Source organism: Eretmochelys imbricata, chromosome 12 (assembly GCF_965152235.1).
Source record: "Eretmochelys imbricata isolate rEreImb1 chromosome 12, rEreImb1.hap1, whole genome shotgun sequence".
In the NCBI taxonomy this organism is placed as follows: Eukaryota; Metazoa; Chordata; order Testudines; family Cheloniidae; genus Eretmochelys; species Eretmochelys imbricata.
The window spans coordinates 27,488,663-27,560,751 of NC_135583.1; the positions used below are offsets into that span (position 1 = coordinate 27,488,663).

Consider the following 72,089-nt stretch of genomic DNA (forward strand, 5'->3'; position numbering starts at 1 on the left):
TTACTAAGATTCTGAATAAAGCCTAATCTGCTTTCTTTTCAACTTGGCACCCCCTCTCATTTCTGGCTTCTTAGACTAGTCCAGGCCTACTCCTGCTCTTTTCATTCTTGGCTCAGTGCTACACTCACAAGCAGATTTTATTTTAATGACATTCTTGGATGGGGACAAAACGACCACCACATGTGCTTGGGAAAAGTAAAGAAGAAACATAGAACTACTAATGTGGGGCTCAAATCTAAATTAACTCAGGTTAAGCAGCATCTTACACTGAAAGCAGCCCCATTGTTTTTCTCTAGGTGCTTTTCCATTTCAGAGTTAGGGGAAGTTGGAGATGTAATCATTTCTGAAAAACTTCTTGCATAGTGATTTTAGGAAGTCCACTGTAAGGCATTTGAATTGTCTCTCGGTAAAGGGAGATGTAAAGAGAATGAACACATACAGCTTTTGTTGATTGTCATGTAAACCTGTGTGTCCTGATGGTTCTTAAATTCTCTGTTTCATTTTGGAGGATTTTTTTCTTAAATAATTTTGCTCCTGTTGCGTCTATTCAGAAATGCAGATTTCCTGTTTCAGTATCTAAATCATCAACAGTAACCAAGGTAAAATATGCATGTACAGTTATGATTATTGAAACAAAGCAGCAAACTGGAGCTATAATCAGTGTATTCACATAATACAGACCTGGTCCACACTGTCTGAGGACTGTCTTTCCTCTTCTGCTCTGCAAACCATCTAGGGTGACCACCTTCTAAAAATGCAAAATCGGGACACATGTAGAAGCCTGCCCCCTCCGTAGCCCTGTCCCCTGCTCCTCCTCTTCCCCCTGGGCAGACTAGAAGCTGGAGCCAGGCAGTGGTAAGAGCTGCCCAGGGAGAAGCATACCCCAAACACCATACAAATTTAGCGCCCTCATGGCCAAGATGGAGTCTGCTCTACAGGCAGCTCTGGCCAAGAGAAGGTACTCGCAGGAATGCAGCAGGAAAAATTCTTTCCACCCTAGGGGCACCTGTTCCAATCCTCCCAGAGTGAACCCACACACCCACCTGAAAAGTACAATGGATATAAGAAAGGGAAATATTTATTTACAGAGGGATGGGAGGACAAAACAAGGGGAAATATAGGGGGAGCAGTAAAACAGGGTTGCAGCCAAACCAAGGCCCCACAGGCCCAGTGGTAGCACAGTCTGAAAGGGCAGACACCGAGCAATGTGTCTGCACACAGAGCTCAGGAGTCCTGAGCAAAGTTCCAATCCAGTGCTGAGTCTTGGGTGCTCCTGGTCGTCTTTGGCGCCAGTAAACTTTCCCCAACAAACCCTTCCAGTGCCCTCTTCTGCTGCTCTCTGCAAAGCCACACAGAGCAACCACCTCCGTCCTTAACTAGCTAGCAGCCTCCCTCCTTATTCCCAATGCAGAGTTACAAGCCCCAGTACTCAGAGTCCCATGCAGCTCTGGGCCGCAGTGATACCAACACTGGGTCTAGCTTTGGCCTGTCCTTCTCTGGCTATTCCTCCCTGGCACAGTGCTCCTCCTGGCGCCTGTCCTGGGGTGCCCCAATCGGCCACCCCGTCCTTCCCAAGCTTCAGGCAGGTTCTCTGCTGCTTCATTTTGCGAGGGCCTGCTTGCTGCAGCCCTTCTCTCTCTGGAGCTCCAGAGCCACCCCCCTGGAGTTTCCCTCCTTTCTCTCACTGCTCCCCCACTCCTTAGGAAAAAGATTTAAAGGGGCCATGCTCTCTAAACCCCAAAGGGGTTACACAAAAATGAACTAATTAATCTTCACAACTCCATTGTGAGGTAGGGGGGTCTCATTATGTTTATGCCATCATTTTATATACTATGGAATCCCACTTATCCAATCTAATTGGGACCGGGGACAGATTGGATAATCAAAAATTCAGATAGTCCGGAGAATGGGAAAGTGTGAGATTGCAGCGCTGTCTAGTGGCCACAGGAGAGATCACCTGCTTTTGGACCTATGTACACTGGTTGTTCAGTTAATACGCAGAGTCAGATAATGGAGGGTCGGATAAATGGGATTCTACTATATGTCTATATCTTGTACAAAATTCTCTGATTTCTTAGGGCAGCTTTTTGTCAGTTTTCCATCAGAAAGCTGCCCTAAAGCCATCATACGTGACACTGGAGTATTTTTCCAGTATAGTGGACTCCTCTGCATGTATTGAGAAACTGGAGGTTCTTCTGTGCCACCTTCGTTATAGCTATGCACGTATCTTGTGGTTATGTAGATCTGTGTGTAATTTAGATGCATCTTCCAGAGTCCTGACTAGTTGCCATTGGTGTCGCTAGGGTTTGGTCTATTGGCTATAGATTTTCCCGTTCATTTTTGCATGTCATTAATTGGAATTATGCACTCACATTTCAAGGGGAGAGGGCAGTGGACACACTTGAAATGTTCCTTTCCTTTTGAAGGGAAGATTAAATTAGTTTGAGAATCATTTCCTGAAATTAAAGGCCCTAACGTGTGCTCACTGAATTCACTGGGATTCTTTCATGCCCCAAATGGAGAATATTGGTAAAACCAATAGTATCTCTCAAACTGATAGAAAAAAATTCAGTACCCCCACTATATTTATGAATTCACTGTTATAATATAAAGAGGCAGGTCACATATACATCTTTTAGTACTCATATGTATTGTAAACCATAGACTGTGACAGGAAAAAAACAGAGGGTCCCAAATATATGATATTGGCGGGAAATAGTTTCACATCTTTTTTTTGTAGAAATACCACAGGGAAAAAAGGCCAGATTTCAGATATTTAAAATGTTCTCCTGCTCATAAGTGTTAGCAAATTTGAATGTGGCCTAATATATCCATATATAATGCACTGTGCCTCCCACAATCTGCTTCACATTACACACAAGAACAGCCCATGTTTACACTTCTGTTTTTTAATGTAACAGTCATTTACATAGTTTTCATAAACCTTTGTTTATGAATTCTCATCAGTCAATTAAAACAGCCTTTCCACAGTCACGTTAAGGGAGTCTAATTCAATATTCTGGGCTGCCATGTTTGGATCATTTAAGTAAGAGTCTACAGAACCCTGTAACACAAAGGCAAAGATATATCCGTTAATATGTGTCCAGCACATATTTGGACACACACCTTCCAGATGTAGTCTTCTATATTGAGTATATAAAGAAAAATCTCAATTACATACACAAACACTTGTCATTTAGGCAGAATTAGGTGACTTCAGTTGTATATTAAGGTATGATCCAACAAAACACTGAAGGAGATTAGTAACTTTAGTCATGCAAATAATCCAGTTGACTTCACTGGAACTGCTCTCATGCTTCTTAGCGTATGCAAAACATGCCTCAGGTGGGATGTGATCAGCATTCATCACCAAATTTCATCCGCTGGGCTCAGTACTGACTGCGAGTGCGATATGAATGCTGAATCATGCCCCCACTCCCCCCCCCGTAGTTCAACACATATGTAAAAACCTTGCTGGAGCAAGGCCTATTGGCCAGAGTTTCAAAAGTATAAATTAGTTTATGCCAATTCTGGTGTGTATGCACAGTTTGACAAGTTGGGGTCTAAATGTGCAAACACTGACACCAGGCATTGCTTGGGCTAAGGTAACATCTTTGGAAATACAGCTAAAAGGGATGAGGAACAATTTATTCATCTTGTTCAAAGCATTATGAAAGAAAATATGAGTAGCATATTTTTTCTATGTGTAGCCAAACCACAAAAAACATGGTGAGAAGAAAGTATGTTCACATTACACTGTTTCTCACAATCATGTTAACTCCTATTAGAGCTGGGTGAGATTTTTCTGTGAATGTTATTTCTGTTAAATTGATATTTTCCGTAGTGAAATGTTGATTCTTCCCCCCCCCACCCCCCCCCACACACGTTTTTAGATTTTCTGTTGAAACAATTAAATCAAAATATTTAATTTTCAGGCCAGGTTGACCAGAAACTAAATATTTTGTTTCAAGTAATTTCAAAACTGATCTCTACAGCTGCCTGAGAAGCCACAGTGTCTTCTGTGAGTTATAGTTTTGCATGTGTCATGTTCCCATTCTCTTCTGGGCTGGGATTCCTGACTGGACATCAGCTCCAATTATGCACTGCAAGCATAGGACTACCATGATGCGTTGCAGTGGCTGAGTCAAAGAGGGAACCCACAGTGCGTCACAGAAGATGAAGTCCAGGTAAGGAGCCTGACCCCTCAGGGAGAATGGGGATATGGGGCTGCTAAACTACACTGCCCATCAGGCTGCACAGCAGCATATCCAAGTCAAAATATTTGTTTTTCAGACAAAAAGAAAAATGAAAACTCTTTTGGGGGCATTTGTTTCATTTTTTGACAAAAAAAAAATCAAAATGTGTACGGAAAGCAAACACTTTTTATTTAAAAAAAGAACCAAGACCCCTTGTTTAAACAGAAGTCAAATTTTCTGTCAAAAATGTTTCTATGGAAAATTTTCAATCAAGCCTACTTATTTCATTACATAGCTTACTGGAAAAAGCTAGCTTCAGCCTTAACTATTGGCAAACTAATGTCTCCATAATGGTCCCTTTCAGATTTCCGCAATGGATAGTTTCAAAGAAATAAATGATGTCATTATATAGTGAAACACATGCATGATATACTGATACTCTTAATATTACCCAAGACTAGATAATAAAGAAATACTGCTCCAAGTCATCCATGAACTAGAAAAATATGATCAAAGAAAAATGAAATGAAAGCTATGTATCTTGCACCATGTCCTAAAGGGAGGAAGTCGTGATCTAAGAGACTGCTGGAAGTGATTTCTAAATCATAGAGCAGCCCCTACTTGTCACCAAGATTGCCCTTAGTCCCCAAAAGCTCAGTCCTAGGGACTCTCAGCAGAAATATGTCCCATCCAATCATAACTGTTGTGATAGGGCATAGAGAGGGATGATTTCTCAGAGTCTGCCATGTCCTCAGCAATTTAGGGCTTCATAGATAATAAACTGTACCTTGAATTGCTCCTAGAAACTAATTTGCTGCCTCAAGCATGGAGCTTTGCTGCATATTAGAAAGAACACTAAAGTAGATATGTACTACTGTACAGCATGTACATTTAATTCACTTGAGACATTTACCAAGACCAATTACTGCCTTGTTAGTCATAGTTAAAGAACAACTTCTTTAAAATATATTCAGAAATCTTTCAGAAATACACACTAACGGCCCTTACAAACCTAGTGATTTTTTCAGTTTTACTAATTTGTAAATCACACAGATCAGGGATTGGTAAAATATAATAGAATGCATTTCTGAAATAGGATTTTCCCACTTGATTCTTGACAACCTGCATTTGCAACCATTCAGCTATTTTATTTTGAAATGGCTTTTCAATTATATTCTAGTGCTGTAGGGAAAAGGTTTTTGACAAAGGCATGACATAAACCATTTATACTGCAGCTCCATCATCGTTCCCATAGCTAAACTAGACTGGACAGTTCATTAAAAAGAAAAATTAATAGCACAAGAGTTGCAGGGTAACAATAACAGATGATGACTGGCCTGTGGCAGCCCACTGAATTCGTGTAGTGGGATAAAAATGATTCCCTTAGCTCATAAATGAAGGTTTGTTCCAAGGTTTTAGGCAAAGCCTGTCCGTCTAGTCCTTTGCAAGAAAAAGCTGTATGTCTGAGATACCTGAAAGGTCCATAAAAGTAGTATTTTGGAACTTCTACAAAAGTATGTAGCTTTTATCCTAATAGAAAATACATATTTCATTAAACTTTGAAAACACAAGAATAAACATAATATATGTCAGAAGAGAATATATTAACCAAGAAGAGCTAAACTGTTAATTGGATGACCCTCCCCCCGAACACCCAGAGCAAGTAGGAAGGGAATAGGCACAGTCATGACTCCATCCCCTCACTCATTGACCAGTGCAGTAGAGCTATATATATACCTTTACTATAATTATGATCAATTATGATCTATTAATGGTTCAAGTTGTTTTGGGTTATAGTGAACCAAACATAGATATACTGCCAGCTAATAAAAAAGTTACTCTTCTCTCTGAGTTCTGCCTACTGTAGTTACAGGTGTCACCTAAGATACTAGAACTGAATTAACTTGGGGGGGGGGGACTCTATATTTGTCAGTTTGTTAATGTTGTGCAAATAATCTCATTTGGGGCACACTGTTCTTTTGTTGATTTCCGCAATCAGGGGTTAGATGCTAACTGCTAATCTTGGTACTTTCTTGTTTTATTTAAATTTTCACAGGGACTATTGCTCCCTTCTCCACTACCTAAAAACACAGGAGAGAAAAACACTATTCCAGGAAACTGCCTTTTTTTGGTGAATCACAATGCACAAATTATTCCAAGGATAGCATAACCGAGTCTTTGTTAGGCTCTGTCACTGCACAGCCAATAGCCCAGCAGTTAGTGCTGCTCTGCTGCATTTCTGCAGCATAAACAAAACAATACAGTATTCAAGGGGCCTGCAATGGACTTTACTTTAGCTGCTGAGTCCCTCCCTTATTCAATTATATCCCTATAGCAAGTTATATTTATTTAAAAGATGGGTTCCTGTTTAATAAATGTAGAAGAAATACAAAAATATTTTAATAGAAAAACTTATCTGTAGTGAATAGAACAATTAATAATTTCTTTTAACACTGTATTAAAAAAATGTAGAAAATGCCCACTGCTGTTAGGATATCTTCATATGTGGCTCTTTGGTGGCCCAGTTCTTACTCAGGTTAAACTTTCATTTAAATGTTGAGGGGCTGCAGAACTGGGCCCTAAGAAAGATTCTTTACCGCAGAATTAGCATGTACCATTGTCATGAACCTGCAGTGTGGGTCATTTTACTAACAGTTACTTCATTAAAATATTTCAATGTATTGCTTTGGGGGGAAATAAAGTCACTGAGGAGACAGACTCTGATAAACTTACTCATGAGGAGTAGAATTGTACTCCAGGAGGAGTGCCATTGAAGACAGTGGGTTTCAGAATCTGGGTTAATGAGAAAACATCAAAAGCAATAAATATAAGATATCATACCTGTTCGCTTTATTTGCATTCTTCACATTCACTTATTGCATTCAAATACAGAATCTGCTTTCTCTAAAGTACATGACATTGTGGACAGTCTACAGCAATGTCATTTGTTCTGATGACCGTTCACAGGCACGGCCGCCCGCAGCTCCCATTGGCCGGGAATGGGGAACCATGGCCACTGGAAGCTGCGGGTGGCCGTGCCTGTGGACGGTCAATGTAAAGACTGTCTCGTGGTCCGCCAGTGGATTACCCTGACGGGCTGCAGGTTGCCTACCACAGGCCTACACTATATCCCTTCTGTAGTAATTTGATTCCCAGCAGCACAGTGATTGCACAAAGAAGAGTCTGTAGGGTTGGTAGAAGGAGGTTGTGATCTTAAGCACTTCTGTGTTCGCACCCCGCGTACTACTGCAATGATATTTGTGCAAAATATGCCTTGAAGATATCATTTGAAAACAAATAGTACATTAATCATTAATATCATTATAAAATGCATGTGTTAATCCTTATTTGTAAAGATATAAATTCCCTCCGTATGATGCTCCCAGAACACGTTTAAGAAGACAGCCTATCCAAGGTAAAGGTGATAAACAGGTCTGTCCTAGATAAAGGGATTTGGGTTTACCTCAATTTACATATTAGCCATAAACAACGTTTTCAAACAAACCAGTGGTGGTTGTCTTGAGCCTGAACTCAAGAGACAGAGAAGTAACTTGGCTTCTGCATGCCAGAGAGAGACAGGCGAGTGAATCCCCAGGAGTCCTTCCTAACTTCGAGGATTCCTTGGGAATTCTTTGGGAATATATGGAACAGAGAGAGACTCCTCTTTATCTTTTACGATGATGAAAAGGAAAACATGCTCCTTATACTTCCATGGAAGGTCCTGACTGAGACACAGTCAGCCATATTGGACAAAGAATAATTGGTGAGAGAAGCCATCTTAACCAAAGACTGTACCTTGCCAGATTAAGTTTTAGACTTTTAGATCTGTGTTTTCACTTTTATTTCCTTGTAACCATCTCTACTCTTAGAGTTGGCATCACTTAAGCTGTTGTTAATAAACATGTTTTATGTTTAATCTAAACCAAGCCAGTCCTGTGTTTGAATTGAAGTAATTGTTGACTCCAGTTAATGTGGCAAGCTGTTGGGTGTTGGTGCTTTAAAGGCACAAACGGACCTTATTATTTCTCTGAGTGGTCCAGGAGAGGGCTGGACAATTTAGGGCAAACTGTTTTGAGGAAATTCAGTACTGGAGTGTGTTGGGGTCACGTGGCTAGCCGTAACCGAGGCTGGTGGAGACCAGAATGTGGTTGTGGTGTAATAAGCAGGCTGCTGGAGTCAGAGCATTGAACCATATCTGTTTATCACACAGACACTGAGTGCATGCTTGTATCCTGTCTGGAAGCTACAGCAGCAGAATATTTTCAAGGTACCCAGGGTTATAGGACAAGCATAACACAACCTCTAGCTGGTCTGGTCTCAAACCTGGAATGACATAAAGTGCTGTGATGTACCATTCAGCTGTTAGATTGGTTTTGTGCTTCTTCATCACAAGCATCCTTCTTTTGATGACAGTAGGCTGACATATTCTGGAAGACAATCTACCTACTGTCATTTCAGAACCAAAAGTATTCCACTGATAAGGTAGTCTTATTTGCTTTTACCCAACCCTGGCAGTGTAAAGGGGCTTTGGTGAAATGAGATTCTGGCCCGGGTTGACAACACAATGATACAGGGATGATTCTGCACCATAGGAGATTTATCCTTGAATTCAGTGAGATCGGACCAAAGCTAAAATATTTTGTCCAAAAATATTACCTCCTTAAGGTGTCAAACTTTAGTTGACTTAGAGCTTCAGGAATTACTCTAAATAATGATGGTCTCTTTAAAGAACTAGTAATATTGGATGGACTTTTGTTGCAAATTCTTCAGCATAGTTTCTGATCTTGCCCCTCTGGTGTGAGATGTCACCTTGGTAAACTTTTATACAAGAGGAATTTGAGCTTGAAGATATTTAAATGTTACTCATATAGTCACAGTGAATTTCTAGAATACTTGCATTGTCCTGACCGTAGCCAACCAAAAACCCAAATAGGTCTGGTCTGGACTAGATTTCCATCAGAGAAGAGAGATTTAATCATCTATAATTGTGTCCCCTTTGTGATAGTTGGATGATAGTGTCCCCTTTGTACAGTTGGAAAATACTATATTATATATTAAATAGGATTAGCTCAGACTAGAATCAGTGAAAAAACATACCTAATTATTTTTCCTTTTTTGGAAGTGTGTGATTCATATGAAAAGTATTAATTTTATTTACAGGTTGATGGGCTCAAGTGGTTGGGTGGTCAGTCTGTTTTGTGATATTGACATGTCTATCACCTAACTGAATATTTTGGCAGCACTCCAGGATACAAGAGTGGGACCCACATTTCATTTCTGCCTGCCTATGGTCCAAAGGGCTGGGAACACTGAAAAGGCAGTGGGTTGAGTCCTTCTGGTCAGTGTCAGAGCAGGATAGGCACTTTCTGAAGGGAGCCATATCAGGATTTCTCAGCCAGAGCAAATGTTGCTAAAATGTAGATCTTTAAGGATTGAGGAAGTGAAGAGTGATAGTGGAGACTACATTGAACAAGCCAGGTTAAAAGAACTATATCAGTACACATCGAGATGTTGCCAGAGTGACAGTCTTGAGTCAAAATGGTTTGGTGGAATGTAGCTGTTTTCTATTGAAGTTGCAAGCCATTCTACTTTAACTTGCCATTGGGTACTACAACAATTGGTGGATTCCTTCATCTTGGATATTGTCATTGAGTTAGCACAATATTTGACTGTATGGGTGCTATTCTGCAAGTCCCCAAACTACTCCCATCTACAGCCAGTCTTATCTCTGTGAAAAATTAACTATTGATTCGCACATGTTCAGAAAGTTCTAAGGACAGTCCTTATGTCTTTTAGTACAGAAACTTACACTCCAGTTGACAAATTAAGTAAAAATCAAAATAAACCCTAACTACTTGCATTGACCTCCTGAAAGCTGTCTGGGGAATCTTTCATATGTTTAAGCTTTTACATCATGTCTGCCATGTGATTATGTACTTCTAAATGTATCCAAATCCTCCCTCCCAAAGCTCCTTCTTTTACACAGACTTTTCAGTTTTCCTCTGTATCCCAGTGGGTAGAGTTGACCATCTATATTGTACATTGTATACTCTTTAAGGCCTGAGACACCTTTTTGAACAAACCTAATTTATGGTCTTCACTAACTTATAAGCAGGACCTTATATTTGGCAATTCTGTAGTACTTTTTCTCCTCAGCTGAGGAGAAACAAATTTCACAGGTACCCTTGTGAGGTAAATTAAAACAGTTGTCCAGCTACTAAAAGAAGATAAACTGAGACATAAAGAAACTAAGTGATTTGAAAAAGGCCATCCAGCAAGTCAATGGCAAAGCCACCATTACAACTCAGGAATTCCTAAATCCATGCTTATTCCATTTCATGCACTTCTGAAATGACTCTTCACATACTCCTCTGTTCTGACATTATATTTCTTTAGAACATATTATATAAAATCACTATTCATAATTTGAAATCAAAGTTTGGGTTCCAGTACTCTTTCAGTGAAAGTTGAGAAAAGATGCAGGTCCTTTCATTAGAATTTTAGCTCTCACCTTTGTCCTTCCTGCAAACATCTTTGAGAATCACAAGGACTCCTAATAATTCGCTGAAATCTCAGAAAGTGGCATATTTATTCTGAATAAAGTCACTTTTTTTGGAATAGAGTGTTCACACAGTGGCATTATTCTCCCCAAATTATGCTAGAATGGCTATTCTGGACAATTTCCCCCATGTAGACAAGGCGAAAGGGTAAACAACAGTAAATGCAAGTAAAATACTGAGTTTGTGCTATCTCTTGGTCTTTGATGAGAAGGCATTTGTATTGTATTAGATTCACCACTGAGTTATGCTTCCACCATAGTAACCCAAGAGCCCTGTCAGCAGAAAGATTCCTGGAGGGATTGTGGTGGGGTGGCAAGCTGCCCATGGCTTCTACTCTACCAAGGGTCTTATAGCTGACCCACAGTGGATGGCACTAATTGGGGAATGGCAGGCTATGCACTCATTCAGCACATCCCTAGCTATTCTCTACCTGCTATAGTCTGAATGGACTCCCCACAGTAATGTTAAAATTGCCCTCTAATGGCAGAATCTCTCAGACAGAGTAGTGCTACACACCTGCTGGCTCAGTTTAAATTAGCACTTCATGAACTAGTGAAGGTACCTCAAAACTATTAATTTCATTGAGTTGAAATAAGGAAAGGAGTTTGCCCAAAGCGCATACAGAATCATAGAAATATAGGACTGGAAGGGACCTTGACAGGTCACCCAGTCCAGTGCCCTGCACTGAGGAAGGACTGTCTAGACCATCCAACTGGTGTTTGTGTAACCTGTTTGTAAGCACCTCCAATAGCAGAGCTTCCACAACCTCCCTAGGTAATTTGTTCCAGTGCTAAACTACCCTGACTGTTAGGAAGTTTTTTCTAAGGTCCAACCTAAACCTCCCTTGCTGCAATTTAAGCCCATTACTTCTGTAGAATCATAGAAAACTTCTATAGAATCATATAATGTGTGTGTTTTGATGGGTCTGCATGTAATATTTAGCTTTTGAAGACATTTGGAATTATCCTTCATCTAGCCTTCGATTCTGACTTTCTTCTCAATGTTTTATTTGGCATAAATCAAATTAGCTAGCAAGAAAAATTGAGGGGTAATTTTGCCTTTAGTTGGTATAAGCACTTAGTAAAGAAATACTCAGACTTAAAACATGAGCACAACATATAATTGGAAGTAACTTGACTTTAGTTGTTGGTTATGTTCCCCAGTGGGCATCATCTATTATCACTTACTTATATAATAGCAAACCATACTGAAACTAGAGTGAACCTAGGCTATGGTTATATTGGATTTTGAGCACATAGTAAATGATGAGACTTCCACTTTACTCTGAGATGCACAAGTACACAATTATTATTTAAAATAAACTCTTCCAAGAGTGTAGTCATTATTCCAAATGACTCTATCAATCACTGAGTTCTTTAATAAGACTACCTTTCTTATGCTAGTTGTTTTCCTGCAGAGTTTATGCTTAAAAACAGACAGTCTGTGTCACATTTATCTTAAGCAGATCTCCCTAGGGCAGCAAGTAAATGTAAAACTCTGTTTACAACCATTTTTCATTTCCCAAGCCTTTTAATATCAGTCTCTCAGGCCTATTGCTATGTCATTCACTTTGTAATGTACTAAGTTGTCTTGTCTCTTTCACTGCTTGTATTGGGTACAGTGCTTGGCAATTTCACTCTCCTTGAATGACTACAAATTAAACTAAATTCAGAGGAAAATAATTTCCTTCTGTGCTGATTTCAGAGGTAGATACTGAAAAGAAATATCACATCCTGTTAGTCAGGATGCTTACTTTTTCTCCTCCTTCCTACTGAATGATTTTTATTTCCAAAGAGCCACTGGTATACATTTTAGTCTATGGTTTCCTGATACTGAATCTCAGAACTGCCAAAGGGAAAAATGCCTGCATTTCAAAAGTAATTTTTAGGAAAACCTCAGGATTATTAGGTTTAAACATCTCAGTAATTCAATACAGTGCTGTAAAACATAATTTAAAAACACAGAGCGTGAAGTTTCCTTGCATAAATCTATACAGAATAATATTCTATGAAACTGCAAAGACTTATGTATATTATTATTTATTTGTATTACCATAAGCTCTTAGGATCTCTACTCAAGAAACAGGAACCTATTGAGCTAGGTGTGGTACAAATACAGAACACAGTGAGTAGTCTCACTGAAGACAATGAGACTATTCACAGTGCATAAATCTTTGCAACATTGGACTCCCAATATTGGAATTAAGACAATAATCATTTATGGTCTAATTCCGCAACCATTGAAGTAAATGGGTGTTTTGCCACTGCTTCAGTTGGAGCGGGCTGAAGTCCTCACAGACATTTTTATCTCCCAGTTACTAATAAATATGAAATATTGAGGGTTTTGGACTAAACACTCTTAGGGTATGTCTGCACTATAGGTGAAAGGTATGAATTCCAGCACAAGTAGTGATACCTGTGCTAGCTCTGATTAAGGCAGTGTGTTAAAAATTGACGGGTAGCCACGAGGGGCAGGAAAGGGCAGCTACCCAAATACTGTCCTATCTGAGACCATAGGTACATACTCATGCATTGCATTGTTGTGAGGTTTTCTAAAGTAATAAGGATTCATAAGTGGTCTGACAGTGCAACTGTGTTTTAGAGAAGAGAGAATTCATTTAAATGTGCCATTATGCTATGCTACTTGAATCCGTATATTTTACTTTGCCTAATAAAAATTCTCAGCACAAGATCAGATTTACTGAGAATCATAGAATCATAAAATATCAGAGTTGGGAGGGAGGTCATCTAGTCCAACCCCTGCTCAAAGCAGGACCAATCCCCAAATAAATCATCCCAGCTAGGGCTTTGTCAAGCCTGACCCTGAAAACTTCCAAAGGAAGGAGATTCCACCACCTCCCCAGGTAACACATTCCAGTGCTTCACCACCCTCCTAGTGAAAAAGTTTTTCCTAATATCCAACCTAAACCTCCCCCACTGCAACTTGAGACCATTATTCCTTGTTCTGTCATCTGCTACCACTGAGAACAGTCTAGAGCCATCCTCTTTGGAACCCCCTTTCAGGTAGTTGAAAGCAGCTATCAAATCCCCCCTCATTCTTCTCTTCTGAAGACTAAACAATCCCAGTTCCCTCAGTCTCTCCTGATAAGTCATGTGTTCCAGTCCCCTAATCATTTTCGTTGTCCTCTGATGGACGCTTTCCAATTTTTCCACATCCTTCTTGTTGTGTGGGGACCAAAACTGGACACAGTACTCAAGATGACGCCTCATCAATGTTGAATAGAGGGGAACGATCACATCCCTCAATCTGCTGGCAATGCCCCTACTTATACAGACCAAAATGCTGTTAGCGTTCTTGGCAACAAGGGCATATTGTTGACTCATCCAGCTTCTCGTCCACTGTAACCCCTAGGTCCTTTTCTGCAGAATTGCTGCCTAGCCATTCGGTCCCTAGTCTGTAGCGGTGCATGGGATTCTTCCGTCCTAAGTGCAGGACTCTGCACTTGGCCTTGTTGAACCTCATCAGATTTCTTTTGGCCCAATCCTCTAATTTGTCTAGGGCCCTCTGTATCCTATCCCTACCGTCCAGCGTATCTACCACTCTTCCCAGTTTAGTGTCATCTGCAAACTTGCTGAGGGTGCAGTCCACGCCATCCTCCAGATCATTTATGAAGATATTGAACGAAACCGTCCCCAGGACCGAGCCTTGGAGCATTCTGCTTGATACCGGCTGCCAACTAGACATGGAGCCATTGATCACTACCCGTTGAGCCCGACGATCTAGCCAATTTTCTATCCACCTTATAGTCCATTCATCCAGCCCATACTTCTTTAACTTGTTGGCAAGAATACTGTGGAAGACCGTATCAAAAGCTTTGCTAAAGTCAAGAAATAACATGTCCACTGCTTTCCCCTCATCCACAGAGCCAGTTATCTCATCACAGAAGGCAATTAGATTAGGCAGGCATGACTTGCCCTTGGTGAATCCATGCTGACTGTTCCTGATCACTTTACTCTCCTCTAAGTGCTTCAGAATTGATTCCTTGAGGACCTGCTCCAAGATCTTTCCAGGGACTGAGGTGAGCTGACTGGCCTGTAGTTCTCCGGATCATCCGCCTTCCCTTTTTTAAAGATGGGCACTACATTAGCTTTTTTCCAGTCGTCCAGGACCTCCCCCGATCTCCATGAGTTTTCAAAGATAATAGCTAATGGCTCTGCAATCACATCCGCCAATTCCTTTAGCACTCTCGGATGCAGTGCATCCGGCCCCATGGACTTGTGCTCGTTCAGCTTTTCTAAATAGTCCTGAACCACGTCTTTCTCCACAGAGGGCTGGTCACCTCCTCCCCATGCTGTGCTGCCCAGTGCGGTAGTCCGGGAGCTGACCTTGTTCATGAAGACAGAGGCAAAAAAAGCATTGAGTACATTAGCTTTTTCCACATCTTCTGTCACTAGATTGCCTCCCTCATTCAGTAAGGGGCCCACAGTTTCCTTGACTTTCTTCTTGTTGCTAACATACCTGAAGAAACCCTTCTTGTTACTTTTAACATCTCTTGCTAGCTGCAACTCCAAGTGTGAGTTGGCCTTCCTGATTTCACTCCTGCATGCCTAAGCATAGAATCATAGAATATCAGGGTTGGAAGGGACCTCAGCAGGTCATCTAGTCCAACCCCCTGCTCAAAGCAGGACCAATCCCCAATTAAATCATCCCAGCCAGGGCTTTGTCAAGCCTGACCTTAAAAACTTCTAAAGAAGGAGATTCCACCACCTCCCTAGGTAACGCATTCCAGTGTTTCACCACCCTCCTAGTGAAAAAGTTTTTCCTAATATCCAACCTAAACCTCCCCCACTGCAACTTGAGACCATTACTCCTTGTCCTGTCCTCTTCTACCACTGAGAATAGTCTAGAACCATCCTCTCTGGAACCACCTCTCAAGTAGTTGAAAGCAGCTATCAAATCCCCCCTCATTCTTCTCTTCTGCAGACTAAATAATCCCAGTTCCCTCAGCCTCTCCTCATAAGTCATGTGTACCAGAACCCTAATCATTTTTGTTGTCAAAATGCAATGTTGCAAAAAGCAGTATTTGTATACTCCTTCCTGGTCATTTGTCCAATCTTCCACTTCTTGTAAGCTTCTTTCTTGTGTTTAAGATCAGCAAGGATTTCACTGTTAAGCCAAGCTGATCACCTGCCATATTTAGTATTCTTTCTACACATCGGATGGTTTGTTCCTGTAACCTCAATAAGGATTCTTTAAAATACAGCCAGCTCTCCTGGACTCCTTTCCCCCTCATGTTATTCTCCTAGGGGATCCTGCGCATCAGTTTCCTAAGGGAGTCAAAGTCTGCTTTTCTGAAGTTCAGGGTCTGTATTCTGCTGCTCTCCTTTCTTCCTTGTGTCAGGATCTTGAACTTGATCATCTCATGGTCACTGCCTCCCAGGTTCCCATCCACTGATGTATGTATGTATAAATAAATTACACCCCTCCCCCTGAACATGTCCATATATACCTGGCCATTCTGCATTCCTCAACTCATCTCCCTCAATAAAACATAAAGACTAGTTAAGGTTCATTATGTACCCTAAAGATGAACAAATTTGGTTTCTGTTTGACCTCTTTGGTTTCCAGATCCAAACATGGCATTAACCCCATCCCATTTAAACTGGGAGACTATTAGTTTGAGTGCCTCTGATGAGTGCATCTGTGCTCATATCAATCAAAGACAGAAACTGTCTGTTAGGCATCCAGGCCTCAGAATGTTTCAGGTTAGATCATGGAGTTGCCGTGAGTGCTAACTGAGGGGCAGTGTGGAATTGCACTGCCCCAGGAGCAGATGAGAGTCCAACTTCTCCCTGTACGCCAGCTCAGCTGTGTTGATGGGTGTGTATAGGGAGGTGGAATTAAGGCCCCACCTTTTCCCCAGCTGTGCTCAGACATTCCCTGCCTACCTGAGCAGTCAGGAGTGTAACATAGTCATGGGAGCTCCACCAGCAGTTCTCCTGCTTGTGCTCTGACCCGCAATGCGGGTAGCACATTCATATAAGGGGTAACTCACGTTCTTGTGTGCATGACTCACAGTGTGACTTACAGTTGAACCCTTGAGATTTTATAAATTGAAACCCTTAAACTCCATCAGAAGATAATCTGGAGCAATATAGTGTACTTGTTCAATCATGAAATAAAATATGTATTTGTTCATCTGACAGTACTAAAATTCTGCTATAACAATGCTAATAAAATTGTCAAAGAACTCTCTGGGGATTAAGAAAACATTTCTCTTTTTCGCTAATTCTGACTAAAACTGAGAGCTCATTTAGACTAGGAATTTGTGAAATTTTACTCAATGTTCTTGTAAAATTTCTCAAAATACTATCATCCATCATTTTGTCATTACAGTGTACTCTTGAATATACATTATCAAATGTATCCTGGAGGAACAATTACTAGTTTAGTGTGTCGTGCAGAAGTTCTGGACTAGACAAATCAAAGGAATTGTTTGGGCTATAATACTTTGGCATATGGTCATTTAATAGAGGTACATACAGGAAGTAAGCTTAACTCTATTGGGATTATTTCTGCTACATATAGAAAAAAAAATAAAGTTGGCTAGATACAACTTCTGAGACTCTGGTTTTGTCATTAAAATAATCTCTGGTGACTCCGTAGCCTTGTCTATGATTCATGCGTAAATGATCAGCACAATTTTTGTCCAAGAAAGTTTGAAACTGAAGTTCTGTGGGGAAAGCTGTCTTTTTTGGAGAGAAAAACATTTTAGTGTGGTGGACCGAAATTGTGCTTTGTTACTCTGGGATAACCCATTTTACTGCATTGAAGTTGCTGTGCTATAAAAGAGGGCAAAAATTGGGCACTGTTTGAAGTTTGGTAGTGTTCAAAGTATCTACAATATAGTTAACATTAGTTTAGATTGACTATTCAATTTAAGAATGGTATTGATACGAGCAATATTGGGGTAGCATTTGGACAGACCCTAAACTGGATGATCAGGAGAAAAGAGTAATAGACCCCTTCTCCATTCAGCACCCATTGCAAGAACATATCAGAATTACAATCCTGGGCTCTGGGGAGCACAGGGACTGCTCAATCCATGCATTCTGGGGAGCACATTGCTCCAAAAGGAGAAGGACCATAGCCCTATTCCAACCTTGCAGCAGCCCATTGAGTAAGTCTGTGGTACACAGGGGAGTACATTGCACTGGTAGAATGTGACTCAGGGCTTAAGGAGGATCAGTGCCTAATAAGATCAACAGAGAGCTTTGTTTTAAGATATTTCTAATAAAGTATATTTTTATTTGCATTTTCAAAAGGCTTGAAGCCCAGCCTCCATTTTTATAGGTACACTTTTCATTTGCATTTTTACATCTGCCAAACATATTGCACATGCAAAGCAGAGTATGTGCAACTCGGTCTGATTTTTTTTCTTTTGTGACCTTTTAGCTAGAAGTGCCCTTTAGAGAAGTGCTCCCCTCCATGGCACAGGGAGACCTCACTATGTGTTACATATTTGCAATACAGGATATATATTATTTCAAGTTTTAAGTGAACTTTGTCTTTTATATCTCAAGTAAAAGCAAACCACACCTGTTCATTTGTTGACATAGGGTTATTTTCTGATTTAATAATGTGAGATAGCTGATTAATACTTATTTCTATGTGTTTATGGTGGGACTAGCGTTCAGTCTCTAAAAAATCTCAGAATTTGCTTGTTAGCAGTTAAAATTTACTATCTCCTCCTAGATCCATCTTGTCCCAAACCTTGTTACAGTATCTACTCAAGTATAAAAAAGGTGAATTGGGTTGGATTTCTAGTAATTTCTAAGGGAAATACATGGTTTTGAAATCAGAAACTGTTTACTATGAAATTCCAAACAACAGTGAAAAAATTAGGATATGGTATTTGGGGCAATGTGGATAGATGGCCATCCATATTGTTTGCCATAGTTTCAGAATGGTACAATCTTTGTGTAGAGTTAGTTGAATAATCATAATAATTTTAAAACAGTTATTCCCAACTAATCGTTCATTGAAGAAAGGCAAAATTCACAATGAATTATTCTAACAGTTTTATCTACATGTGAATGTAGCACAGCATCTGAATCAATCTGTTGCAAATTGTGGCTTTCTGGACATTAACCAGAGCCACATTCCAATCATCTGCTGCAAGTTCAGTTCCCAGATCTGCATGCCATGCTTGGGAAGTGATGAGGTATTTTTCCTCTGGTGTTGGCGAAAAGACAATAATTGGTTTATAAATTGTTTAGCTGCTTTTCCATATTGGCCCGTTGAAGAAATAAAACTGTTTATTTTCAACCTGGAAGTTACTTTTAAATGATTTAAATGGCGTGAGTTAATTGTTTTGGAAGCAAGTCTCCTTTCTTTTTAAAGATGCCACTGTAGCTTGATTTTTAGTTATATTTGTTGTTATACCTTAATTTAGCAGCATCTCATACACCTTGGCTGGTAGGAAGCACTTTATAAATAAAGCACCAAATAGCTCATTTAAATCGGAGTAACTTCATGGACTTCACTGCTGCTGTGTCAATTTGCTCTAGCTAAGGGTCTGATATAAAGTTATTAACTTTCCTTATTAAGAGAGGTTTGGATCTTACTTACTAGTGTGCAAAGGCCATACTACTATGATCAGTCCCATTGTGTGTTTACAGAATCGGGCTCTTAGAAAAAGCCCCTTGTAGGTATAATATTTCCCTCTGTATTAGGAATACATAACCCTATTCCTCTTGCAAAGAGGTTTAAAAATAAAGGATTGGAGACAATTAACATTTTAAATCCTAATTAGTAAATTAAGTACGGCTATGTGGTTAATGTTTTGTATCTAGTGCTTCACACTTCAATAACCGATAGTAAACACTTGTATGTATCTGAATGTCTGTTCCATTATTTTAAAGCATCATGTATAAAGCCTTTGCTGATAATTACATAACAGTACTGGTAATAAAGTTATATGATGTTTTGGGTATTATGGAATATTTGGTTGTTTACTTTCTTTAATTGTTGGTGGCATGATTTGAAATTAACGATCTGGAGAACAGGATTCAAATATACAGGGTTTTTTTTTCTTTTTAAACTTGTTTTGAGATTCTATTATTGCAAACTGTTCACTTGCTAAGCCTACTGTAAAATAAGCGGAAACAATGCACCAGCAGCAAAACCGGGTAACTGTCTCCATTCATCTTATTGGAGTGTTGGGGCCTTATTAGAAAAATGTGCCAGTGCTATTAACTGCTGCACTTCAGAATAGCATGCTTCCAGCAAGTGTACGTGACCAGTATGACTGGCTATAACTTGCACATCATGGTGCTCCATTCATTTGAAAGGACACTCCACAGGAAACTGCTCCTGAAACACATCCATATTTTAGGTTAAGTGAATGCAGTTATGCAACAAGCTGAGCCAGCTACAGTATTTAGAGTTTTGGTTGCGCCCAAAACAGATGAATGCAGACAAAAATATCCCATTGTAACACTACAGAGATGACTTTAGAGCCTGCTCATTGTGGGTTAAATTCAGCTTTCAGCTCTGGTGTAAATCCAGATTCATTCCGCTGAGTGGATTGGAGTGACTCTGGATTTACACCTGTGTAACTGGAGAAGAATTTGGCTACATATTTAAGATGACATTTCTAAACTTTGAGCTACGTTTAATGGATATTTACTTAAATGGAAGTGACGCTTAGCCAGTAATCATCAAGTAATGGGTGCTGCAGTTTGTCTTTTCTACACAAAAGTGAGAAATAATCTGTTTCCATTTTCTCTAAGAATGAGTTATTATCAGAGAAAGATCGTTCCATGGTGACTTTTTTTCATGAATAAACCACTAATAATACAGAATAAAAACTAGTTTTCAGTCTCTTATTTCAGGCTCCAGCGCTTCTGGTGTCAAAAATAATTTCACTTATCAGCAAAATGGCAGCAAACATAAGTAAGCTCAGAAAGGACAGCTCTGACTAAATCTGTCGTTCCTTGATACAATGCACAGTTTATACCTAACATAGATTTCTGAAATTTTAAATAATTTTTCTGAGCCAAATTGTGGGGTTTTCCTTTAAAGGATGAATAGTGTTCTTGGCTTTCCTATCTCCCATCCTTTTGTGACTGTTTCATAATATAGCATAGAGAAAATAATATTGAAAAAAATTCAGATGGTTACTTTAAATGGTCTTATTAAATATGCCTGAGAAAAAAAAAGTGAAATTCTTCTGTGCCAGATTGTTCTCAAATATATGCATAATCCTCATTAAATATATTAGGCTGGAGCCATTGCCATGTCATAGTTAAGATTGTTTCTGGTTTACACTAAAAATGGAAGATCAACGTCTTTGTTTTATATGAAAAACACAGTGTGTCTGCCCCCAAATGTTTATCACAAACTTGAATGTATGCTTTTGAACAGAACTGTGCAAAGAGTACAGTGGTAGGGAGGGTCTAAATAGAATTTGGGGAAGGGGATGATAAATGTGTGGCATTTCTACTGGGAGAGAGTTAAGACCGGAGTGCATGCTCTGTGGTGTGGCTGTGCTAATAGTGAGCTGAGTGTCTCTGAGTGAAGGAGTAGAGTGTGGGCAGCATTAACTTTTCAGTTCCTTGTCTTTCTGTGTTACATGTATTATTATAGAGAATCCTTAACTAACACAGAACATTGTGTGTGTGTGAGAGAAAGTGAATTACTGAGAATCCTAAAATAAACATTCCAGGAACAGTAAAAGTTGGTTGCTCGGTACAGGTATAGGTGCTGGAACTAGGGCTGCTGGTGTTCATCATACACAGGGTTTACAGTTTGGTTCAATGGCTCTCAGCACCCCCACTGTACAAATTGTTCCAGCACCACAGAGTACAGATGTTCTTTAAATAAAGGCAGAAAAACATTGTATGGGAAGCCCCAGGGGTATATCCAAGGGGTACTTTAAGATAGGTTGTTAGTACAGGAAGTGTAGTCCTTAGTTCAGGTTTCACTGTATTAGACAATCTTATGATCAAACTTTGACCCTGACCTATTACACATAGAAGTGATCAGATATAAAGAAAGAGGCAATGTCATTTGAACAACTAAAACTTAGGGGTATGTATATATTGCAATAAAATAAAAACCTGTGCACTGCATCTCAGAGCCCGGGTCAATTAACTTCGGATTGTGGGGCTAAGCATGGCATTCTAGCCATTCAGGATTAGGCTAAAGATTGGGCTTTGAGACTTACCACTCTCATGGGGTTCCAGAGCCTGGGTTCCAGCCTGAACCCAAATGTCTACACTGCAATTTTTAGCTGGCAGCCTAAGCCTGAGTCAGTGGACCAGGGCCATTTGCAGCCATGGGTCTTTTATGACATTGTAGACGTACCCTTAGAGACACCTGGAATGGGTGCTACTGCCAAAGATCACATTATCAAAGAGTCTGTAGGTATTTTTACTCATTCATGATGAAGGTTGGTGGAGACAGGAGTGATAAGGGAAGCACTGAAGTTTGGGAATGCTTCTAAGCACTCACTGACAATATTTTATTAGAGTACTGAATGCAATCTGTGATCTATATGTGCATCATTGTCTCCTGAATTAAGAGAAGGGGGAAATTATAACTGACAGACTCTTGAGTAAAAAAGCAAGGAGTTTTACTGGAAAAGCATGAGAAAAGAAAAACCTTATTTAGAATATTCATAGTTGGTGGTAATTATATCAAAGTATTATTTTCCTACTGAATCATTAGTTTTTGATGGCTGTTATATTCTTTCAGTGGACAATGGGTATTACCCCTGTGCTATGTTGGTACTAGTTTCATTTTAGAAATTACAGTTGGCTTATAATTGTCACTTCTCAAAGACAGGGGAAAGACTGACACTTTTCTCCACTCCTCTTTCTTTCAGCAATTAAGCTGAGAACCTGCAGAGCATTAAAGTGATGCACTTAATGAGCAGTGGCATCCTATATGCAGAACATTACATCTGAAAATTTCCATTAGCTCCAAGGTTCCTACTTCAGAGGTGGCCCTGGGTGGAAGGAGGAGATTCTTGAATACTCCTGTGCCTATAAATTAACCAAAAATGAAGGAGGACAGTTGTTTACATGCTGCTCTTATATGCCTGGGCATGCTATATTACAGCCATGCCATGTCTACAGAAAAACTCAACCATTTAAGGCCGTCACTCCATGGTCACCATGAAAAAGGAAAAGAAGGGCAAGTTCTGCATCGTTCAAAAAGAGGCTGGGTGTGGAATCAGTTCTTTGTAATAGAAGAGTACACAGGACCAGATCCTGTACTAGTTGGCAAGGTAAGAAATGTATTCTACATTTTCGTTCGTATTTTAATAGTTACTATTTCCTGCCTCATTGCGGTGTGAGCTGCTTTTTTTTTCCTCCAGTACTTTTCTTTCATACCAGCTGCCTAATCAGCACCCTCTGAAACTTCTGGTATTAATCATTTCATCTGTAGCTCAATAAGAATCTGATCCAAAGTGTATTGAAATCAAGGAGAGACTTTCCATTGACTTCAGTACACTTTGACTTGTGGCCTGAGAGCAGTAGATTGAAACCTTCTCTACTAGGACAAAAAGGATCATTTGCACAACAAGCCTGATCCCCAAACTGGCCACTGTGTTCCAGTAAATCATCATACCATTCTTAATTTTGGTGTCCAGTCATTAGAGCATAGCCTCTCACTGTTGTAAGGATAGCCTAGAAAATACCAACCTGTGTAAAAGTTAAAAACAGATTTGACCTGACACACCAAAGGAAAAAAGAACCTAAGTGTATGTCTACAAGGCAGCTGGGAGATGTCAATCTCAGGGCAGTTAGACGGACTAGCACTAGCTCAGTAAAAATAGCCGTGTGGCACAAGCAGCAGCTTGGGCTGGCAGGCTTGGACTTGGGCGGCTAGCGTGAACCACCATCTGTGCCACATGGCCATGCTGCTATCATTAGAGGAGAGCTAATGCAAGTCTGTCTATCTGCTCTGGGGTTACAGCTCCCAGCTGCAGTGAACACGTACTCTAATTGTACTTCTAGATTTTAAGATATTACTCAGTAAGATTAAATATGTTAGACTGCATTAGATATTCTGGGCCTGACTCTCCCCTCTGTACACTTATTTTACCTCCTCCAAAGTCAGTTAGGTTATTTTAGGTTATTTTGGGTTAAGAACGGTGTAATAGAGTGGAGAGTCAGACTCAGTGAGCCAAATTCTGTCATCAGTTTCTTGAGTTAAATGAAAGTTAGACACATGTAAGCAAAAGAAAATCTGGTCCCTTGTGCACCTATCTTATTAAATTGAAGTTTGCATTAGTTATGAAAGTTAAGAAAGTTGAGTCAGCAGTGGCTAGACAGTAATGCACAGTAATTCAATTATTATTTTAGTGGCTGGAAATACATAGTGTATATTGGTTTGTTACAATATGTATGTTTATCATTTTGTAGCTTCATTCAGATATCGATTCTGGAGATGGAAACATTAAATACATTCTCTCAGGTGAAGGCGCAGGAATCATTTTTGTTATTGATGACAAATCAGGGAACATCCATGCAACAAAGACACTGGACCGAGAAGAGAGAGCTCAGTATATTTTAACGGCACAAGCTGTAGACAGAAACACGAACAGACCTTTGGAACCACCCTCTGAATTCATTGTGAAAGTTCAAGATATAAATGACAACCCACCTGAGTTCCTACATGAAAACTATCATGCAAATGTGCCAGAGAGGTCCAACGTGGGTAGGTACAGATAAATGCATGCCAGTTTACATTGTTTTTGGAGTAAATTACATTGACAGTGAATCTTAGGTAAATCTAATTAACATCTTCCCAATGACTGGAAGGTAAAATGTATTCAGTTCCTCTATTAATCAATGAAATATCCTCTGTCATTTGCTCTAATTAGCTGAAGGATTCAAACTCTGCTACAGCAAATCCAGTATTGCCAACCACAAGAGATCAAAAATCTTGAGTCAGACCGCCTCACAAGGTCAAAATCATGAGACTGGCCTCAGAAATCATGAGATTTAAAAACCACCATCAAACCATGTATTTTAATCTGTCTTTTGATTTTTTAACACTGTCTCTACTCTTCTGGAAATGTGTGTGTGATAATTTCAGATTGAAAAGTCAACCTTTTAATGCACACATATCTTTCTATGGCAGCTCAAATGCAGATGCAGTGTATGCATATTGAAGGAGAATTAGAATAGAGAAGATGCAGAGTGGTATTTTGGTGGGTTTTTGGGGGGTGGGGGCTAGTGCTAAGCAAAGACTCATTTCAATATAATTTCGTGATGCTTCTGTTATTGGTATTTCAAAAGTATCCCTTCAAAAATGGAGGGCTGGGGCCGAGAGAAGGCATCCCTCCTGGTTGGAAAAACAGGGAGTACTTGTATTAAGTGATTATACCCGAGATAACGCTCAGTGAAGAGCTCCATGGTGTGATAAAATTAAAATATGATGGTAAAAACCCTAAATCACACATATTTAGAAGCATACTATAGAAGGCCTATAAAATGGAGCTGAGAAATGAACAGCCTCATCACACACATCACTCCCTCTATGTATCAAGTTTTCCAGTTATTTTTCAGTAAAGATTTATGTGAGCTGCAAACGTGTACATGCAAGAATACCATTACAACATCAACCAGCTTTCAGAGCTTTCTGTCTTTCAGTGCAGTAATTATGTTTAGGCCCAAACTATTTTTTTAAATAATCAATACAATTATATTCAAAATATGTCAAAAATAACTGTAAATCATTGTTCTTTCTTTGTATAATTCAATAACTACGTAAGTAAATACAATATCCCACAATCACAAAACAGTTATTTTTTAAAAAATCTCTTCTAATTAGTAGTTCAAAAAGCTAAAAATAATTCATTTTATTTTAATTATTCTTCCTTCCCACAGCCCCCAGGCTTCTCCCCTTCCCCGAACCTGGCAGCACCCTGTAGCCCCCACACCCCAGTTCAGCACTCCCAGCCTCACCTCTGCTCCTCACAGGGTTCTTCACACATGTCCAGGCCTGGTGGGCAGCAGCAGCGTCCCCTCTTATCTCCCTTTTCCCAGGCTTGGGTGGGGGGGGCACCAGGGGGCTCTTCACACCCCTCTGCCCATTCCTAGGCTGGATTTTGCAGGGGGGAGGAGAAGAAACACCGTCCTGTCTGTGTTTCTCACAGGAGGGGAGAGGGAGAAGAGAGTTGAGCCACACAGAGCTGCTGGGCTCTTTGCTCCCTCTGCCCCCCCACCTCCCCTCTGAGCATGGTGAGCCCAGATGAGAGCCTCTGCTGGCTTCCAGAAGGGCTGAACTTCTGGAATGGGTTGGAGCATCACCAGACAAGCTCCAAACCCCTCTGAAATCACTTGAGATAAAATCATGAGAGTTGGCAATGCTACAAGAATGATGGTTGTAGAGTCTCTGCAAGCCTGTATGCGGGTCGAGGAGTGGGGAGGGTTCCCCCAATTGAGAGGGGTCAAACCAAGGTTTGTGGCGCAAGAGGTGCAGTGATCTACAGGGCGTATAGTACTCTTAATCTTGGCTGAGCTATGTAATGTAGCTGTAAGCTAGAGCATAATGCCACTTTACATTTCCCCCTGGTTGAAATCAGCCAGCCAGAGAAGAGCTCACCCTTGCCTTGGGGATCACTACAAGCAGCATTTCTGTAAGTGTACTTGTGGAGAGTGTAGCTCCAGAAGTACACATATGAAGGAGGTAGTCTTGGGTGGCTGTATAATGCCCAAGTAGTATAATGTATATTAGGCTGTATAATTTATTGGATGGAGATGACCCCTAATCACTGTCATTATTGGTGACTTCCTAGGGCTTGTATTTTCTAAAGCACAAATTGCTAAAATAGATCTCCGTAATTGGTGAAATGTTTTTGTTTTGTTTTTTTGGAGTGGAAAAAGTCACATAAAACAGGCTTCTCTGTGGTTTGACTGAAAGCACCTCTGTGGCTTTAGCAAACACATTTGCTTTTTAAACATCCTTTCTCTACTTTTTTAGGTACATCAGTTATTCAGGTAACCGCTTCGGATGCTGATGATCCTACCTATGGGAACAGTGCCAAACTGGTTTACAGTATTCTTGAAGGTCAGCCGTACTTTTCCGTGGAAGCACAAACAGGTATGACTGAGCCAGGCTTATTTGTTTGGAACACCATCACTTTTTTGAGTACATTAATATGAATAACTAAATATTTTGGCCCAGATCCTCAGTAGCAGCTGTGGGGCAATGCAGTTCATCTTGGGGTGTGCGTACAAATAGCTCTAAGTCACCTTCATTCTCTCCTTCCTCTGCCCGAGCGGTTCAGTAGGGTGGTCCTGTGGCATGTATTAGCATTTAAGAGAGGTATCCCTGAGACAGGACTATTCCCCTCTGTGAGTTGCAACTCTGTGAGTTGCAGAGAGATGGTGTAGAAGCTGAAATGCAGGCTCTATGCTGCTAAAGAATTACCCTGTGGTCAGCTGTGTTGCTTTCAGGGCTGCTTTCCCTGCATGGTTTGGTGCATAGTGGCTAGAACCCAAGGGAGACGCTGGGCCATTGTTGTTCTATGCAGCATGTGTGATTCATCTTAAATACACTGTATAATATGCAGGTACCAGTTTTGCATAACTAAAAATATTTGTGTGACATTTTTGCTTGAATGTACAGGTATTATTAGAACTGCTCTTCCCAACATGGACAGAGAAGCTAAGGAAGAATATCATGTTGTAATACAGGCAAAAGATATGGGAGGACACATGGGAGGACTCTCAGGGACAACCAAAGTGACAATTACACTTACTGATGTCAATGACAACCCACCAAAGTTCCCACAGAGTAAGTGACAAGTCCCTTAATACATAACGGTTACTACTAATTATACTTAACACTTATGTAGTGCCTTGTATATTCAAAGAAATAGTAACTAATGGAGTACCACATCAGAAATGTGAGATAGGTAAGTATTATTTTCTGCAGAGTCCTTAAATGTTTTGTCCAGTGCTACAGAGTGAGTCATTTTCAGAGCCAGGATTAGAAGCCAGGGGATTCCTGGCGCCACGCTTCATTTTGAAAACCATCTAACCATGTTGAATGATAAACGTACCTATGGTGAGATCAATGTGATGTTGTCTAGACTTTTATGGAAGTGAAGTCCCTGTAATTGAGACAGTTAAAACTAGGCTGGAGAAAGTCCTTGAAAATATATTTTAGGGGAAAGACTTGCACTGCGGCAATGATGGATTAAGATTACTTAATAAGTGTTTTCCAACTTGAATTTTTAACACTGCAGATGTACAAAAGCCTGCTCAGAAAAAGCAAGCTCCGTTTCACATTCTGTTCAGACTATAACAACATTACCAGAAAAAAAATCTTTGAGAGTCTGTCAAAAATCTGATGGAGAACCAGGAGGAGTTACAAGAACAGATCTTCAAATTCTCACCTCCACTGTGTGTCAGCAGTTTATTCTGTTTTTGGAGATGTACAATATATATGGGGTTTCCACAGTACCTTGGTCTACACCCACTTGTAGGCTCTTGCAGTGAGACTAACACTGTTCTAAAGAAGAGCCAATGTGGCTTTCCCTTATACAGTTCTCTCTATTCATAGCTATTTCCAAGTTGTAGTTTATGATAGTCATTTCTAACTGTGCAAGTCCACTTCTGTCTATTGATAAATATGGGTGAATGGCAGATGATCTATTTGATCTTTTTACCTCAGCTGCACCCTACGCTGTTTAAGGTATTTGTCAGGCAAGAGGTGCTTTCCTTGGCCACAGATGAAAGAGCACTGCACATCCTGCTAACAACTCATGGGTATGCTCTTTCAGCTCTTTGACAGCCCTGGAGCTGAGTGAGGATCACTTTCTATTTCATGTATTCTTTCAATTTTAGGGCCTGATCCTGCATCCTTCACTTGTATGTATAGTCCTACTGAAGTCAGGACTGTTCACGTAGCTAAAGATTGTAGGATTGTACCTTTACTCCCTTGTGAATAGTTATATTCACAGGTGGCAGACCAAATAAAATTTAGCTCAATTAAATTTTCTGATTGGTGACAAATAATGCTAGTTATTACAAGTAAAGTGCGTTAGTTTTTAGTTGCCAGGGTAGCTATTTGGTTTTCAGATATATTTTCATCTTATTTAGTTGTTTATTTTAGCTCATTCAAACTTCGGAGCTGGATGGAAGCCCAGGCATGGAGCCTTAACATTACCCCTATCCTGGAGGGGATTTTCTACCATGTAGGACAAACTGCGCTGAATTGTATTTAAAAAAAAAAAGTTTCACTTGTCCAGTAAGAAAAGAAAGATGTTAGATTTGCAGAAGTCTAACAGTTTAACACATTGCATTCATTTGAGGTCCAAGTGACCTTCTGTCGATAGATTGAACTGTTATTGTGAAACCTGCTTTAATTTAGGCTTGTTTGTGACTGGAGTTAGTGTTTCATTTCTATCATATATGCTATTGTGCTTACAATGACTGAAGCAAGTCCACACCTGGTATACCTCCACTGATGTTCCTCAAATGATATTTGAGGGTGGGAGTTAGATTTACCCCATTATATTTTATCTTGCTGGCTGTATGCTTTCCTGGGTTTGTTCATGCTATCGGTAATGTAAAGAATTCCAAAGTTGTTAATCGGTATTTAGGGGCAGGCTATGTTATTTAAACTCTGGCTTGCATTGGAAGGCACCCAGAGATTTGCATTGTGTAAGAAGCTGCAGGAGGACTGTGCCTCAGGAGACAGGATATTGCTTGGAGCCTCCTGGTGCACAGGAGCATTGCTTACGCTGCACCATCCTCACCCTTTCCAGCCATTTGTGGCACTGGGACCCATAGAGGGGATAGTCCCTGAGTTAGGGTGGGAATTTTCCTGTTATTCTCCCCTCTATGGATCTGTACTTGGGCCCCACATAGTCGGGCGTGTACTGAATTGTGCTAAATTTCACTACTTTGCAGTGAATGCAATTTCATGTTCCAAGTGAGAACCATGGAAAGCAGCAGATTTATTCTTTTAAGTGCCACAGCAGTAAGATTTTATCCAGTTCCTGTTCTATAATTTGTGGCTTTTGAATGAATGGCAGTTACCCTCCTAGGCTTGTCGCAGTTGAAGTTCATACCATGAATCATTTGAAATGTAATTTTCTCTAGATTTTTGTAATAACATCTCCAGTATGAATTATAACCTTGATGTCACAATAATTTTGCATTCTGATTGTATGATCAGTTGGCCTTTTAACTCCTGCTAGCACACTAGAGGTGAAGGTAGTAATTGGGAAGGTAATTTTATACAGATTAGCAACATGACCGCAGATTTCACTAACGACCTCAATCTCAAAGTAACCTAGACCTTTATAATATAACCATTCCTTCTATGGATAACTCCATTACTGCATGTGGATAATTTGAAAGTTTAAAAATTTGCTCTGCTATTTTTACATGTATAAATGAAACAGGTAATAATACAAATACTTTAAGAAGTAAACTGTGTAATTACAACTGAATGCTTTTTGCCTAGGTGTGTACCAGATGTCAATATCAGAAGCATCCATTCCAGGAGAAGAAGTAGGACGACTGAAGGCCAAAGATCCAGATATTGGAGAAAATGGCTTAGTGACTTACAGCATCATTGATGGAGATGGTGTGGAAATGTTTGAAATTACAACAGATTATGAGACTCAGGAAGGTGTTGTGAAGCTTAAGAAGGTGAGCACTCCTGTCCTTTCAAGCCTATGAATATACACAACATACTTCATTTTCTTTATCACAGAAGATACAATACCAATAGATTATCTAGATACTCAATAGATTTCTCTATGTAAAAGAATAAATGGACACAAATCAGATGTCAAGAATTATAACATTCATAAACCAGTCGGAGAACACTTCAATCTCTCTGGTCACGCAATCACAGACATGAAGGTCGCTATCTTACAACAAAAAAACTTCAAATCCAGAGTCCAGCAAGAAACTGCTGAATTGGAATTCATTTGCAAATTGGATACTATTAATTTAGGCTTAAATAGAGACTGGGAGTGGCTAAGTCATTATGCAAGGTAGCCTATTTCCCCTTGTTTTTTCCTACTCACCCCCCCCCAGACGTTCTGGTTAAACTTGGATTTATGCTGGAAATGGCCCACCTTGATTATCATACACATTGTAAGGAGAGTGGTCAGTTTGGATGAGCTATTACCAGCAGGAGAGTGAGTTTGTGGGGGGGGAGGGGTGAGAAAACCTGGATTTGTGCTGGAAATGGCCCACCTTGATTATCATGCACATTGTAGGGAGAGTGGTCACTTTGGATGAGCTATTACCAGCAGGAGAGTGAGTTTGTGTGTGTATGGGGGTGGGGGTGGTGGTGAGAAAACCTGGATTTGTGCTGGAAATGGCCCACCTTGATTATCATGCACATTGTAGGGAGAGTGGTCACTTTGGATGAGCTATTACCAGCAGGACAGTGAGTTTGTGTGTGTATGGGGATGGGGGGGTAGAAAACCTGGATTTGTGCTGGAAATGGCCCAACTTGATTATCATACACATTGTAAGGAGAGCGATCACTTTAGATAAGCTATTACCAGCAGAAGAGTGGGGTGGGAGGAGGTATTGTTTCATGGTCTCTGTGTATATAATGTCTTCTGCAGTTTCCACAGTATGCATCCGATGAAGTGAGCTGTAGCTCACGAAAGCTTATGCTCAAATAAATTGGTTAGTCTCTAAGGTGCCACAAGTACTCCTTTTCTTTTTGCGAATACAGACTAACACGGCTGTTACTCTGAAACCTGTCAATAGATTACTGTTCATGTTAAAATTACGGTAAATGCAATTGTATATAATTTTGGTTATGAAGCTGTGATTAACTCTGAGCTCCCATTTTACTGTTCTCTGATAATGCCTAGAGCCAAAATGGAAAGAAGTAACTGAATGGAAAGTAGTACTACAAAAAACCTCTATAGTGGGTTTATTAATATAAAGTGAAGAAATTATTATATATTCTTTAACAGCATTCTGTACTGATCTACCACTTGAGAAATCAACACCTTTCACTCTTCAAAGCATACTGAGAATTACTGCAGAAATAAATGATGGGATTGCTTTAGTTGTTTTAATCAAGCATTCATTTTCAAGTTGGTAGTGTCATAAGAATTTTAAGATAATGTGCAAAGTATCAAGGATTTGCCTGTATTTCTGTTAAAAGAAATCATTTAAAATATCAATATTGCTTCCCTCTCATTCTACCTAGATAGAAAGAAAAGGATAAAGTGGTGTGCAAGTAAGAATAGAAAGTCAAATAGAAAAATGTTATATTCCCATCAAGGGATTCTGCCATTTGACTAGCTAAGATAATTTCAAATGGCTTGTGCCCACAATTCAAAAACAGTTTCCTTGTATTACATTGCTGATGCCACTGCACATAGAACAATGAACACCTGATAGCAAGTCATGATGAAATGCAACAGCCTCAACTTCATTAGTAATAAATCCTTGCACAACACCCAAACCTAGCAAACACTCCCTGTAGTTTTAATTTATACCTAGATAACCCCAGGTCATTTTCTGTGCCCACTACATTACCAATGAGAGTGAGGTCTCAAATATGGACCATGGCATCATTGCTCTCCTCCAACACATGGGTAAGAGGAGACTGTGCACGTGCACAAGTGAGGCTAAACACTAAGGACACAAGGTGGGTGAGGTAACGTCTTTTATTGGACCAACTTCTGTTGGTGAGAGTGACAAGCTTTTGACCTTACACAGAGCTCTTCTTCAGGTCAGAGCTCTGTGTAAGCTCGAAAGCCTCTCTCGCTCACCAACAGAAGTTGGTCCAACAAAAGATATTACTCTCACCCACCTTGTCTCTCTAATGTCCTGGAACCTACATGGCTTCAACAATACTGGTAAATACCACGCACATTCCTCTTCACTCTAGGGTATGAAGTCTGAAGTCCCTTATTTACTCACTCTTTTATTCTCAAAACAAAGGGTAAAATTGGGGTGTGGTGTGTGTGGACAATGGGCATTTTTGAGGCGATACGGGCTTAAGTGTGATCCTCTGCGTTCATGAGGCACTTTGCTACTTTACTTGGGAGCGGGGGGTGGGGGGACAAGAAGCAGCATCTCATTAGTTGGGGATCATATTCCATGAACTCCCTGTTTTGCTTTTCACCTTTTGTTTTCTTCACCGTGCACCTATGCTGTGCTAGATCAACCCCCAAACGTCTGCTTTGTGTAGGAAGAATTGAGCAGTTATCTACAGAATATTTCTTACCTCTGACCCAATCCTAGGTCAATTTCATGAGGGACTTGAGTAACATTCCTTCACCCTGGAACTTTTCCCAAAATGGGTACATTGATCAGGGAGAAGGGGCACTTGTAAATATTGCCATGACACAGAAGTGCCAGCACAATAAAGTCTCAGCTATAACAAGAGTATGCACTTGTTAGAAAATCAGTTAACCTCTAGTACAGCAACACTGTCATAATACTGCATCACAAAGTGCATACCTGTAATCAAACAAACAAGCACACACACACAAAACGCAAATAAATCAACACCCTGTTTTATTTATGTATACAATTTCCTGTCTCTCAAGCCAATACAAAATGTATAGGGCTCACTCCTGTGATGTGAGGAACAGTCCTGTGATTGCTGAGTGCTCTCAACTCCTGCTACCTTCAGTGGAAGTTGAGGGTGCTCATCACCTCACAGGAGGTGCTCAGCATTTAGCAAAGGATCAGGCCCATAAAGACTGATGCGTGACTGTTTATTTCTAATGCCAGAGAGGAAGCAGATCTGAAATCCCTCTCCCCACCATTTCTGTACTCAACCTTCTAGTTAATGGAATTTAACCCCATGCTTTGGGCCTACCAGTCTTGAAGAGTCTCTCTATGATCCCAGTCAAGCAGGACTCAGTCAGGGGTGTTTGCATATCCATAGTCCATACTGAGATAATGAAACATATATGTACAAACACATACACATATATACACATACAGTGAGAGAGGTACAAAGTTAACGTCACTAAATATATGGATAACAATATTGGTTGATACTGATAGCTGAATATGAACATATTGATTACCTTGGTACGTTACTTTTTTCAAAAGTGAGCATCCTTATAGACATCCTATTCTCTACTCTGCTCTCATGTATGATTTCAAATGCTGCAGAACTTATGCAGTATATTTCTAATACATCAGATGACATCGTTGGAAGTGCATTGACAACATTTTAGTACAAATGTACATTTCCTTTTTTCCTCATAGATGACTGTATATAAGCTAACATGTATATCTCTCATTTTCTGTTTATAACATCTCTTCAGAATTAACCATTCTAATTTTTTTTCAAACAACTTCTGTGGTTTTTATCTGATTATCACCTCATTTCTGATAGTCTAATTAAGTCTTTGTCATTTGGATAAAAAGACTGTAGGTTTTTTTGACAAGCAGCATATTAGATACGTATACGGCCCCTTTTACCATGCTATCTGAGTGTCTCACAGTCTTCCATGTATTATCCCCAGAGCACCCTGTGGTAACACAACTGTCCTCATTTTACAGATAGGGAACTGATACACAGAATGCTAAGAGACTAGCACAAGTTCACACAGAAAGTCTGTAGTAGAGCAGGGAATTGACCCTGATTCTCTTAAATCCCAGACTAGCACCCGCACCATGGGCCCATCCTTCCTCGCTCTGCTGGTTAAGATCTATTCACCATGTTCTAAGGAGGATACTGTGCATTTTGATGTGGTTCTCCCATTTTGGGTCTTAACCTCTGTGGGATCCATGTTCTTTGATTTGAACATGTGGGAGAGGTGCAGGTCTTCTCCTGGTCTGTTGGTAAAGGTTATCCCTATCTATTTCTTGGAGATGGTTCTTTGCTTTTGAGATGGTGAAGCAGTCATTGCTCAGAATACTGGTAGTTATTGCACTGCTGTGATGTTTTTTGATTGCTCATTGTTTTAATAGTTCTTTAATAACTGAGTTTGTACTCCTTTTATTGCAGTAGCTGGTATGTTATCACTGCCTGCAGTCCATTCTATGCTGTTAGCATAGTTTGATAGCCATAGTTGGAACCTGTCTCTCAGACATTTAAGGACATAACCATATTCTGGCTTACGATACTGAAGCATTGCAATTTCTCTGTCAGTGACAAATTGCAGGTACACCATAGTTAGGATCAGTCATCTGAAACATGGAGAATATTTCCTACTTCACAGGCTGTGGTGAGGCTTATTCCCTTCATATTGCTAAAGTGCTCAGAAATCCTTGGATGGAAGACCTATAGAAGTTGAAAGATAATCTTCACACTTTCCCCACCATTGTGTGTATAATATTTATTCATTAATTGTTATTTCCTGTTTACTTTTTGAAAAGTGGTTGTTCAGTAGATGAGTTAGAAAGACACTATGCCAAATACAAGTGTAATTCTATTACAATACTAATCATCAACATGAACTCACATAATTTATTCACTATGTCATATGACTCACATCAACCTCTCTTTCCTTCATATGGGCCAGATCCTGAGCCTTGCTATGGCCATTGGGTGCCAGCTCACCACCACACAGTGTCCATAAAGCCGACACATCCAACTTCTGGAGGATTCTTCCACAGTGAGGAAATTCCTAGCTGGTGTGGGGCCACTATAGCACCTCCTATGCTATCCTCTGACTTTAATGTATGAACATAGAAGGCATGTCTCAAGTAAAAGGGCCAGTTCTGGATCTTTGATTCAGCCCCTAGTGCAGGCATAGTCAATAGGTGGATCGTGGGCCAAAGCGGGATTTTGAACATACCATAAAATCCTTTTATTTACTTCTTCTTATTAATTATTATTATTATATTATTTTATCTTGAGTCTGGACCTTGACTGAGAAATTTGGACCTTGACAAAAAATAATTGATCACCCCTCCCCTAAAGTAGGCCCCCTTCCAACTGTCCCCAAGGGACTTCCTGCTAGCTGGGGATAGGCAGAGCGCAGCATGCTCCAGACACATCCCTTCCTTACTGCTCCTTGCCCCAACATGCTCTCTGTGTTGGGGCTCTAGTTGGAGTAGCAGCAGGGACTCCCTGCTGCTGGAGGACTCCCCAGCTGATGAGATGTGGGTGGTTTCCTAAGCAGTACAACAGGCACAGGGCATGGTAGGGAATCTGGCCCAGTATGTTGAGTTTTTTTCTCTTCTGTAGATGTAGTGGGTAGCGCCTCACTTTGAGTATTTAGCACATTTTGAAGGCCTCAGACTTTTGAGTCTTTGCATATTAAGTGCTATGCACATATCTGGTTTATAGGGATTCTGCTATCACAATCTAAGGAACTAGCTTTTACATTTCAGTGTTGTTGGCACTGTACAACTGATGCATCATCCTCTTATTTCTTACAGCTCCTAGATTTTGAAACCAAAAAGTCCTACAGCCTGAAGGTAGAGGCAGCCAATGTACATATTGATCCTAAGTTCATCAGCAATGGACCATTCAAGGATACTGTAACTGTAAAGGTAGCAGTTGAGGATGCTGATGAGCCACCCATATTTTTAGCACCAAGTTATATTCTTGAAGTACAAGAGAACGCGGCAGCTGGTGCTGTTGTTGGGAGAGTACATGCCAAAGACCCTGATGCTGCAAATAATGCTATAAGGTACACTTTATTAATCTAGTCCTATTGTTTATATGGAGATAAACAAGGTAACTTTTTAGTTAATATGATGTAATGGTACCTAGTCAATTATTTTCTTTTATTTGCATGTATCTTTTCATAGCTATTCATTTTGCACATTTTCTCATGTTTAGGACATATTTAATGTACAATTTGTTATAGCTATGTCTGTCTGCATACCAACTCACATTGGTCACTATTACAAGGTATATTTACTACAATATTATCAAAGACATAAATTTTTCAATAAAGTTAGAATAGAAATAGTGTGGTTACTATTGTCAACTGTTAACTTTTTATGACAACCACTATGTGTCTTTGCATATATGTACATACACATACACATATATACACATACAGTGAGAGAGGTATAAAGTAGCATTTGCTGTGTGTTTTTTCTGGTGTCATCTTGCTACTATTAACTAAGATATGAAGCTATTTAAAATGCTTTGTTGTCATAACATATGCTCCAAATAGTTGCAAAGTGGAGGTCTGAAAGCCATAGTAAAACAGACTGTTGTATAAGAATAAAGAGACGTTTAGTAAAGCAATTAATAATTTTAAATAATCTAGGAAATGATAAATTCTATAATGCTCTAAGTGTTCTGAAAATTAAAAGAAATAAATATGGAACAGGTGGAAAATATAAATATCCCCATACAAATTACAGGAATTTAGACACTTTTCAAAGGTTATCATTTAAGGTCTTCAAAGAATAGATGCTTTTATTATCTATACTATATAAGAACTTGAGAATGCAAAATGCCTCTGCTACATAGATATTAATAAATAATGGAAATATATTTCCATTAAAAAGTTGCTTGATAAATTCCATTAATATGTCCATCTTGCAAACATGCTACTGAAAAACTATATTAACATAATATGAAAATATACCATTGAACAAACACTGAAACATCAGGCTGCAAAGTAATTCTTTTGTCTAATACCCAATTTTCATCTCCTTCAAGGTATTCAATTGATCGTCACACTGACCTTGAAAGATATTTTAGTATCAATCTAGAAGATGGTTACATTAAGACCATAAAAACTCTGGATAGGGAAGAAATTGCTTGGCATAACATCTCTGTCTGTGCAAATGAAATCCGTAAGTATTCCACAGAGGATTTCAACTCGGTGATATAAATACTATACTCCTCACATTGTTTATGTGGGGTATAACAGCTGGAATAATAAAAAACAGGAATAATTTGTTTTTGGTTGTTTCTTTTTTTAACTTTAATAAAAATATTACAGCTTTGTTTTGTCTCCATTTTGTTTTGTTTTTCACTTATTCTTATAGACAAAGAATATCAGAAAGTCAAAGTTCCTGTAGCAATTAAGGTCCTTGATGTCAATGACAATGCTCCAAAATTTGCATCAACCTATGAAGCATTTATTTGTGAAAATGCTCAGAGCAACCAGGTATCCTCTGTTTGTTACATTCCCCTGATAGGGGAAGTTCTTTATTCCTGGGTTGGAGCTCAGTTTTGTATGGAAGTTGGAAGCTGGGTTGCTATTTTTAAGTTTGGGCAAAGGTGCCTAGGGCAACTAGAGAGGCACTTCTTTGTATTTGACATCAAAATTGAAATAAATTAATGTGTGGGTGCACGCATATACACACACACTACATTTCAAGGTTTGAGTTTTGGCTGGCCATGGCCACAGGTGTATACCAGCAAACTTACAGTAGAAGCAAGGGTAGAAGTTAGTTTTTGCAATCATGGGCACACGTCAAATATTGGAGAGACACTCTGTCTTCTATGACAGGAAGCATAGAGTGGTGCTTACAAGGTGTAGCCCACAAATGTATCCATTCATACCCTGTGTATGTATTATCCTAGTGCAGATTATTTCTACTGCTAGGAGTAGCTTGTTTAAAGGATTACCTCAAATTAGGAGTATCAATTATTTTATTAACACTACTTTTGTTGTCTATATGTTTCCAGATTGGGGGAGGGTGGGAGAATGAGGTTATGCTGTTTCCTCAGACCTGCCCACATTTGAGCTCAATATATATGTATATGTATATGTGTGTGTGTGTGTGTGTGTGTATATATATATACATATATACACATACATACATTTATACATATATATATATACACACATTTGCATTGACTAAATATAGTAACAGAAATAGTTGTCTGTTTGAGCTTTATACCCATTGTATATTTATGAGAATAAATGATGTTTTTTTCTTTCTTTTCCCTTTGGCTCTCAAAATTAACAATATTGAAAAAAAAAACATATTTGAATGTAATATATTATGTACCAAACAAAGGCATATTTGTTTACAAGCTACCTTTCTTTTACAGCCATTTATTACAATTACTGCTGATGACAAGGATGATGCAGCCAATGGACCAAGATTTATCTTCAGTTTGCCACCTGAAATTGTTCACAATCCAAATTTTACGCTCAGAGACAACAGAGGTTTGTATCAAGGTTCGCCATATATTAGTGTTCAGAGCAGCGAAAGTAGAAAACATAAGGGTATTATAATTTTATAGAGCAGTATTTTCATTAACTGTGACTGACTGCTTTTGAGAGTTTTGCAAAAACAGCAGAAAATATAACTGCTACAGACATTCTTTGGAATAATTTAGTGCATGTTCACTGGCCTTCAGATTCATAAACATATTTTGTAAATTACATGATACTTTATATGATAAATGCATTGGCATTACAGCCACAAGAACAAGCAATAAACAGAAGATTCACAATTCTACTTAGTTAAAGGTAATAGGTAGTCCACAACTTTAGGAATTCACTGTGACCCATACTGGGCTCGGCATGGGCCCTAGGTTCAGTTGTGGGGGAGGGTATGGGTTGATGTTTTGGATTCAGTTGTGTTTGTCAATTTGTGGATGTCTTGGGCTTTAAATATGAGTAAAAACCCTGCCACTGCAAGCTTGTCTGGGGGGAGGGGAGTGCAGATCCAGTTTTTCAGTCTGATTCATTATCTAGATGAGGACCAGTCACAAAATCCAGCTTCTACTTCCAACCTCCAATGCACAAAATGTGGGATGTGTTTGTATCCACATTAGCCACAATACGATGAGAGAAATCCTCAGGAGCCAGGTATTAGTAACCTATTCTTTCCACAATCCCACATAATCTCCCAGTGTGACACCATCAGTCCTGGACTAGCAATGTGACCTCTAACAAACACTCCATGGGAAGGTTGTGAAAGGAGGGGAGAGAGAAACAGAACAAAGGCACATCCAGTCTCTATAAATATCTCTATGCTAATTGCTTAATTACAATAGTGCACAGAGCATAATACATTTGTAATAATAAGTATTTAGCAAATTCATTTTAACATGGTAATTTCCTTGTAAAAGCAAAATTGTTCAAACTTACAGGAAACTGTTTATTAAAAATGAGCTTTAATACTTGAGAAGAAACTTGCTTGTTTCCCAAATTCTGATCTCAATTGCACTGATTAAATGATGAAGCGAGCAGAATTACTCCAGACTGACATCAGGATAAAAGAGAACAGAGTCTGATTACTTACATCCAACATGAACTTTTTATCTCAAATGTTATAATATTTACAAAACTTCCTGTATTATTTTGGCATGATTTCTTCCTTTCTGAACACTGAAGAAAAAGATGAGTACTATCAGAACTCCCTGGCCAAATTTCTGATGCTTTTTTTTTTTTTTAAAAAAAGTAATATGAATATCTACATCTAGGTTCCTCTACATAGCAATTGTAAACTCAAATGAAGTGGGTAAAGGACCCCATAGAAAGTTGTATTTACTTTCCTTTATTTAAAAAAGGCAAGAAAAAAAAAGAGCATACAATTAGTTTGAAGCATATATTTTAAAGAAAAAATAAGTAAATCAATAAAAAGAAAATGAAAATGTGCTCTTTTCCTTCTAGGTTATGTTTCACCATGAAAGATATTTTAGGGGCAGTATATCAACCAAGGCTAAAGTGCATAGAAAGATAATGAATTAGCCTTTCACCTTGGGAGACCAAGCTTCAAACTAAGATTAGTAGTGAGTTTGGTAATATCAGCTAAATCTCTAATGGACATTAGTGTGTATCAGAAACCCACCACACAGTTTGGCACCATTTGGTATAACTTGCAGTCTATTCAAGAGAGGTTCAGGACTAATATTGCAGGGGCATCCCATGTCAGAGATACATTGAAACAGCTTCAGGAGGAAGTTAGCATAGTCTCTGGTTTGAGCCAGTTCTATTAGTCCTTCATTTCTACAAGCATCAAAGTAATCTTTCTTTCTTTCCTTTTTTTTTTCCTTTTAATGAAAAAGTTATCCCAGATAAATAAGGGTTTTATAATGGAAATGCAGATAGTCCACTGAATACTGTACCTTTATATGACACCACTGCAATACATTATTTCAACAAGACAATGATGTTTTAGGTCACTTGAATCTCTGTCCATATACTATACTGTTTTAGAAAGGATACATAGTATAATGAAATCCTTCCTTCATTTTACTTTTTCATACTTACTGTCTCTCCATCATTTTCATACATTCCTTAATTTATTCATGTACATTTTATAAGACAAATTGAACAGAATGGTTAATTTAACTCTTTTCTGATTAAAAAAGGTGGAGTTAGAGATGAAAGTGAAAAACTTAAAATTGTACTTCTGGATAGTAAACCTTTTCAGAGTGTGTTACAATTTGCAAGTCAAATAACTTATGTAATCATTTAAAATTTCTTTTTTCATTTGTAAATCAGAGTAATCTTTGTATCATGCCACCTCTTTCACAGGGAATTGCTAGTTTCAAAGAAAAAAATGGCTTTATTAACTTTGGAGAACAGTTAATGAAAACTCCAATGTTTAGGTCTATCACAGAACTTTAAAGTGAATACAGTCCTATAATTATCGTTTAATACAGTTTCTTTCTACTGACTCCAAAAAGTAATTACATATTGCAGTAATCCAGAAAAAAGTAATCACATTCTACATCCCATTAAAAGCCTTCTGTGTTACCAAGTTTTTCAGCTCAGGCTATTTTCCATAGAAAACATGAGATAATGGGGTATCTCATGCTGTGATACAGCATCAAATTACTTTTGCTCTGAGTGTTTACTTATATTATACCATGTAAATAAACAATACTTTATTTTCCCAGACGGTGTATATGTTTGGTGGCCAATCCTACTTCCGCTGAAGTCAGTGTGTGTTTAGAAATTGACTTCAAAAAGAGCAGTAGCCAGTCCGTGATATTTTAAAAAGAAAAAAAAGTGACAGATTATTAATAGACGTATTTCCTTATTTTAATCCCAGCTCCATCCTGCATTGAGGTACTGTTAGGCAGAGTTTCACCCTGTGCAGAGTCAAGCACAAAGCCAGCTGGTCTGAAACTGGTGCATTGGCCTTATGTTGGGACCTTTACACGTGGGGGAATTTCCTCTTAATGCTTGCCACTGATGGGATATAATGTTCTGGAAAATATAAATATAAGATACGACTTTTGGAAGACTCATGGTCCAGTTCTGCTGCCACAGAAGGAGGCGGCTACCTCCCTTTTATTTCAATGGCAACATGCTCTGATCTTCAGTGCCACATATCTGATCGATGGGTTTTGAGGCCCTCAGTAATAGACATGGGCTCCAGTGCAATTCTCCTTTGTTTCTTACCATGGAATTTTACTCAGTAATAATCACTGCCTGATACAGATTCTAGGCAATTACAACCAGAAGTTTGTTTGGTCTTCCCTGCTCTGTCAACACTTTCACCTCTGGTGCAGCAGCTCGCAATGCTCACTCTGCAATAAGCTTCTGTTATCAAACTATTTGCTTTTCTGGGTGTGCATATAAACAACATAATAGAAACCAAGCAACAGCTACCTCCATGGAGAAAGAAATTTCGAAAGCTTTGGTAAGACCGCAAGAAGCAAAGAAGAAAATCAAAAATGGAAAATAAATATTGGTGGATATGGTAAAATTTTATCTGTGAATGCCCGCCATTTCATAAAGAGCATTGGTGATCTATTCACCTGAAGTAATATCTAGCTAGAGGGATTCTCCAGAGAATAACAACTGGAAAAATGAAAACATATATGTTCCAGAATGGACTGCAAAGATATTTGGGATGGATGTTTTCCTCCTTCTGTAATGTGTTGTGGCACATTCTAGTCCTTCAAATTGCCAGCCAAGCAGCTGCAATATGTTTCTTGCAGAATGAGTAAAGAATCCAACTTTAACCTGGCATGGATATTTAACGTCTGTTTCTCGTCCTAATACCATTTACTCGGATTACAGTTAGGCTCTGTTTTAGAATCAAAGAGCATGAAAATGATGAAAAAGCAAGGATGAGATGAAACTATTACACTGGATTATATGTTACCTTTATCCTGAGAGGTTAAGGTTTTGTTGTCTCCTATGGACATTATATTGTTTCTGGATATTAGAGTTGGTCACAAGTAGAGCAGAGGAAGAAGTGACTGGTAGTGGACTTCATAATATTTCACATGGTGTTTTTGAGTGGCTTTCCTTTTTGTCTGTTAAAAAAATATTTAAAAGAGCATCAGAGTTTTCCTAAATCCCTTGTGTGTGGCTCCCAGTATAGTTTTGAAAACTATTTTGATGAGGCATTACTGTATCTTTGAGTTATTTTAAGCATTCACTCAATTCTTTTATGAAACTTGCAAATTCCAAATCTTTGCTTTTGATCACTGGTCAAATATGGAAAAATATAAGATTGCCTAAATTGTCTGAAACATTGTTTGTTTTCTACTAATAAGAAGTAACTAAGTCTAAACAATTCACATTATGACATACTAGGGAAAGGAGATTTAGGCTTGCTTGGGGTTAGGCAGATCTGTTTGGTAATTAAATTGTTGTGATCTTGGCATTAGGTAATCAAATCAGAAAAGTAATGAGACAATCAGGTGTTATCAGTTGTCAGAGTTTTGATTGTCCACAGGGTACCATTTTGGCATTTGCTCAGGTTGGAAGCAGGGCTCTTAAAGTCTCTTCTGTCCTGTTTCTGGAATCTTGGGGCAACTGCATCCACTGAAGGAGAGGTACCCCCTCTTGCCTCCCCCCGCCCCATCCATCGGTCTGCAAGCTCTTTCACCATGAAGATGATCTGACATCTTGTGATCTTTTATTTGGTTGCTTGAGAAGAATTGGACTATTATTCCTAGTGTGGAAAATACTGTACATTAGACTAAATATTAGTTGATACTTTTTTAGACTAAAAAATGTAAAAAGGAGTTAAACAAGGCTGATACACATCGGATGCCACATTTCAACTGACAGCAAATTGTTATGACCACATTCTAACCCCATGAAATTTTAAGACTATTACACAGACACTGCCACTAATAAAATGATAAAGTGTAAATATTTCGCAGCACTAATGAGCTCTGAAATCGATTAAACAGTATCTAGCAAAGCTACGAATACTAAAAAAAATCAGACCTTGTATTTGTACGTCTTTGTTCATGATTTTCTTCTTTGACAGGGTAACTGTGGATAGGTGCAATATGGTGGACATAATATACACGGACTTTAACAAGGCTTTTGACACAGTCCCACAGGACATTCTGAAAAGAAAGCTGCAGAAATATGGGCTTGGCGGAACTACCATTAAGTGGATACATAATTGGTTAGACAACCATAAACAATGAGTAACTATTAATGGAATGATAGCAGATTGGAAGTGGGGTACCACAGGGATCTATTCTGGGTCTGGTGTTGTTTAGTATCTTTGTTAATGTCCTGGATGTAGGAATAGAGAGCATACTGATTAGATTTGCAAATGACACAAGGATAGATGGGGTTGCCAACATTTTAGATGATAGAGTTAAAGTCAAAGGGATCTTTATAAATTGGATAACTGGGCTACAGACAACAAAGTGAAATTCAACACAGACAAATGTAAGGTGCTACACTTCGGGAAGAAAAATGAAATGTACAAATACAGAATGGGGGATAGCTGGCTTGGCAGCAGCACTGCTGAGAAGACTTTGGGAGTTTTGATGGATCACAACCTCAACATGAGTCAACAGTGTGATGCTGTTGCAAAAAGGGCAAATGCAATGTTGAGTTGCATTAACACAAGCATAGTGTGCAAGTCATAGGAGGTGGTAATACCACTCTGTTCGGTGCTGGTTAGGCCTCAGCTGGAGTACTGTGTCCAATTTTGGTCACCAATGTATAGAAAGGATGTAGAGAAACCGGAAAGGATCCGGGGGCGAGTGACAAAGATGATCAGAGGGATGGAATGCAAGCTGCATGAGCAAAGACTGAAGGAGCTGTGTATGTTTAGTTTGGAGAAGAGGAGATTCATGGGGGGCATGATAGTGGTCTTCAAATACTAAAAAGGCTGCCATAAAAAAGAGGGAGAATTTTTTTTCCTTTGTAGAGGGCAGGACGAGAGGCAATGGGTTCAAACTATAGCATAGAAGATTTAGATTAAAGCTGAGGAAAAACTTTCTAACAGTAAGAACAGTAGGACAGGGGAACAGACTGCCTAGGGAAGTCATGGAATCTCCTTCACTGAAGGTTTTCAAAAGGAGTCCGTATTAGCCATCTGTCTTGGATGGTTTAGACACAACAAAACCTGCATCTTGGCAGAGTGTTAAACTATATGACCCTTGTGGTTCCTTCTATCCCTGTGCGTCTATGATTCTATGATCTTCTCCGTCTCAAGCAAAACATTACCGCCCAGTTACTGTCAAAATTCAAAATTATCGTGCTGTTTTGTAATACAGTCAGATTTCCAGAGATCTGGGGTGAAGTCCATATTAGGTCCAGATATGTCCCTAACTTCCCACAGATTCCAGCATATCCACCAGGTTTGGGGTGGCAGCAAACATTGTTCAGCACATGGGACAATGTGGGGAGATTTCCACAGGGAAGTCCTCGTGGAGATTTTTTTTCCAAAATGTCCCCCTGCATGGTCTTTGAATGTAGGAGGCAAGATTCTGCCCCATTAGGTCTAATTTATTCACAGGTTTCTCTGGAAATAACATTGGTCAGATCATTAAAAGAAGTTTTATGAATCACATTATTCTGGAATTTATGCAGAGCTTTCAGTAGGAAAAGGATTTGTACCACCCTGCTGAATCCCAAAGCAGCAGCAAAATGGATGGCATAGAAGGTGACTAACCTGTCCTGATTAAAAAAGAAGACTAAAAGAATCATCCTATTTTCATTTTTCTTTCCTTTTGGAAAAGTGAGAAACAGAAAGTGAAGACGTTTGGATAAAGTGAGAGCTGAGTTGAACATTAACCAAACCAAACTTTTCCGGGGATCTGAAAAAGATGGATAAAATTTCTCCTTCCACTCACCTCAGTGTTTTTGAGTTTTGAATGTCCTGGGTCTGGCAGCCCAAGAAATGCCAGAGAGAAGCACTGTTCTTGTTTTTCATAGTATTTCCTGTCTGAGCAGAAACAGGAAACACTGGAAAACTCATCATAAGGCCTCCTTTTACATACTCTCCTGCCTAATTTTTTTGTCCTAAGGAATTTGAATAAACATCCAAACACTTATCCAAACTGAAACTTGGATAAAGAGGAAAGTAAGAAGCAAGTTTTCAGTGTAATGTATGGCTTCAAACCCACTTAAAATTGTTAATTTTAAGCATCATTGTGTAATTCACTGTGTGTGTTCAAGCATTTTATAGGGGGCCTGGCTCAGCAATCAAGTCACACTCCCCATCAGTACCTGACCCAAGCGGGGAAACTAATGATCCAAGCAGTAGACCAAATTCAGTGATGAACCTTGGTCACGTGCCACCCAAGGCACGGTGCACATACACTAAGAAGCATCTTATATCAATATACACTTTCAAGATTTCTGGTTACTGGGATCAGAGTGCTGAGGAGATGTTTATTGTCAAAATATTGTTTACTTAAATATGTTCTAGGGAAATGGCCATGTGGAATATCAGGGACCAATTCTGCCATGAGATATTGTGTGCAATTCCTTTGATTTCAGTGGGAATTGCACTCCTATAAGAATATCTTTGGGCAAAATCTTTATAAAATCTAATCTTTATAATTCTGTAAGGTGATAGCCTGAGTACAAAGGACCTGATACTAAATTCACGGATTGGCTTTGGGTCAGGCTCAGAATTAGCATAGGTACAATGTCAAGGCCTAATTCTACAGATGTTTACTACTTGGCACAGTACTGTGAATTGCCCAGTGGGGTCCATTATGGCTACTCTTTATACTGAGCACCACGACCAGCAGTAATTGTTTGTATGATCGGATCCTTTTTTTTTTTTGGTCATGAATGCTGTTTTTAGCAAGTACTCACTGTTGCAGAAAACATGTGAATTGCTGATGTATATGTTCCTAATAATCTAAGCATTCAGCAGTATCTGCAACCTCTTTTAAATTGTCATAAATACTCTTGCCTTATAAGTAAATGGTTTGATTTTCCTTTTGGCGCTCTGTTCCCTTATGATAGACCATTAAAAGGTGAACACAGATATACAGAAATTGTAAATGAAAGTAAATTTAAGCAGGAAAATAAATGTGAAATGCAACCAAAAAAGGCTGGGTGTGTATTGTACTCTTTGTATTCCGTATCACACCCTGGAATAACTGAAATAAATAGGGCAGTGCCGTATATAGGAACAATGATATTTAATTTTGCATGTGTCATTAGAAATGGAACAATCAATTTACTGTATATAAATAGTCAAAGCAATTGTAGCAAAATGCAGTTTCTCAATATTTATGAAGAAGATGAGTCTGAGAAGAAATTGGGTGATTAAAGATTGTCTTGTTTGTTTAAACAGATAATACAGTGAGTATTCTTGTTAGACGTGGCGGCTTTAGTCGACAAAAGCAGGATTTATACCTTCTTCCTATTGTAATAAGTGACGGTGGAATCCCTCCAATGAGCAGCACCAATACCCTCACTATTCGAGTCTGTGGCTGTGACAGCAATGGTTCCTTGCTCTCATGTAATGCTGAAGCTTACATCCTCAATGCGGGACTTAGCACTGGAGCTTTAATTGCCATTCTCGCTTGCATTGTGATTTTGTTAGGTAAGGAAATTCCCTACCTATTTATCTGCTTTTGATTATATTGAATGTTAACCCTAACTTGGCCACATTTGACATACCATATGTTTCCTCATAAAGATGAACTTATTTAGTATTCTTCACTTCCCTTTCACTAGAGCTGAGACCCTGAGTAAGCCCAGGTAAAGTACTGTATATAATAGCTTGAGAGAGTGATACTAACTCCATGACACAAAGTTTTTGGTTTCGTGCCCTTCGCTGAATGATACATTGCTTATTGAGGTCAGCCTAGAATAATAATTCACGCCAGCTCTTTGCCTTTAACATCCCTAGTGTTGAAGGGGAAGTAAAGACAAACTGATGACTTAGAAGACCTGCCATTGAGAGAAGAGCTGTAAAGCACCATAAATGTCCTGAGTATTTCAAAGTATCTATATAAATCACTAGATGACTCTACAAGGCAACATTTACTTTTTAAAAAAATGAGTGACAGAGAACAGGTCATGTTTGCCTTTGTCCCTTCACCTATTCATGCTATCAAAGGAAAGTTATTGAAATCTGGAGCTAGAATCATTCCTATTTCATTGTGGCAGCAGGGTGTGGAATTAGAATTCAGTGTTGGGTGTTGCAGGATATCAAAGGTTCATTTCTACCTGGCAGTCATGCAGCTGATTGGGCTTCATCTCTCACGCAGGACCACCTTTCTTCTGAATAGTTGGCTTTCCCATACAGTCACAGATCTGTGGTCTGAGATCCGTGCAGACTAGGAGTCCATCAGTGTGGTACCCAAATCAAAGACTTAAAGTAATCATGTAATAAGCACTGGTACCCAGCAACAAATGGGCCTGGTCCAAAACTTTGGAACTGAAACCCCTCAGATCTAGGGAAATATCCCAAACTTTGTGTCTCATAGCCATCAAGAGTAGCTAATAATAAGTGTAATAATTATGACAAGAATGTGATATGCTTTAGTCAATGAGTGATCTTTCTCGTTAGAGAAAAATCATTTATAAAAGTAGACTTTGCTTGGAAATTAACCTAACTTATAGTCTTTATTTTTCTGTAGTCATTGTAGTGTTATTTGTAACACTGAAAAGGCAGAAGAAAGAACCTTTAATTGTTTTTGAAGAAGAAGATGTCAGAGAGAACATTATAACTTATGATGATGAAGGTGGTGGAGAGGAAGACACTGAAGCCTTCGACATTGCTACTTTACAGAACCCTGATGGCATCAATGGGTTTATTCCTCGTAAAGACATAAAACCCGAGTATCAGTATATGCCAAGACCAGGGCTTCGGCCAGCTCCTAATAGCGTTGATGTTGATGATTTCATCAACACAAGAATACAAGAGGCTGATAATGATCCAACTGCTCCTCCTTATGACTCTATTCAGATCTATGGCTATGAAGGAAGAGGCTCAGTGGCTGGTTCACTTAGCTCGTTAGAGTCAGCGACAACAGATTCTGATTTGGACTATGACTATCTACAAAACTGGGGACCTCGCTTTAAGAAACTAGCAGACTTGTATGGTTCCAAAGACACTTTTGATGATGATTCTTAACAATAAAGTTACAAATTTGGCCTTAAGAACTGTGTCTGATGTTTTGAAGAATACAGAAGAAATGTAAGCAGGTATTTTTTTAAAAATCAAGAAAAGGCTCATTTAAACATTTAAGTTTGACAAAGAGGATTCCTTTAATAATAATGAAAAGGACATAAAAGTGGTAAATACTGTGAAGTACCTTTTCTTACAAAAGGCAAATATAGAAGTTGGTTATCAACTTCACTAGAGAAAAAAACCACTTATGAAGTACAAAATATTTAAGGGAAGGAAAATTCTAAAAGTGAACCTACAAATGAGGGAAATCTTTTATGTATTATGAACATCTAAATCTTTTATGTCAAAGAAGCTTCCACACATTAGAAAAAAGATAACAGTTCTGAGCTGTAATTTCGCCTTAAACTATGGACACTCGTATATGTAGTGCATTTTTAAACTTGAAATATATAATATTCAGCCAGCTTAAGCCCATATGATGTATGTACAGTACAATGTACAATTATAATGTCTCTTGAGCATCAAACTTGTTACTGCTGATTCTTGTAAATCTTTTTGCTTATACTTTCATCTTGAACTAATACGTGCCAGATATAAAACTCTGTCTTGTTGCAGTGGGAGGCGCCCTATTTCTATGTCATTTTTAATGTATCTATTTGTACAATTTTAAAGTTCTTATTTTAGTATACATACAAATATCAGTATTCTGACATGTAAGAAATGTTACAGCATCACACTTATATTTTATGAACATTGTACTGTTGCTTTAATATGTGCTTCAATATAAGAAGCAGACTTTGAAATAAAATGATTCTTTTTTTAATTCTTGTTTTGGTTATTAAGCATTTAAGAAAACATGTAGTGTTTCTAATGTTCCATTTATAGTTCTGACTAATTTACTACAATTGTGACCTTTTAATAGCCCTATTTATTATGTGTTTGTAGTTGGTTTATTGCCTTGTTAAGTGATTATTTAAAATCAAAGATGTTTTACGAATGTTTTTAGATAAGCATCTGTAGTGTCTGGTGAACATTTTATACCCTCTCTATCTACAGCTTGTGGCTGCTCCCAGAGTACAGTAACGCCTTTCATACAAAGTTATTCTTACTCTGGGAGTAAATTACATTTAATCCTTTTAAATATTTCCCATGTAATATGCATTTATCTTATAGCCCAAAAAGTCCATGGATCTCAGAAACAACTTCATACATGAACAGGAGTACACTGTACTTACAGTCTATTCCACACTTGTTAATTATAATATCTTTACTAAACTCTGCGAGTTGCAAAAGACTTAAATCTGACCCACTTTAGCTAGGAATTCCCTAAAGACTGTTCTACCTGACAATTACCTTACCTGAACATTAATTATGGTTCTGGTGTTTAGAAATGTTTTTAGTTTATGTCAGTAGAATTGCCTAATCTACAGCTAACAAGATATTTTAATTTTAATAAGCAAAATCTTGAGTACTTTCAGAGTTGGTCTTTGTAATATATGTTTTTAATCTAGTAAAATTAATCTATAACCTTTTTTATATTAGTTTGGAATGGGCCAGGGACCAAAATATGTTCTGTGCATCAACATTTTCAACATCTGTGTGCAGCTGTAATTCTGCTAAATTTAATATAGTTTGCTGGTAAGGGTCAGCGATCAGCAACTGCAATATAAGAAGAGGCAATAAATAGCAATGATATAAATTTTTCAATCTTTAATTTTAGAAATCCCATCCTTGAATTGCAGTCAGGTACCAAACTGCATAACCTTAGAGGAAATCTTTTTCTTTTGATGTATTCCTTACCTGAAATCCCAATATGTAGTTAAATTTAAATCTAACTATTAAAAATTCAAAAAATATATATATTTTCAGGCATATATTCATAAAATATTCACTTTTCCCACTATAACCCTATTTTAGTTTGCTGAAGAAGCAAATTCACTTACAATGTTTTATTGTAATATTTCACTTTATTATATGCATATCTATATAATTCCATAGTTTATTACTTCTTAACTTCGTTCAGATTTCCTTAGTTGTTAATTTTGTTGATTTTTCTATGTTTATAATCCAAAGAATATTTTGCTAGATTTGCACATTTCTCCAACATAAATTTAAATAATTATAATAATAATTAATAATAAAAATAACAATTTACAAATTAACATAGAAAAAAAATAAAACTACTGGTGAGTTTCCATCCTTATCATTGGTGTTTTTATTTCACTATTGGGCAATTTTAGATCTAACACTATTTTAGAATTAACAACTGCATTTTCTACATTTATGTTTAATTTTTTTTAAAAGGACATTGTCAACTAATTTTTTAAAAAATAGTTTTAAGTGTTTGGTTTTTAGTCTTTGTTGTTTGTAGCTCTCTCTTAGAAGCTTGGAAATAAATTTTCTTTCCCTGATGATTTTTGTCCTTTTTCATTTGGCCTCTTCCCCCACCTCTCTGAGTGAATATAAAATTAGCATAGTTCTTTATTGGTAAACTGATGCTACCTATAGCATTCTGGGAATGGTGTTTAATTAACTAACAGTTGCAGAACTTCCACAAATGGTTTTTTTCCTTGAAAAAAAAGTGGCATTTGTGTGACAGTCCATGCTGCTGTTCTCTGGACTCTAAAGCCCAGATCCTTGTTGGCTGTGTCTTAGAGCTTGTGCAGCTCATGCCTATTGGTTTCTTCAGTCCTGAGGTGACTGTAGATTAGGTTGGAGTTCCTGATGTACTGGAGCAGACTATGGGCTACTGTAATTTGTGACAATGGCCATAAGCAGCTGAGGAACATGGGCATTAGTTGTGGTTACTCACATGATATGCACAGTGTAGTGTGTAGACATTCTCAGAGGGCCCAAGCCAACATCCATTGAAGTCAATGGAAAGATTCCCATTGACTTCTCGGGCATTGGATTGGAGTCTCAGTCTAGAAGAGGGATTGAAGAAGTCAGTGCGGCTGTGAGTATTTTAGGAAGAGTGAGTGATGCAGGAAGCGTAGCAGATATACTGGATTAGGTCATTTTAGAAAACGTTAACCCTTTAATTCACACAAGCCTTGCCTGACCCATCATTCCTAGAAAAACAGGCTACTGTAACATCCATTAGCCATGTGCAGTGTTTACATTTAATTTTCTTTCATCACAGTCACCTAAGCACATACATGTGTCCTCCTGTTGGCAAAGGGTGCAGCCAGACCTTTGTCTGGCTGTTTTGACTGTGCTTATGCCAAAGTTCCGATGAGGGCTTTCAGAAAAACTGAACAGCAGCTATGTCAGGTATTATTCTGATTATAAAATATCCAGAGAGTATGCCATGCAGAGGTCTATCCCCTCCTGTCACCAACAGCACAAAGTAATTGTGTATGCCAGTATGATGCTAGTTGCTAAGGGAGCTGTGAGACCCTAGCCTGCTTGCTTTAATTGCCTCATGTCAGGGTTCTGGTGAGTGGATTTGGGATCCCTGACCTCCCATTACCATGTAAAGGATACTACTTCAGATGTGAATACTAAAGCTTGCACGTACCTAAATATTTGCTTTCTGGGCACATTTAAGTGAGATTATTCAAATGCTCTCAGCAAATGAATGCAAAAGGGACACAGTCAGAGCTGAAGAAAAAAATCACTTTTAAATTTGAATGAATTACTTGAATGTTCAGAAACCTTGGTTGCTAGAGTAACGAATTTGAATTTACTAGAGCTGAATCTTTCTAGGTTTCTAGTGCTATTAATACTTTCCAATGATAGTCAATAGGAGTTTTGCCATTGATTTCAGTCTGATTTATGGGATAAAATACATAAGTGGACCATGGGGGGTGGTGTTAATAATTTATTATTTTCCCACTGACCTTTATAAACTCAGTTGAAATGGCAGGGATTCACTGGCGGACACTACTGTTATCATTTTGTCTGTGTCCAAAACTTTATTACAGCTTCAACAACCAACACAAACTCCAAAAGGCAACATATGCTGGCTGGAGTAAAAATGGGAAAATAAAACCCACCTCAGTCTCTTCCCGAACTTGCCACTTCTCCAAAGCATCTCAACTGTCCAAGGCCTAATAAGTCCACTTAAACACAAGGCCCTAACTCCTGTGTGATTCATCATTCTTTGTACTTCCCCTCACATGTTGCTCTTTTGCCATGTAGTATAACATCTCTGGCAGATTGTTTTAGAAAAGAAACAGGTTAGATTCATCTAGTATTGGAGTTATTCTCTCAACTCTGGAAAAACCCAGAATAGATAGAAAATATTCCCGGGGCAGTATTAGGGAGACTATAACAGGTAACACACTCCTATCACTCTGCCAGGACACAGGGGGTCTGTTGAGAGAAACAGAATTCTGCAATTGGTGTGAAGGAGGGGGAGGGACAGCCACATGCTGAAAGGAAGTCAGAAGACCCATCCGGCTACCTGAAAGCTTCCTGACGCTATGAGAACCCTGAAACATCTGTGCTACTGGCTGTGGAGTTAATCACAGGCTTTAACCATTTAACCAAAAGCAAACCCCCCATGGAAAAATATTTTTTAGGAGAGGCAGGGAACCCCGCTTTGTGCCCCTACTGAGGAGAGAACATAATGCAGCTGCCGAGCCCTTCCTAAGTTGCTAGTGCTCCAAGAAGCATATGTATGGCAGCAGCATCTCTGTTCTTTCCACTGTCGCTGCCTTAGGTCATCGGTGCAACCCGCAGAACAGAGGGGAGGAGCTGATGAGAGGTGATGCTGGTGCTGATAGAAGGCATCAGCCCCTGCAGTGCTTCCAGCCTGCACTGTGACTCCTGTGAACCTTTTACGCTCCATGGAAAAGGATCAGGTACCCTGGGCTCGATTCACAATGGAGATCGAGGTGTCCAAGTGCTACTGACATTCACAAAGCTCCTGCTCAGCTGCCATCTAACGTGGTAGGTGCCTACGTTTTCACCAGTAGGCATCTGCAAAGATACAACCAAACTGCTTGGAGCCCTAACTCACACGCAGGCCCCGCCATGATGCTCAGAGTAGGCACTGTCCCACCTATGTTGCCTGCAGGGCCAGCTGTGGTACAGAAGACAGGTGAGGGTAAGCAGAACCAGAATTTGGGCAGGGGGGATGGCATGCATGTGTCCCAGTCTGCCCAGTAATTTGGGCCCTTTCCTGTGGGAGACCCAGCTTTGAGTCCTTCTGCCTGATTTGGAGCAGCGACTTGAAGCCACAGTTCCCGACCCAACAAACTATCAGGGACTCTGAGGTGGCTATCTTTCAACCTCCCCTGTTGATGCTGCACCATTTGCGTATACCTAATTAAATATCTGTTGGAATAGCGACTTGCACCTGGCTCTCCACTATCCCAAGTGAATGCCCTGCGCACTGGGCTACAGAGTCAGCCTCCCACTTTGTCTCTTTCTCTGGCTTAATGACTATTTAATTATTTATACACAGTGCAACATCTTCAGTAGTGAAGACTGAAAGAGCCCCACCCAGAATACCAAATGATGCCTCCAACAAATCAGAAAGAGAGGAAAAGGGATTTTAAAGCAGGTTCCCTGCCATCCCAGGTACATGCCCTGACCACGGGGCTAGTGATGGGGGGTTGGGCGATCTCTGTGCAGTTAGGTACCTCCCTCTTGTCTGTTATTCAGCTACCTACGGCCAGTAGTGGATCTGGGCCCTAAGCCCCAGACCTTTCCTCTGCATTTCACTGTTTTCCAATGTGCGTTATTTTGCCTTTATCAACATTGACTTTAATCTACCATTTTGTTGCCCAGTCACCTAGTTTTGAGAAGATCCTTTTGTAGCTCTTCACATTCTGCTTGAGACTTATCTTGAGTAGTTTTGTATCATCCGCAAATTTTGCCACCTTATTGTTTACCCCTTTTTCCAGCTCATTTATTACTATGTTGACTAGGACTGGTCTCAGTACAGATGCCTGGGAGACACCACCACACTATTCTGAAAACTGACTATTATTCCTTTTGTTTCCTATCCAGTTACCAATCCACGAGAGGACATTCCCTCTTATTCCATGACAGCCTACTTTGCTTAAGAGCCTTTGGTGCGGGACCTTGTCAAAGGTTTTCTGAAAAATCTAAAATCAAAATCTCCTTTGTCCACATGCTTGTTGACCCCCTCAAAGAATTCCAGTAGATTGGTGAGGCATGGTTTCCCTTTACAAAAAAACATGTTGACTCTTCCCAAACAAATTATGTTCATCAGTGTGTCTGACAATTTTATTCTTTACTATAGTTTCAACCAGTTTTCCTGGTACTGATGTCAAGCTTACTGGCTTATAATTGCCAGGATCACCTCTGGAGCCATTTTTAAAAATTGGTATCACATTAGCTATCCTCCAGTCATTTGGTATAGAAGGTGATTTAAATGATAGGTTACACACTACAGTTAGTAGTTCTGCAATTTCACATTGAGTTCCTGCGGAACTCTTGGGTGAATACCATCTGGTCCTGCTGATCTATTACTGTTTAGTTTATCAGTTTGTTCCCATACCTCCTCTGACACCTCAAGCTGTGACAGTTCCTCAGATTTGTCACCTAAAAAGAATGGCTCAGGTTTTGGACTTTCCCTCACATCCTTAGCCATGAACACCAATGCAAAGAATTCATTTCATGACTTCATTCATGACTTTTCACATGTGAAAAAGCGGTGCACATGTGCTCAAGAACATAGCCACAGACAGGTTTCTCTGTCTTCAAAAGTGAAGCTTTAATAAGAAAAATTTGGTTACGAAACTGCAAATGAGATTTTTTTCCCCCTCTTTCTCAATTTCCCCAATCCCAGTTCCATCACCAGCAGGCTTTTGAACACAATCTAGTCAGCTCACAATACTTATCAATAATATAAAGCATTTTTGTAATTAAAAAAATTCCTTTGTGAACAAAATCATCAGTTAAGGGGTCCCGCAAAACACCCATAAGTTACTTTGTCTTCACATCTAACTGGCCCTAATGGTTTCATTTCCATAACTGCCACGATTCTGGAGTCTTTATGCTCCACACTGCACAATCCACATTTCATGCGGTTGGTCATGGAGTGGGTTGGAGCAATATTTCAAAAGGAGGAAAAATTCTCTTGCGCTTAGTAAGGCTCTGTTGAAAGGTCTTATTGTTCCTCTACTGCTGAAGATGTCCTCCTTTTCAGTAGATTATTTTCCCAGCTACAGCATGTTCTCATATTTTCTTGTTCGAGAACTGAAGAAAGTCATCATTAATCAACTGGCAGCACATTTAGCAAAGTTCAACTTGTATGAAAAATTTATGTCAACCTTTAGGTTGTATGACAGCACCAAGACTTCACTTAATTAGTTTTATAGTGACTTTCGGTTAATGGCTGATTCAGATGATCTCATTTTGGTTTTACTGGACATTTTAGTAACATTTTCTGCTATTGATCATGGAGTTGTGTAGTTGTCATAGAGACAACCAGTGTTTGCATTCTAAGCATGTTTGGCTGAAGAGCTCAGTGGCTCAGGGTATTGAAACTGAATTAAGACACCTTTCCCCTCTAGTTTACTTGCTGATATGAATCCATGCTCGTTCAATAATAAATGAAAGTTGTAGCTAATGAATGGATGTTGGGTGGCCTATGTTTATTGAGTTGGACAGGAATCTACATTCCAAAAGTATGAACATGAGCTCCCTTGCTTACAGAGTCCACAGTGCACCAAGGACTGAACATGGAAGGAGAATGTTGCAGAGTTGGTCATGAGACACATTTATGGGTCAGTGATGCAAAACCTTAAGCTCAGTGCTGGAGGGCCATAGTTTATGAGGCAAGTTTTGCCTTTTTGCTTGTTTTATGACCGAAAATATTTGCTTTTTGTCAGCGTAAGTTAACTCCTTTCACCACAAATGAAAAATGTTTTTTGCCAACACAATTGTTTTGTATTAAATAACAGTAATGCTTGTTCCTAGCAGCACAGGCCGCACTGAGGGTTAGAGGTAAATTCCAAATATCACGTAATATTTTTCACTTCTTGACTAATTCTTGTGAGTATGAAAAATTGGCAAACATGACTATATTTTATAGAATTGAACAACTTTTCTGCACATTCTTATTGTTTGGGGCTTTTATAAATGTGAAATAAAATTAGGGCATTTTTAATAACTTACTAGAGTTTTGTTAGAGCAGAGTGTAACCTTATTTGGGAGATATCATTTCTGTTATCACTTTAGTTGAAAGAGCTGTCGTTCAAATTGAAAAGCTTGTAACAAGGCAGTATTTTTCCACATATGGTTCAACATCTTTAGGTCATGATCCTGCTAATGCTAGTTGTCAGGCTTCATGAAGACACATTTAAGATTGGCTCATTACTTGTAATTGTAATATTATTTTCTATAGACCCACACTCAGGCATAAAGTTTAGTGCTGTGAATAAATGGGAGTATTCATAGTAATAAGCATAATGAGGTGTATCTGTAAAATTACTGTACTGCAATTCAAAAAACCCGCACTACAGGAATTTTGTCTTAAGCACAATCTGTTAGAATATAGTGCAACATGCTGAAGCGCTCCTAAATTTAAAAAAACAAAACAAAACATGAACACTGTTCCTGTGTGGGTGTGTATGCTTTGATTTACTGCTGCAGGACACTACAGCTGGTAGCAAAGATATTGGATCTGTGATGAGAAAAGGAAAAGTAAACAAACAACAGGGAAAGAAAATAAAGTCAAAAGAATGTAAAACAAAAAATACTAAACAGAAGAAATTCAGTAGCCAGGAAGCACCATAATGTTGCAGTCAGACAATTCACAAAACACAAAGCTACCTTACCATACCAGTGAAAAAAAATAACCCATTTCTTTATTTTCTCCCATTGAACTACTAAACTACAGGTGCTTGCTGCATGCCTGGACCTACAGAGCTGGATGTGCACCATCTGTCTTACTGAGGGCCAAAGAAGCTAATATCAAATATCTGACAGCCATCTTCATGGGCAATGGTGTACTGTGAGAAAATAAAACTATAGCTACATACATACATAAGCAACATGGCATTTGTATTACCTGCATTCCTAGCAAGAGGCTCAGTAGTGGCAGAAATGCAGAAAAATATTCAGAAATACATTGGCTGCCCCTCAGATGGGAAAACCATGACAAGTGCTCTGTTGACATGTTATGTGGGTAAAAGGTATTTACGATCTTTTGCCCAACAAACCACCTTAAAAAAATGAAGCTCCCCTTGAAAAAAAAATCCTTTAGTGGTCTAAATAACCTTCCTCTGGGGGAGTGTGGGAGGGGGAGGAGGTATATGAAACAGTAGTCTTCAGGCAAGTGAGACAAATACCAAGAAAGATACCGGCCAATTTCTGTGCCAGATTAAACTAAGTAAATATGCTAATATGGACTGAGCCCACCATTCCAGGTCAGGCAGGAACACCATACTAGCATGGAAATTAAGTTCTTTAAGGATTTCAAAGTTGCACAAAACCATTAAAACTCCTAAGCAATTGTAAAACATCTCCAAATCATAGCCATTCATTAGAAATGTTTGATAGGAGACCGCTTTGTTAACTTCATTTCCCATAAACGAGACTTATGAATGTGACTTTAGTAAGAAGATAACCAGTACAAAAGGTGCTCAGGACCGTAATCGAGAGAGTGTGTTTGTTAGTCCTGGCTGGATTTGTGGTGTAATCAGAGACCCCAGCTTAGGAGGAAGATAGTGTGGCATGAAGCACACTGCTGGAGCTGTGCTAATAAAAGTACATTTGCCGCTGTCAAGGTTCCTCCCCTACTCTGAACTCAAGGGTACAGATGTGGGGACCTGCATGAAAACCTCCTAAGCTTACTTTTACCAGCTTAGGTTAAAACTTCCCCAAGGTACAAATTAATTTTATCCTTTGTCCCTGGATCTCCACTGCCACCACCAAACTCTAACTGGGTTTACTGGGAAACATAGTTTGGACACATCTTTCCCCCCAAAATCCTCCCAACCCTTGCACCCCACTTCCTGGGAAAGGTTTGGTAAAAATCCCCACCAATTTGCATAGGTGACCACAGACCCAAACCCTTGGATCTGAGAATAGTGAAAAAGCATTCAGTTTTCTTACAAGAAGACTTTTAATAGAAGTAAAGAAATCCCCTCTGTAAAATCAGGATGGTAGATACCTTACAGGGTAATTAGATTCAAAACATAGAGAATCCCTCTAGGCAAAACCTTAAGTTACAAAAAAAAAACACACAGACAGGAATAGTCATTCTATTCAGCACAGTTCTTTTCTCAGCCATTTAAAGAAATCATAATCTAACACATACCTAGCTAGATTACTTACTAAAGTTCTAAGACTCCATTCTTGGTCTATCCCCGGCAAAAGCAGCAGACAGACAGACAGACCCTTTATTTCTCTCCCTCCTCCCAGCTTTTGAAAGTATCTTGTCTCCTCATTGGTCATTTTGGTCAGGTGCCAGCGAGGTTACCTTTAGCTTCTTAACCCTTTACAGGTGAGAGGATTTTTCCTCTGGCCCGGAGGGATTTTTAAAGGGGTTTACCCTTCCCTTTATATTTATGACAGCCGCCTATCAAAGGGTGTGCTCCTGGATTGACTTCCGCTGGACACTACAGTAAGCAGTTTGCTTGCTAGGATATGCAGGATCAGGCCTGTCACATGCCCATTAATAACTCAACAGAGTTAGTGATTTGCTCATTGTTATTAATGGTTATGTGACAGGCCTGATCCTGCATATCCTAGCAAGCAAACTGCTTACTGTAGTGTCTTGTGGAAGTCAATCCAGACACACACGCTTATTCCAATGCAGCTGAGTTCATGGAGGCCATGTACTAACAATTTGCCCACCATAACCCAGTCTCCTCCCCTCTCTGTGACTTCCCTAGATGGATTCTGAGGCCTGGCTTAGCACAGTTTGCAAGCAATCAAAGAGCATCTGATAGAAAAAAATCAGTGTAATATTCTTGGCTCCTCGGGTTCCAAGCTCAGAGCTTGTAGGAATTTACAGCAGTTAGCCAGCAAGTAGATGGAGGGAGAGTTGCAGCTCACAGAGCACCTCACAGCTGACTAAAGGATCTGAAATATTCTATGACCCATCTAGGGCAAAGATGAGAGGAGGAAAGGAGTACTCCTGACACAAAGAGGGGAAAGGAGCAGGCGGCATGCCTCACAGCTGCTTGCTACATTAAAAGAGTGACAAAGAGAAGACCTGGACACAGCACAAAGGACCGTAAGGGGCCTGTTAGATGTTGGCCGTGGCATCTGTGACCATGTCTCCATGATGACCACACTGTCTTGGGTGAGGCAGCCACACCTCACAGAGCAATAAGGGCATCACTGGCACCACACAGAGGTAGCAATGGTAAAAAGATGCATTCGGGTGTAAAATGTTCCTTGGTGATGGCTATGCAGTGTCTATGCTGAGGGCTGGTGGGAGGAAGTGTCGGGGGGCATAATATTTCCTGTGGTGTAACATTTTAGTGGATCTAGACCCTAGGTGTCCTTAAGTTACCCTTCCAACTGGTCCACAGTTGAATAGTAGGGAAGTGGTGTGCTGAGGAGTTAAGAATCGACATAGATTAATGGGAAAACTGTCAGTTATTTATCGGACAAAAGGTTTCAGATTCTTTTTCTTTGATTCGGTAAAATTGGTCATTGGGCTGCTCTTTTCAATCCTGTCATAATTTAAATCTTGTGGACTTTATTGTTCAGAGTCTTTTCTTAGACCTGAATTGCTGGCCCAAGAACTACACTATTTAGATTCATAGATTCATAGATATTAAGGTCAGAAGGGACGATTATGATCATCTAGTCTGACCTACTGCACAATGTAGGTCACAGAATCTCACCCAATCATTCCTGAGATAAACCTCTCACCTATGTCTGAGCTACTGAAGTTCTCAAATCATGGTTTAAAGACTTCAAGGAGCAGAGAATCCTCCAGCAAGTGACCCGTGCCCCATGCTACAGAATAAGGCGAAAAACCTCTTCCAATCTGCCCTGGAGGAAAATTCCTTCCCGACCCCAAATATGGTGATCAGCTGAACCCTGAGCATATGGGCAAGATTCACCAGCCAGATGCCCAGGAAAGAATTCTCTGTAGTAACTCAGATCCCACCCCATCTAACATCCCATCACAGGCCATTGGGCCTATTTACCATGAATATTTAAAGATCAATAAATTGCCAAATTCATGTTATCCGATCATACCATCTCCTCCATAAACTTATCGAGTTTAATCGTAAAGCCAGATAGGTCTTCTACCGCAACTGCTTCCCTTGGAAGGCTATTCCAAAACTTCACTCCTCTGATAGAAACCTTTGTCTAATTTCAAGTCTAAACTTCCCAATGACCAGTTTATATACATTTGTTCTTGTGTCCACATTGGTACTGAGCTTAAATAATTCCTCTCCCTCTCCGGTATTTAGCCTTCTGATATATTTATAGAGAGCAATCATATTTGAGATTCTTTGAGCATAGTTCAGCGTGGTTTAGCTCTACTTATGCTAGTCACAGTAAAGATTTCACACACACTGGATTTGGTCTTTGCTTGTGTTTTGCCCTCAAAGATGCTATTCCCCTTTCTGATCTCTGGTAGATTACATTTAAAATTTGTTCTATTTGCCACCCCCTACTCTCTTGAATACTCCAGCAATAGCTTTGCCATTGCTTTCAGAAGTCAGTGTATTACTCTTCATCAAGAAAATTTATGACACGAGGTTAATTTGTTTCAGTTAGACATCAGTGTTGTCAAGGAGCAGTATAATTCGACCCTCTCTAGCATTAATGCATAAACAGCCCCTATGCTATGTCATCACTCAGCTCCTCCAGTCCTCCTCATTCACAGATAAGCGTTGAGCATACGGTGGGCCAAGCAGTGAAGTAAGATTTGCAAATTCATCTTCAATGTAAGGCTACTGTATTCAGTTAAGTAACGCCAGGGAAGAATGTGTACTTAATGTATGGTACTCACACACTGCCAGCAATCAGAGGGCTTTAAGGGCTTCCAGTGCATATTATTCAACTTTTATTAATTCTAGAAAGAACAAGCCAATGAATTTAATTTGAACTCTTGATGGAATTGTAAACTGCAGACCATCTGTTTTCCATCCTAAACAGCTGATAGGCCAACATTTATACCAACCCTTTCTTTGTTCAAGGATTTTAAGCTTTTAAGGAGCAGTTGCCTCAAAACCTACATGCCCCTCCTTTAGAAATGGAGGACATTATGGGCTAAGATTTCTTGTGCTTATGTCAACACTGGTCTTGAGCTGGACATTTCGCCTATGTTAAAAATGATGCATGGGTTTTGCTTGAACTCTTGCTGATCCAAGGCCCATATGGCTTCATTTGGCGTGTGTAAAGGTCAATGCTTCTGTTAATACAAATTCTTCCCTGCCATCTGACTATGTTCTGCCTTATGTAGATTGTCAGTGATTGCTCCCACAAGCTGGAATTTCCTTTCACTGTAGATTCTTGGGGGCGTTTTTTTTTGGGGGGGTTAACTCAAAGGTTGTATGTATTTATTGCATTATACTGTGCTTTGTCCATTGAGAACATCCCATATGGAAGGGATATGCGTTGAAGGCAATAATACATAAATAATACATATTATGTAACCATCATATTCTTATATATGATGCATATTCTTGTGAAGTGAATGAGGTCATTAAGAGCTTCATTTTTATTTGAGACAATATGCTGAGTCATATGCAATCAGGCTGGTGTTTTTAAAGGGACTAATGTAGTCAGTTGCCCAACTGCTATTCAAATATGTGAGCATCTAACCCCATTAGGTACCATTGCAAACGCTAGCCTAATCTCCTTATAGAGATTCATCCATTATAGGCAGAGCTGCTATCACTGTCACTTCCCATTATAAGAACTCCATGGTAGCACGGGGTAGCAATGAGTACACAGATCCACTTGGCCCTTGTGGGTATGTACTTGGCATGGCTAGCCTGTGTGGCCACTTGACACTACCCACGCTATCCCAGGTACCCTCTTGTTTTGAGCACATTAGCTTGATGACAGCGAGAATGAGTAGGTGTACATAAGCTAGGAATCATATCCCTAATTCCCAGTGTAGTTCTCTGGTTGTACAGTGCCTAGAACAATGGGTGGGGTCCTGGCCCATGACTGGGGCTCCCAGGCACCGTGGTAATACAAATAATAACTCCAACAAGGTAATGCTTTGTGGCCAAGTTACTTATTACAGTTACTGAAATGCCACTTTTAGTACTACAAGTGTCATGCCTCAATCAGCTGATTCCCTATACCAGTGGTTCCCAAACTTGTTCCTCTGCTTGTGCAGGGAAAGCCCCTCGCGGGCCGGGTTGGTTTGTTTACCTGCCGTGTCCGCAGGTTCGGCCGATCGTGGCTCCCACTGGCCGCAGTTCACTGCTCCAGGCAAATCGGGGCTGAGGGAAGCGGCGGCTGGTACGTCCCTCGGCCCGCGCCGCTTCCTGCAGCTCCCATTGGCCTGGAGCAGCGAACCGCGGCCACTGGGAGCCATGATCGGCCGAACCTGCGGATGCAGCAGGTAAACAAACCGGCCCGGCCCGGCAGGGGCTCTCCCTGCACAACCGGCGGAACAAGTTTGGGAACCACTGCCCTATACTGTACTCCTGTACTGGGTAAGTCTAGTCAAAGAAATACACATGGCGATTATATCACCGCTCATGCCTCTGATTAAAAATTAGTTGTGCACTTTAAAAGTTCTCTGTGCCAAGAATATATAAAGAAAGAATTAAAGGGCCTTCAAAGGCTGTCTGTGGACACCTACTGTAGGATTTTAAAAACAACCACCAAACTCTGAGGGGTTTATTTTCAAAGCATTGCTCATGGTTTCTCTCTTTATCAGGATTGGAGTTTGTACCTCTATGCACCGCTTTGAAAGTTTCCCTCTAATTGTGAAACTAACCAGGTTCTTACCAAAATAATTGAAAATGCTGTGAGTCAAACTGAAAAAAAAAAAAAGTCTTACAGTGTATTTCAATAGCCAGAACCAGACTATTATAAAACAGCTTAACTCTACAGAATGAGAATATTTTACTCAGTAGGACCACTGCAAACTGAAATTCATCTTACTGCTACCCAGCCTACTGCTGGACAGGAACTAAAATGCTTCCTCTCAGCCTGAAGAATGATTCATTACTTAACAACATTACAATCATATGGCAGTTAAAAAGAAAGAAAGAAAGAAAGAAAGAAAGAAAGAAAGAAAGAAAGAAAGAAAGAAAGAAAACTTATCAAGCTCTTACAAGTAATGCTACCAAGGAAAGATGCGTTGAACATTCTTGCCACCACAAGTTGCATACACAAGGCAGGCTAGAATATTGTAGCACAGGACAGTAAAAGGTTGCCTTCTATAAAACTACATCAAAACATGTAAGCACATGCTTAATGGTAAGCATGCAACTAGTCTTATTGAACCTAATAGGACCTGAGTGTGACTATTCTTATAGTTACTACACACACGCGCTTGCTGAACTGGGACACAAGATCTCAATGCTGTGTAGAACTGAAGACATATTACCGCTTTCTGTTTGGTGTCTTCTTCCCTCTACCACGTTTCTCAATTTTATGTTACATCTGAATTTAGATACAAGATTAACCAGTATTTTTTTTAAAGGCTATATTTCCATTGTGGTTCGAAGCCATGTCTTCACTAGTGAAGATGAGTATACACTGGCTAGTGTAGTTGGGAACACAAACATCTGCACATGCATTTAGAAAATGTTAATCCATGTGTACTAGAATTTTTCACATGGAAATCTCAGTTTTGGCAATGGGTTTTACAGGTGAAATTTTTCCTTGTGCCCACTGCACCAGGAGGTGTGTGTAACAGCAGAAATTATGCAAGTATCACACTAAGCACACACAGTTGCTCTGTAATATATGTACGCATGCAAAAATTTATTTCTCTTATTTTCACTGCATAGTTATGACAAGGATTTTGGACAGTACTGGGGACTAAGCCCATTCTTTTCCAGGGCTGAAGAATGAACTCTAGCTTGAGCTAGAGAGATAAGCCCCAAGCTGGCTGCTGTAAGTGATGCTTATCATAAATGGATAAAGGAGAGAAGGGACATAGAACAGAACACTAGCTGATGGGTTACACACCTGATATTGTCAGTATCTCACCCAATTTCTGCTAAAATATCTTCACAGCAATTCTCCCTACATAATATTTTTGTCAGACAAAAGTATACACTGTTGCATAATAAAATGCAACGTACATTATAGATATGCAATACATTGTTTTTATTAATTGTTGTTAATAATTGTGAGCCTAAGCTTCCTAGGTGCTCAGTGCCTAATAGGATTTCACAATGCCAAGAAAGTTGCAAATGCTCAGCACTTCATGGGTGGTTTTTAGGACCTCCTGGAATTGGGCCCTGTGAGCTATAAAAGATGCAGCCATAATGATTTTAGTAAAGCTCCTTGCTTTGCACATTAACCCAGGAAACAATGTGATGGATTACTCTGTGAGAGCTTAGTCAATTTTATCAAGTGCTGATATGCTACCCAAGCTGATATGCTGCCAATTCCAATCAGCACCTTAATAGTTTGAAAGTTCATCTTTCCCACCAGCCCTAGACTAGCAGCACTTAAAAGTAATGAAAAACAAGAAAAGAGAACAAACACAGTAACACTTGACATTTGAGCAGTTTTTTTCTTCCTTTGGACCACTCACAAAATAGACCCGCCATTGAGGATACTACAGCAAAGAACCCAAGAGCTAAAGCTCCTAGTTTGCAGTTTTGGTTGGGCCAGTAACTCCTATGTGAGTATATACACATCATTAGCTTAACGAAGCAAGCAAGAGGCACTCAACTAGGTGGCATTTGCCTGTTTATTTGTAATGCTTTAACTTTGGATGGTGCATCTGACCCGTGACTAAAATGCATGGAATGTTCTAAGCATCAGTGAGCACAAGCCTATTGATTTTTTATACAAATTGGAACATTAGAAAAGCCTGATTCATAGGAAAAATCAGAGTCCCCAGACTGCCTGGTGCTTTGGGAAGAGGAATCTGCCACCCAAACAAATCAGAGGCAGCAGCTTAACTCGCTGAGTGAGGCGAGTCTGTAGTTTGGACTCTGTCAAGGGAAAAAATAAAAAAGAGAGCCTTACAGGGAGGTCTGTTGGGGAGAATCAGGCATCAGGGGGCAGGGGAGAACAGAATGGGTGGAAGAAATGGGAACCAGGAGGGGTAGAGGCCAAGCCTGGGAGTCTGGCAACAGGACGTTGACGGATGAGACAGTTGTAGTGGAGGGAAGCAAGCAAGGACTGGAGGGGTAGTAGATGCAGGAAGAAGCAGGGACTCAGAAAGAAACTGGGGATGAGCATAGGGGGAGTAGTGACAAGGAGGGGGAAATATGGGAAGTCATGGAAGTAGGGCCACAGATTAAGGGCAAGAAGTGATGGGGAAGAAGCAGGGACCCAGAGAGGGGTGAATAGAGATGGTGAGGGAGAAGTAGGGACCTGGACGGGGAATGGTAGGGAACACAGAGACATAGAATCATAGAATCATAGAATATCAGGGTTGGAAGGGACCCCTGAAGGTCATCTAGTCCAACCCCCTGCTCGAAGCAGGACCAATTCCCAGTTAAATCATCCCAGTCAGGACTTTGTCAAGCCTGACCTTAAAAACCTCTAAGGAAGGAGATTCTACCACCTCCCTAGGTAACGCATTCCAGTGTTTCACCACCCTCTTAGTGAAAAAGTTTTTCCTAATATCCAATCCAAACCTCCCCCACTGCAACTTGAGACCATTACTCCTCGTTCTGTCATCTGCTACCATTGAGAACAGTCTAGAGCCATCCTCTTTGGAACCCCCTTTCAGGTAGTTGAAAGCAGCTATCAAATCCCCCCTCATTCTTCTCTTCTGCAGGCTAAACAATCCCAGCTCCCTCAGCCTCTCCTCATAAGTCATGTGTTCTAGACCCCCTAATCATTTTTGTTGCCCTTCGCTGGACTCTCTCCAATTTATCCACATCCCTCTTGTAGTGTGGGGCCCAAAACTGGACACAGTACTCCAGATGAGGCCTCACCAATGTCGAATAGAGGGGAACGATCACGTCCCTTGATCTGCTCGCTATGCCCCTACTTATACATCCCAAAATGCCATTGGCCTTCTTGGCAACAAGGGCACACTGCTGACTCATATCCAGCTTCTCGTCCACTGTCACCCCTAGGTCCTTTTCCGCAGAACTGCTGCCTAGCCATTCGGTCCCTAGTCTGTAGCGGTGCATTGGATTCTTCCATCCTAAGTGCAGGACCCTGCACTTATCCTTGTTCATGGGTGTGGAACCCTGGTATACAGGAGGCATGGGGGCACACAGAGCCTCTGGCATGGGAGGGAACATGGGGAGACCGCCATGGGGTAAGGTGGTTATGGAGTCTCCAAGTGCCCCAGGCATAAGGGAGGAGGGTGCTGAGAGTTGCTGGAGTCCCTGAACTAGAGCAGGATGGTCAAGGGGTCCACAGAGAGCTTGTGGGGTGGAATGGAGGGATGCAAGGAGCCCCTGGTAGGTGCAATATGCTCAGCCTACACCCTAGTTTAGCCTCCCTGTACCTTAATTTACCAATCCATAAACTGGATACAAAATGTACCACTTACCAATGAAAGCCAGATTGCAATATCCTTGCTCACACTGTGTAGTACCTTACACTGGGCTGGGTGGTGCCCTTGCCACAGAGGAGTGAAGGGCATAAGGCCCTTAGAGCCTGGTGCAGTCTACCCCTGTCTCACAGGCTACCCCTTTATCATCCTGCTACTCCCTGTCCTGCACATCTAACCAAGGAATTGATTGGGAAGTGGGAGGAAACTAGACACTCCATCCCAATACGCTGGCCAGTTGGTGCTCAAGGGGAAGTCATTAGCACAGAGTCCGGGGTTTGTGTAGATTACGTCCCTTTCTTTTCCTTGAGTGCAAGGGGAGAACCAGACTCACCACGCCACAATTTGGTTCCTGATCTGCTCCTGGAGCAGCACAACTATGGATGGTCCCCTGCTCAGGGGCTGGTGGCAAAGCAATAATGGAGACTTCTGAAAGCAGTTCAGGGATTTCAATATGGCTGCTCACAGAAACGCATTCTACTCACTGTAAGGGCAGCAGACTCTGCCCATTGGCTTATACAAAGTCCTTTGACATTGTTGGCTGGAAAGTGCTTCGTCAGGGCAAATTATTATTAATATTGATACAATGGTACCTTGTGATGTAAGGAACATTCCTGTATTTGTTACTCGCAGGATGTAGCTGAATCTGAACGGGAGGTTTACTTTTTGTAGCATTTCCCTTTCTCAACATATTTATTCTATTCTATTCTTTCCAGCATTTATTTTCCAAGTAAAAATGTGCTACTTTTACGAACATCCCCTCAACTCCCATATAATTTAAGATTCCCAGTGGATTATTCTATGTTCTGGCAGTCTTAACTTAAACACTATTAAATTAATTGCATTTTATAAGACTGACTAATTGTATTGATGTTGCTTAAATACAGATCCTATAGCAACTGCTTCCATGGCACTTGAACGACCCAAGACATTTAAGCAGCAACACTATGACTTAATCCAACATTAAAGACCAATATCCAAGTTGTAGAAAGTGTTATAAAAAAACTGATTGTTGCAAGAATCTTGCTTGCTTGGTAGTGGTCCTTTCTCTTGATGACAGGGTATCTCTTGGAGAATAGGGTTTGGAAGCAGGGCAAGATTAACTTTAGCATAATTAACTTTATTTGAGGCTACTTTTCAAAATCACTCATCTACCTTACAACATATGTAACAGAATAGAATTGAAAGGGCTTTGTTCATATGGGTCAAACAGGCGCTTCAGCTCCATGTGCTATCTGTTATTTAGGGCCCATCTTTCATGTATTTATCGTCATAATACCCATCAGACATTACAAATGGAGAAATGGCTAAATAACTTTAAACTTCTGGTCCTAAGCATATCTGTGCCTCATTTACCCATCAGTTAAATGAGGATAAATAGTACTTCCTTACCGCAGCTGGATGTTAAAGCTGTGAGGTACTCAAATGCTATGGTACCTCACATATTTATGGCCATAAATATGTGAGGTATCATATATATATATATACACACACACCACAGAATATTTTGCAGACATTACTTTAGGCTTCAATAATAATACCCAATTCTTATATAATGCTTTTCATAAGTAGATCTCAGAGCCCTTTACAAATGGGGTAAGCATCATTATACACCCTTTATACATGGAGAAACTGAGGCACAGACAAGGGAAGTGACTTCCCTAAGGTCACCAGTGGGTCAGCCCAGGGATCCCAGTAGGGCCTTTTGGCCGGGGGCGGGGGGAGGGCATACAGGAGAAGGAGTGGCATCCAGGGTTGGTCCCACCATCCTTCATGTCATGCATAATGGGCTTCCCTATGGATGTCAAAAATGGGTCCCTATATGGATAGGTAGGAGAACCTTGCACTGAGATGGAAGATACTGAATGGAGGACTCCCTCATCCTCCTCAATAACCTTCAATATGGATGTGGGAAACACCAGAAAAGGATGGCGAGTCCAGCAGTACTGGAGAGTGATGGTAGTCCAGAGACCAAGGTTTCAGTACCTAGAGACATTTGGTACCTCTGAGTAGTGGAAAGCCTGGTTCATCCGCCACTGCTAAGTCTTTTGACTGTAAATTCCAGTGGCACTAAGTGGCGGTACCAATGTGGTGGCATGCTTGGCCATTGAAGAAGACAGCACCATACTGAAGCAGCACCAATGGTCTCTGATACTTCAGTTGCACAGTACCTAGGGTCCGACTGGGGAGGTACCAATGACAGAGCTGTGCTCAGTGGTACCACGCTGGATGAGATGTTTGTTATTACTCTCCTTGACTCTGGTAGATGGTACCAGATTTCTGTCAGAATCATGTTTTTCCTTAGAATGCTGGGATTTTTCGGTCCTGCCAATACCAGAGAGGGAGTCTTTTGCCTCTATGGTACCAAGACAAGAGGTTGAGGTTTTTCATACCATGGCCTTAGCAGGGAACTAAGATCTTTTGCGAGCAGAGTCCTTATGTTTGGTGTCAGAACTCCTCTTCTTTTGAGCCTTCACTGAGGTCTCAAGAATCTTCCCTTTTCTAGGAGAGATTTGCCCCAAGGTTGAAGGGGTTCTGGATCTTCCTGGAGATAGATGTCCAGGGGACTCTGAAGTGTGTCCAAGGGAGCACTCCATCAGCAGCAGCCTCAACTTGATCTCCTGGTTCTGTCTTGCCCTGGATTTAAGGGGCAAGCAGAAATTACACTTCTGGGAGACAGGTGACTCTCCAAGGCAGTGGATACATTGCAAGTGGCCATCACTAACTGAGACAGCTTCCCTGCAAGAGAGGCAATGTTTGAATCCTGGAGAGCCGGGCATGCCCTGCCAGAGAGAGAGGAACAAAATTAATCCTCTCACTACTTATATAATTACTATATATCTATATAATAGTAAATTATAAACAAAAAGTTAGCTTAGTCACACTCAAAGCAGACACACTAGGGCTCCAGCTAAGACTGAGATGGTTTAGAAGGAACTCAGGGTGTTTCATCTTTGCAGAGCTTTGTAGCCTTGCTGCTTGGCACGAGGATATACAGGATGCATGGCAGGCCAAAAAGACACTGCTAACAGAAAATCTCTGATCAAGGACTTGAGACACTCATGTGCATCTGAAGTGAAGCACCCACAGGGCCACTACTCAAAGAATTTCAGCTTTATTTATTTATTTTTTAAAAAAGTTTCATGGTTGCAGAGGAAAACTAGGAAATAAATGTGATTCAAAAACCAAAACTGCAAATTCTTCTTTTTTTTTTTTTTTTAGATCTCTTGGATTTCAAACTCCTCATTTTCAAAGGCCTGAATCATGCTTTTTGAGTTCTTGGAGCTGGCAGCTTACAAATCAGCTGTCATTACAACAAAAAATACAGGGGTCACATATGTGTTTGACTTGGTTATTTTATACTACTGCATTGTAGAGATGAGATGAGTTGTAAAACAGAAGCCCTGAGCACTGGTCACTGAAGATTCTGAAGCACTTTCAGAGAAAGTGGGAATGTTAACCCTGTGATCCTGGTCAAATTCCAATTCAGATAATTACATCCTCATGCTGGACTCCTGAAATTCCTTTTTCAAATTGTTGTGTTGTGTTGCTGTATGCTTTCACAATACTACTGTATGTTCCACAACAAATTGCCTGCATTTTTCTACCCTTTACCTGTTTCACAAACATTTTGTATGGCTTAATGAATATAAATTGCTTTGAAAACCTCAGATAAAGGCAATTTTGAAGTCAGCTTTTGTTACTAATAAATAACCACGTCAAAATTTCTCTGGCTAGTCCTTTTCTATCCAGCCTATGCTAGTGCTGACTGCACAAAACTACCATCCCTCCAAGGTTATTCTATTGTTAAGTTCCAGAGGACAAATTGAAGAGTCTCACCTTTATTTATAATATTACTGGTGTGAATGTCACCCTCTCACTAACTTTGATCCTTTATAAATGTGCAATCTTAACACTGCAAATCAATAATAAAAAAGAAATGCATAAACTTCCTAATAGTCTTAACATTAGAACTAATATTGTGTAACTGGAAATCAATGGCTTCAATTAATAGGAATATATGGCTTTATTTTGTAGGCACAACCTTCACATTTGAAAGTTCCATAACATATGGGATCCCACTGGTGCAATAATTACGCCGTGCCTGAAAGACGACATTAGTTTAAAATTTGGAGGTACTATTTTGTTATAATAAACTATCTTATGCTAGTTTAATGTTAGTTCTCAGTTTCTTAAGTCACTGCTGCATCCTGCTTTGGTTTATCATGGCGTTGTCAAACACCTCTGTGGCCTGCAGACTCCTCTACGGCTGTGAGTCTTGGGTGACCTATTGAAAACACCTGAAAAACCTGGAATGCCAACACCAGCACTTTCCTCAGAAAATCCTCAGCACAGAGTGGGAGGATCATCGCACTAATGTCAGTGTCCTCACAGAGGGCAACATCTTCAGCGCTGAGGCCCTGATTATCCAGCACCAGCTGAGGCGGAGTGGGACCGTGTGCACATGCCTGATGTACGCTTAGCAAAGAAACTTCTGTGTGCCCAGCTCACCACAGGAGAAAGGAAACGGGAAAGCCAAAAGAAATCCTTTAAAGACACCCTCAAAATAAACATCAAGAGATGTGACATCGACACCACACACTGGGAGACAGCAGCCCAGGATAGA

The 72,089-nt window shown here is 39.8% G+C and overlaps 1 protein-coding gene across 1 annotated transcript; it reads left to right on the top strand.

Moving 5' to 3' along the window:
• The first annotated feature begins 22,784 nt into the window (after positions 1-22,784).
• On the top strand, positions 22,785-48,903 carry CDH11 (cadherin 11). The gene is made up of 11 exons (XM_077830909.1): positions 22,785-23,012; positions 24,154-24,448; positions 26,720-26,839; positions 27,368-27,535; positions 30,218-30,405; positions 36,088-36,341; positions 37,331-37,467; positions 37,663-37,784; positions 38,678-38,795; positions 47,113-47,364; positions 48,407-48,903. The coding sequence occupies exons 1-11, from the start codon at positions 22,785-22,787 to the stop codon at positions 48,901-48,903; spliced, it is 2,379 nt and encodes a 792-aa protein (XP_077687035.1).
• The last annotated feature ends 23,186 nt before the right edge of the window (positions 48,904-72,089 follow it).

What these genes read in the sequence shown, in the direction of transcription:
- CDH11 (XM_077830909.1), top strand. Translation starts at nt 22,785, where the DNA reads ATGAAGGAGGACAGTTGTTTACATGCTGCTCTTATATGCCTGGGCATG. An exon ending in ATCCTGTACTAGTTGGCAAG is followed by an intron (nt 23,013 to 24,153) that starts GTAAGAAATGTA and finishes ATCATTTTGTAG; the next exon opens with CTTCATTCAGATATCGATTC. An exon ending in GTGTTGTGAAGCTTAAGAAG is followed by an intron (nt 30,406 to 36,087) that starts GTGAGCACTCCT and finishes TATTTCTTACAG; the next exon opens with CTCCTAGATTTTGAAACCAA.